The sequence below is a fragment of the Cervus elaphus genome, chromosome 2, assembly GCF_910594005.1.
Source record: "Cervus elaphus chromosome 2, mCerEla1.1, whole genome shotgun sequence".
In the NCBI taxonomy this organism is placed as follows: Eukaryota; Metazoa; Chordata; class Mammalia; order Artiodactyla; family Cervidae; genus Cervus; species Cervus elaphus.
This window is the reverse complement of record NC_057816.1, coordinates 12,779,985-12,852,073: the sequence shown is the minus strand read 5'-3', so window position 1 is coordinate 12,852,073 and position 72,089 is coordinate 12,779,985. Positions and strand designations below refer to the sequence as shown.

Sequence of the window (72,089 nt, the reverse complement as noted above, 5' to 3'; positions counted from 1 at the left end):
TTTTAATTCTTTTTTCGTCTCTGCTTCATTTATGTCCACCATTTTATCTTCTACCTCACTTATCCTGTCTTCTGCCTCCTTTATTCTACTGTTGGTTCCCTCCAGAGTGTTTTTGATCTCATTCATTGCATTATTCAGGAGAAGCCAATGGCACCCCACTCCAGTACTCTTGCCTGGAAAGTCCCATGGATGGAGGAGCCTGGTAGGGTGCAGTCCCTGGAGTCGCTACGAGTTGGACACGAGTGAACGACTTCACTTTTACTTTTCACTTTCACACATTGGATAAGAAAATAGCAACCCACTCCAGTGTTCTTGCCTTGAGAATCCCAGGGACGGGGGAGTGTGGTGGGCTGCCATCTATGGGGTCGCACAGGGTTGGACACGATTGATGTGACATAGAAGCAGCAGCAGCATTGCATTATTCATTTTTAATTGACTCTTTTTTTAAAATTTTTTCTAGGTCCTTGTTAAACATTTCTTGCGTCTTCTCAATCCTTGTCTCCATGCTATTTATCTGTAACTCTATTTTGTTTTCAAGACTTTGGATCATTTTTATTATCATTATTCTAAATTCTTTTCCAGGTAGGTTCCCCTTCTCCTCCTGTTTTGTTTGGCTTGGTGGGCATTTTTCATGTTCCTTTACCTGCTGGGTAGTTCTCTGCCTTTTCATCTTATTTAGAAAGCAGTGTTTGGGTTGCTTTTCTGTATTCTGGTAGTCTGTGATTCCTTTTTATTGTGGAGGTTTCTCCCAGTGGGTGGGGCTTGATGTTTGGCTTGTCGAGGTTTGCCAGTGAGGAAAGCTTGCATTGGTGTTCTGGTGAGTGGACCTGGGTTTCTTCTCTCTGGAGTGCAATGGACTGTCAAGTAGGGAGTTTTGAGATGGGTCTATGGGTTTGGTGTGACTTTGGGCACCCTCTATATTGCTGCTAAAGGCTATGTTCCTGCATTGCTGGAGAATTTGAGTGGTATGTCTTGCTCTGGAACTTATTGGCTATTGGGTGGTGGTGGTTCCAGTGTAGGTATGGAGGCTTTTGGATGATCTCTTATTAATTAATATTCCCTGTAGTCAGGAGTTCTCTGGTGTTCTAGGTTTTGGGTTTAAGCCTCTTGCCTCTGGATTTCAGTCTTATTCTTCCAGTAGCCTCAAGACTTCTCCATCCATACAGCACTGATAATAAAACTTCTAGTTTAACAGTGAAAGGGTTCTCCACAGTGAGGGACACTCAGAGATGTTCAACAGAGTTATATGAAGAAAAGGAGAGGGAGGAAGGAGATAGAAGTGAGCAGGAGGAGAAAAGGGGGGATTCAAGAGAAGAGAGACAGATCTAGGCAATACTCTGTTCCCTAAGTGTTCTTCACAGCCCAGAACACCCACAGTGATTCACAGAATTGGATTGAGAAGAGAAGCTGGGAGAGAAGAAATAGAGGTGATCTGGGGGAGAAAAAGGAGAGTTAAAAGTTGGAGAGAGTGATCAAACCAGTAATCTCACTCCTGAGTAAAAATGGTTATTGAAGGTTGGGTTTTTAAATGTCTAAAATTGATAACAAATACTGAAAAATAAAGATTAAAAATCTAGTGTAGAGGTTAGACTATTAAAATACAATATTAAAAAAAAAACAAAAAACAAAAAATTTAATAAATATATGAAGTTTGCTTTAAAAATAGTGTCCTTTTAATTAATTAATTAATTTTTTTTGGCCAGGTTATAGTGGGTTATAAAAATGAAAATTGAGGAGCAATAGAGGACTTTAAAAAAAATAAAGAAAAAATTTTTTTAATTAAAAGTAATTATAATATTTAAAGTATATCTAGGAATTTCTCTGGAGTGTTACAGCAGTGTGTGTTAAGTTCAGTTTCAGATAGCTCCTTGTTCCAGCTTCCACTTCTGAATATCTATAGGCCCCTTCCAGTGTAGTCAGTGTTAACTACAGGGAGTTTAATCCATTGTACCTGTCACTTCTGAGGCGGTTCCCTTTGTTCATTTGGCTTCTGTTTGCAGGTCTCTTCAGTGCCTAATTTCCACCCTGACACAAGTGGGCGGAGGTGGTCTCTTGTTTAGGTTCCCTAGTTCAGTTGTGCTGTGGGGAGGGAGGGGCACTGCAGACAAGTATCACTGGCGTGTGTGGGGAGTACTCGCAGTGTTCCGGCCACACTGGGTTTGCCCCTGCTCACGACATGTGTGCTTTCCCTGTCTACACTGCCCAGGCTCAAGTCTGCTCTTCAGGGAGCGGAACCTGAGTTGCATGCACTTCCCAGGCCTAAGCCACTTAGGTTCAGGTTCTTGGGTAATCCACAAAGGCCCAGACTCCATTGGGCCTGCGTTTTGCACCTTTCCTGTTGGAGCAGCTCAGACAACCAGGAGCTTGACGAGCTCACTCTACCCGGGTGCAGCGTGCCTTATTCCCTCTGCGGTCCCAGCCTCACTTTTCAGGCATGCTGCTAAGGTGCGCCTTGTGTCTCTTCTGGGGAGCTGATTTCTGACTGCGACCCTCCCAGCAGATGTCAACCATCCAGAATCTCAGGAAGTCTTTGGTTAGAGACTGGAATCTGTTTGCGGTTTGGTGGAGGATGCTGTCTCTGGGACCGAGTTTGCCCCTTTCCCCTCCCTCCTGCCTCCTGCCTCTGGTGGGGGATGGGCCAATCTGCAGCCAGCTAGCTCTTCTCTGGTATTCGCTCAGTCTTTTGTTGTGGGAACGGGTGAGTAGTGCCTAAGTTTAGGGCTTTTCCCAGGTTAATTCTCTCTTTCCTGCTATCCCACAGTTTAGTTGTTATCTCTTGTTAGCTCCCTCAGGTTGCCCTCAGGGTTTTCAGGCCCGGTCCTTACCCTAAGCAATGCCGCCACCTGCTACTCTCCGTTCAGCACCCACATGCTGGTGGCAGATGTGAGCGTCTGGAGTACTTTTCTGCTGGGTGTTGTTTTTAGGCATGCAAGCAGTGGGTTTTATTTATTTTTCCTCCTACTTAGGTTGCTTTCTGAGATTCAAAAACTTACTCCAGACCCACCAGTGAGAGGGTTTCCTGGTGTTTGGAAACTTCCTTTATTAAGTCTCCCTTCCCAGGAGGGATCTCCCTACTCTATTGTTTCTCTTTTTATATTTTGTCCTACCTCCTTTTGAAGACAACGGGCTGCTTTTCTGGCTGTCTGATGTCCTCTGCTATTGATCAGAAGTTGTTTTGTGGAGTATGCTCAGCATTCAAATGATCTTTCGATGAATTTATGGGGGAGAAAGTGGTCTCCCCGTCCATTTCTTGTGCCATCTTAGCTCCTTCCCCCTGGAGAAGACTCTTGAGATTCCCGTGGACTGCAAGGATATCAAACCAGTCCATGCTAAAGGAAATCAGTCCAGCATATTCACTGGAAGGACTGATGCTGAATTTGAACCTCCAATATTTTGCCCACATGTTGGGAAGCACTGACTCATTGGAAAAGACCCTGATGTAAGGAAAGATTGAAGGCAGGAGGAGAAGGGGAAGAAAGAGGATGAGATGGTTGGATGGCATCACCAACTCGATGGACATGAGTTTGAGCAAGCTCCGGGAGTTGGTGATGGATAGGGAAGCCTGGCATGCTGCAGTCCATGGCGTTGCAAACAGATGGACACGACTGAAGGACTGAACTGAACTGAACAAATTGAGAACAAACACTAATAAATCTAATTGAAACAAGTTGGTGACTAGATGGCTATAAAAACACGTTACTTAAGTGGCTTTAAAATTCAGGCTTCTGACTACATTTAGAGTGGAATGTCTTCTAAGGAAAAACAATTATACTGCCAATCAAAAACAAAGACAAAGAAAACCAAAAGAAAAAAGAAGAAAGAAATCTGAAACTATATTCAAGAACTTCAGTTCAGTTCAGTCACTCAGTCGTGTCCAAATCTTTGTGAGCCCATGAACCGCAGCTCCCCAGGACTCCCTGTCCATCACCAACTAGTGGAGTCCACACACTCACATCCATTGAGTCGGTGATGCCATCCAACCATCTCATCCTCTATCATCCCCTTCTCCTCCTGCCCTCAATCTTTCCCAGCATCAGGGTCTTTTCAAATGAGTCAGCTCGTTGCATGAGGTGGCCAGAGTATTGGAGTTTCAGCTTCAGCACCAGTCCTTCCAGTCAATATTCAGGACTGATTTCCTTTAGGATGGACTCGTTGGATCCCCTTGCAGTCCAAGAGACGCTCAAGAGTCTTCTCAAACACCACAGTTCAAAAGCATCAATTCTTCAGGTCTCAGCTTTCTTTATAGTCCAACTCTACATCCATACATGACCACTGGAAAAACCATAGCCTTGACTAGATGGACCTTTGGTGACATAGTAATTTCTCTGCTTTTCAATATGCTGACTAGGTTGTGCACAACTTTCCTTCCAAGGTGTAAGTGTATTTTAATTTCATGGCTAAATCACCATCTGCAGTCATATTGGAGCCAATAAAAATAAAGTCAACCACTGTCTCCACTGTTTCCCCATCTATTTGCCATGAAGTGATGGGACCAGATGCCATGATCTTAGTTTTCTAAATTTTGAGCTTTAAGACAACGTTTTCACCCTCCTCTTTCACCTTCATCAAGAGGTTCTTTAGCTCTTCCTCACTTTCTGCCATAAGGGTTGTGTCCTCTGCACATCTGAGGTTATTGATATTTCTCTTGACAATCTTGAATTCAGCCTATGCTTCATCCAGCCCATCATTTTCATGATGTACTCTGCATATAAGTTAAATAAGCAGGGTGACAATATACAGCCTTGATGTACTCCTTTCTTATTTGGAACCAGTCTGTTGTACCATGTCCAGTTCTAACTGTTGCTTCCTGACCTGCATACAGGTTTCCCAAGAGGCAAGTCAGGTGGTCTGATATTCCCATCTCTCTCAGAATTTTCCACATTTTATTGTGATCCACACAGCCAAGGCTTTGGCATAGTCAGTAAAGCAGAAGTATGTGTTTTTTGGAATTCTTTTGCTTTTTTGATGATCCATTGGATGTTGGCGATATGATCTCTGGTTCCTTTGCCTTTTCTAAAACCAGCTTGAACATTGGAAGTTCATGGTTCACGTATTGCTGAAGGCTGGCTTGGAGAATTTTGAGCATTACTTTACTAGTGTGTGATATGAGTGCAATTGTGTGGTAGTTTGAGCATTCTGTGAGATTGCCTTTCTTTGTGATTGAAATGAAAACTATCTTTTCCAGTCCTGTGGCCACTGCTGAGTTTTCAAAAATTGCTGTTATATTGAGTGCAGCACTATAACAGCATAATCCTTCAGGATTTGAAATAGCTCAACTGGAATTCCATCACCTCCACTAGCTTTGTTCATAGTGATGCTTCCTAAGGCCCATTTGACTTCACATTTCAGGATGTCTGGCTCTAGGTGAGTAATCACACCATCGTGATTACCTGGGTTATGAAGATCTTTTTGTACAGTTCTTCTGTGTATTCTTGCCACCTCTTCTTAATATCTTCTGCTTCTGTTAGGGCCATATCACTTCTGTCCTTTATTGAGCTCATCTTTGCATGAAATATTCCCTTGGTATCTCTAGTTTCCTTGAAGAGATCTCTAGTCTTTCCCATTCTATTGTTTTCCTCTATTTCTTTGCATTGATCACCTATGAAGGCTTTCTTATCTCTCCTTGCTGTTCTTTCTTACTCTGCATTCACATGGGTATATCTTTCCTTTTCTGTTTTGCTTATTGTTTCCCTTCTTTCACAGCTATCTGTAAGGCCTGCTCAGACAGCCATTTTGCTTTTTTGCATTTCTTTTTCTTGGGGATGATCTTGATTCCTGTCTCACGTATAATGTCAAGAACTTCTGTCCATAGTTCTTCAGGCAGTCTGTCTATTATATCTAGTCCCTTAAATCTATTCCTCACTTCCACTGTATAGTCATAAGGGATTTGATTTCAGTCATACCTGAATGGTCTATTGGTTTTTACCACTTTGTTCAATTTTAGTCTGAATTTGGCAATAAGGAGTTCATGATCTGAGCCACAGTCAGCTCCTGGTCTTGTCTTTGCTGACTCTATAGAGCTTCTCCATCTTTGGCTGCAAAGAATATAATCAATCTGATTTCGGTGTCGACCATCTGGTGATGTCCATGTGTAGAGTCTTCTCTTGTGTTTCTGGAAGAGGGTGTTTGCTATGACCAATGCATTCTCTTGGCAGAACTCTAGTAGCCTTTGCCTGCTTCATTCTGTAATCCAAGGCCAAATTTGTGTGTTACTCCAGGTGTTTCTTGATGTCCTATTTTTGCAATCCAGTCCCCTATAAGGAAAAGGACATCTTTTTGGGGTGTTAGTACTAGAAGGTCTTGTAGGTCTTCATAAAAATGTTCAACTTTAGCATCTTCAGCATTACTGGTTGGAGCATAGACTTGGATTACTGTGATATTGAGTGGTTTGCCTTGGAAACAAACAGAGATCATTTTATCATTGTTGAGATTGCATCCAAGTACTGCATTTCGGACTCTTTTTGTTGACTATGATGGCTACTCCATTTCTTCTAAGAGATTCCTGACCACAGTAGTAGATATAGTGGTCACCTGAGTGAAACTCACCCATTCCAGTCCATCTTAGTTCACTGATTCCTAGAATGTTGATGTTCACTCTTGTCATCTCCTGTTTGAACAGTTCCAATTTGCCTTTATTCATGGACCTAACAATCCAGGTTCCTATGCAATATTGCTCTCTACAGCATCGAATCTTCCTTCTATCACCAGTCCCATCCACACCTGGGTGTTGTCTTTGCTTTGGCTCCATCCCTTCGTTCTTTTTGGAGTTATGTCTCCACTGATTTCCAGTAGCATACTGGGAACCTACCAACATGGGAAGTTCATCTTTCACTGTCCTTTCTTTTTCCCTTATCATACTGCTCTTGGGGTTCTCAAGGCAAGAATACTGAAGAGGTTTGCCATTCCCTTCTCCAGTGGACCACATTCTGTCAGACCTCTCCATCATGACCTGCCTGTCTTGGGTCACCCCACACAACATGGCTTAGTTTCATTGAGTTAGACAAGGCTGTGGTCCATGTGACAGATTGGCTAGTTGTCTGTGATTGTGGTTTCAGTCTGTCAGCCCTCTGATGCCCTCTCTCAGTGCCTACCATCTTACTTGGGTTTCTCTTACCTTGGACGTGGGGCCCGTCCTCACGGCTGCGCCAGCAAAGTGCAGCCGCTGCTCCTTACCTTGGAAGTAGGGTAGCTCTTCTCTGCTGCCGCCCCTGACCTTGGATGTGGGCTAGTTCCTCTCCAATGCGCTTCTGTACTGTCCTTGCATCTGCCACACTTCTGCACCACCATCGCAGCTGTGGCTCACAATAATTCGACAACTTATTCTTCCTGATATTGTTTCTGTTATTGTGACAGATTCATATGTGTATTAATCGCTAATATCAAGAGAATAATTGAAACGAATGTTCTGATGTAAGCCTTTCAGTGACTAGAAAACGAGGTTCACACATAACATAAAAAAGTTTAATTAAAACCCTGCTGTCTTAAATCTTGAACTGAAAGCATAAGTTTGTACCAACTGAATATATTCCGTTTTATTTTATTTTCTGAGGAAAATATATACTTTCTCCTGTGAACACTGTAAATCTAGAGGCAAGACAACTTGATAACAGTGAGTGTTCTGAGATCTGCCCTGTAGCTTCTAAAGCCATTTCCCATCAGATGATCTTCGAGTGATGGCTGATTTCAGGACTGATCAAGAAATGCACAAAATAATCTTGGGAATCTTGAATGACAGGAACCTGAGGAACTTCAAAGACCAGTGGAGACTGGACAGAAGTTTTAGGAATCGAACTGAAAAGGCCAACCATCTACAAGTTTATTGGGCAGAATGATGTTTCTGCTTCTCAATCAGCTGTTTATGTTTGTCATAGCTTTCCTGCCAGAAGCAAACTTCTTCTGATTTCATGGCTGCAGTCACCATCCACAGTGGTTTTATAGGATAAGATGAGGAAAACTGTCACTGCATCCACCTTTTCTCCTTCTATTTGCCTTGAAGGATGGGGCTGGATCCCATGATCAGAGTGTTCTAATATTAATTTTAAGCTGGTTGAATGTGTCCAAATGTTAAAAGGCAACATCTAATCTGTCACTGTGATAAACTGCTAGGGCACCAACTCAGCATTCTGGACACTGAGAAAGGAAATAATCATAAATATGTATGCTATTTTTGTTTCTATTAAGCATATGTTATGTAACTAAAAACAGTTCCAGGAAAACAAGCTAGACTGTCCCTTCTGGGGGTGATGTGAGAGTGAAGGGGATCAGCTATAATACAGATGAAGCCTCACTCACTGACCTTTGGCTCACGTCCTGCTGTGGAGGCCTGGTTCCTAGTAGAACAAGGACTGGTACTGGTCCTGGCCCACTGTGCTGGTATTGTGGACTCCTGCTCTAAACTCAATTGTTGGACATTCTATAAGACAAACCACCCTGCTTCCTCCCAGTTTCTGAACAAGGAAATGGCATTAAAATTGGAAGAGGAGCAGTCATTTTGTCTTAAAGAGAACAACCAAGTGCAACAAATGAGTACATTCTTTCAATAAACTTTGAAAAGACCACTGCTTTGTGAGAATCAGGGAAATTTGCATATGGACTGGATATAAGATGTTCACTTCTTTGGGATCAAAAGAGCAATTTTTTTCACATCTTATGATTTTATCCCAAATACTCATTATGCATATTTTGTGAAATGTTCATCTGGTCCCTAAAATACTTCAGTAAAAGTGAATACGGAGTAAAAGAGAGAAGCAAATCAGGATCTGTCTTGATTTAAAAACAGATCTGCATAGCTGCTATGGATTGAATTCTGTCCATCCTTGACTCCCAATGTGATGGACTTAGGAAATAGGGTCTTTGGGAGGTGCGCAGGTTGACATGGGGATTTGATGGTGGTCCCTCATGATGGGATTAGCCTCTCCCTATTTTTCTTTCTTATTCTTGCTCTTCCTCCTTCCCTTCCCCCACCACATGTGTGAACATAGCAAGAAGAGAAAGGCCTGATGCAAGTCCAGAATGTCTTTACTGAGATAGTCTCCAGTCTATGACAAGCTGTGGGACTAAGAGGTTAGTTTTGTAGTTATAGATGTCAAATGATGAAATATATTGTTCATGACACTCTGTTTCTTATATTTGTTATGTGTGAAATCGTTTAGTAGTAAGAAGTTTATAGAAGGTCCATTTTGAAATTTCTGTCTTAATGATACATGGAGGAGCCCAAGAAAGCAAATTGAGGCAGGTTCCCAATGACTGAGTGATTGGAGGACCACATGCTCCTTACTCCAACTCATCACTTGTCATATGAAAACTGTCTCCCACATGTGAGACTTTACCGGCCCTCTCCCCCGGCCCTGCCCACTGCCCCTTCCCACCACCTGCATCACCATTTTTCTGCTAAGCTGAGTCATCTAGCTGGAGATGTTGTTTCAGGACAGGATCTGGAAGCAGAAGGAACACAGACATTTTAAGAAAGAATGAACTGGGCAGACACCTCCTTGGTTTTCCCTTCTTTAGTACCATCTTCAGGAGAGGATTTGGGCCTGTGTAAGGAGTAAGCCACAAGTGGGACTCTATATATATCTGCAAGTGAAGGGAGGAGGAAATCAGAAGCCAGTAACCAGGAGGTGGGCAGCTTGCACAGGACCCAGGAAGAAAGGAAAAAGCACTTGGGAAAGAATAGCGCATAACAGAGTGCCAGACCTACATGAGTCTTCTGGTAAAACTTGGAGGTCACGTCCTTCCTGCTGGAATTCTTACTGCAGATGTGGAGGGGATAGAGCTGTACTAACTGAAATGGAGTCACGGGGAGATGGACAGCCTCCCCCAGAGGCCTGTTGATTCCACTCTAAAGGTGTGTTTCCTTACAAGACAGACAGAAAATGGCAGGTCATTCAAAAGATGACCTACTTGAAACAGTATTTAAAGTAGTACAAAATTTGTCTAAGAGTCCTTGCATATCTTGATCCCAGTGTTTTTTAGGAGAGAGGATTCGTCAGACTAATTTGGGTTTCTGCTGAAGAATCTACAAACTTCCCCATTGGTAACGTCTGACTTAAAACGACCTGATCTCATCTCTCAGAACCCAAGGGATGGTAAGTTCCAGTGGGCAAGGCCTCTAAGGTCCTCAGCGTCACAGCAGCTGTGTGCCAAGTGGTCAATCACCCCAAGTCCTGAGCCCAGGATCCAGGAACATCACCAGACAGTTACAGCCACCGGCCCACCAGAGGCAGCCTCAGCATCGTCAGCAACACACACCTCTGAGCCATTTGTCCACTGATTGGCACTGAGCTTCAGTCTGGAACAAGTGTTCTGGAGGAAGTCCAGTCTCCCTCATCGAAGAGATGGGAAACGGAACCCTGGGGTGGATGACTCAGCTTAAGGCTGCAGGTAAGTTAGTGAAGACTTGGGACCAAGGAACTCTGGTTCCCAGGCTAGGAGGCTTCCACGAGTGGCAAGATGAGAGATAGCTCAATTGCCTCCACTGCTGGGGAGCTCTCAGATGTTTGCAAGCACCAGAGTGGAAGTTTCTCTCCCGTTGCCCCTCAAGCCTGGCTCCGATTTTATCAGCAGGCCTACCTCCATGTGGCAGCAGGAAAGCAATATTCAGGGCTGTTTCTTCTGTGTTCAAGGCACAGTGAGGAAACTCCAGATGTTGTGACCCCAGGAGGCAGTCATGAATGTGGTTACTGACTCACTCCCAACACAGAATCCAAAGAGCTCCTGCTCCTTGATCACCCAAGACAGACCCTTGGCTGCCTGACTAAAATGGAGCTGCATTCACAGTGAGAAACATTCTCTTCTCAGCCTCCTGGCAACTTAGAGAAGTGTCTTATGTTTCCACAGGGAACCCCAGGCTGAGCGAACTTGGGGTTTGAGACTAGCCATGGTGAAGGGGATGTGTTCATTCTCTGATGCTCGAAGAGACCTTGGAGCATCAAAGGCCTTCAGTTGGTTAGGATCACATGTATGTTTTTCACGGACTTTGCTTTATGAATCTGGTTGGAGACAAAGGACAGAAACACAGGACAAGGCTGGACATTTCTGGGTCCCAAATGATTGTGAGTTGTTTCAGCCACCAGGCTTCAGAGTCAGGGGCTGATGTTATACACAAGCCACCTTTGAAGAAGAAATAGAGGAAAAGGTTTTTGGGCAGAGAGCAGTGTGGTCAAAGGGCCTTGGGAATCATGCAGGGCAAGATGAGACAAGAGTGATTACTTGTTTCTTTGTTCTATCAGTTCCTTGGAGTTTCTACGCCTGAGAAGAAGTACATGGAGATAGTCAAGGCATTGGTGGTACCCCTGGCACCTGGTGCTAATGGAGATAACCAGTGTGTGTAAATGTCTCTGACTCCAGGGGTGATTCAGCCTTGTGATAGCCACAGGTTCTTCCTTCTTGGGAAGGTTGATATGGCTGATTGCTGCTAACTCACAACTGAAGTATGGGATGAGGCCATGATGATTGAGCTGCCGGCCACGTTCCAAGCATGGAAGGATGGTTGGCAGTGGAAGGGTAGCCATTTATTAAGCTTGGTTACCTTGGTTCTTAGCAGTGGCTACTTCCCACATCTAGCATGCTTTTCTCCCAGCTTTTTGCATGGCCGGGCCCTTCTCATTATTTAGCATCATCTCAAATGAGTGCCTCTCAGGTTTGCTTTCTCTGGCCACTGCACTTTCACAAGCACAGACTGTGATCCAAAAAGTGTCTAGACACTTTCCTCGGTCAAAACAATAATTGCAGTTACCACAGTGGCAATGTGGAAGAGGGATCAATTGAAAGTTTGAGATTAATATATGTATACTATTATATTTCATAAATAATGAACCATGACCTGACATATAGCACAGGAATTCTGCTCAGCAGTCTGTAACATCCTGTATGGGAAACAAATCTAAGGAAGAATGGATACATATGTATATATAAGGGTATTAATTTTCCATACATCTAATATATAATACAATACTCTAAATACACTATAATCCTATATAAATTAAAAGCTCATTAAAAAAAAAGATTACTGTATACACCCATCTTGTTCTTTAGAGATACAGGATTCCAGATATGATCCTAGAGATGACAGGTTGGGTGCAGAAATCTAGTTATGATCTGAGGTTTCATTTTTGTGAGCTTTGATGTCTTTTGGTTCTAGTGTCACCTTTTGTTTATCTTTGGAGTATCTAACCCAAGTGCTTGGGGACACCAGCTGGGTGCAGTTGGAGGATGAGTGGGAGATGTTAGTAGTAGAGTGAAATCCCAACTCTCTAGCATTGTGTTGGGGCACGTTTGAGGCACATCTTATGTCCCAAGTTCCATGTGAAGACAGACTTGCTTCCCTCTCCACGACTTGAATGATATCAGACCCAGATGGCTTTTGTCCTTTGTCATATCCTGCTTCCCCTGAGACCACACTGGTTTCTCTGGGAGAATTGTTTTGTTTTTAATTTTGGCTGAACTATGTCTTCATTTCTACTGAGGTCTTCTCTATTTGCAGAAAGCAGGAGTTACTATGCAATTGCAGCACACTGGTTTTCAGTCCTGTCCTTCTCTTGAGGGGATCACAGGCTCTCGGGCACTCAGGCTCAGTAGTTGTGGCCCACCAGCTTAGTTGCCTTGGGGCATTTGCAATCTTCCCCAACCAGGTCTCAAAGGCATATCTTAAGTACTGGATCAAAAGGAAAAACACTCTGGAAGGAATTTGAAATGCATCACTTTTACATGAAACTTGCCACCATGGCCTATTAGTGAGGAGACTGATAGAGGATTGTCTCCTGCTTCAAGTAACCTCCTGAGACCAGGACTGATTTAGGTTCCCCTCCCAAGTGTTCCTACAGCATCTTGACTGTCCTGCCATGAGGCTTTGTTCTTGCTTGAGTTTCTGAAACAGGCCCTAGACTATAGTTTCCAGAAAGCAGGGCTATCATTTGACTCACTTGTAAGTATACGTCAGTAGATCTTGTCTCATTCAGACTCTCATGCCAAGACAGGGATAACCCCAAAATCGGTTATTCTGAGTGTTACATTATAGGTTCATCTACTGTAAACAAACCCTAAATAACATTGTCTTAAATAGAATACAATTTAAATTCTCTTTCATATAATATTTGTGCAGGTCTCTCCACAGAGATGGGGACCTACTTCTTTCTTGTCACATCTTCCACCTGGGTTACTAACCTCTGGTCTAAAATGGCTATTCCAGTTCCTGTCATTACATCTACATCACAGCTAGTGGGACAGAAAATAATTCTTCCATATGGAAGTGACTTATCAACTCTACTCAAATTCCACTGGCTGAAATATCTTCCATGGTCATGGCAAACCTGGAGCTGGTGGGTCCAGCAAAGGCAGGGGAATGTGATCCTACTACAGAACATTCATGATGAGTATCAAGGACCACCATCCTTCAGTCATATCACTGTAATTCATTCTTCTTTGGTTCTCCCCACACAGCTCTCAGTCTATCTTGGCCTGCACATAAGGATATGGATGAGGCTATAAGAGAGGAAATGGCCCAGGCTGTACAAATATGGAGAAAACAAGAAAAGAAAGAAGCTAAGAAACTATAAAAATGCAAAATCTATAGGAAAGCATGCTTGTAATTATAATTTGCATTTATGCAATTTAGGTATACCTGGGGTATATGAATCAATATATAAAATAAAAAATATGAGAAATGTAAAATATAAGTATATTCACTAAACACAACAACATAAGGCTATATCATATTAAACACATAGTAGTATCAGGATTAAGTTTGGATACACATTGCAAAGAACAAAACAACCAAAACTTTAGCAAGATAAACTTGATTTTTCTCTCCCACTGAAAAAAGCTGGAGGTGGGCCAGCCACAGCTTGGGGGGTATCCATCTCCAAGGTTACATCATTGTCCAATACAACTACAGGAGTTCCAGCCATCAGAACTAAAATGCAGACAACAGGTAGGAAATAGGTGGGGAAGGGAAGAGTCTCATCTCTCAGCTAAGTCAGCTCCTTGAAAGCAGTCTTCCAAGAAATCCCTCTTCTAGCTCTGCTTGCATCTCAAACTCACCAGTCATGACTAAGAGCACGGGTGAGCAGGAAATGCAGTCCTGTAGCTACTGGGCTCATGGCTATATAACAAACGATTTTCAGTTTTGAAAGAGAAGCATAGAATAGATCATTTTGTAGGTAGCCACAAGCACCTGCCTTAAAGAATAAACCTTTTCAGAATGGATGAGGTTAAATGGATGGGCACAGTGTGGGAGCAAGGAGGAAGGAGAAACAATGAGAAACAGCTAGATGGATCTGGACTGTGCTCCAGAAAAAAGAGACAGATTGGTGAGTAGAGATCTTCTAAGGACTGAAGTGAGGATTATACATGCCATGTGACCCAAATTGTTTTGAAAACTGCTTTTCCAACTCAGGTCCCAAATCTCTCTCAATTCTTCCGCTTCCAAATACCTTGTCTTTGTTACCTCACATTCTGACCTAACTGTCTCACCTCCCTTATTTCTGTTCACATCACTTCTGCATCTTGTCCACCAGCATTGCAAGATCCAGTACTAAGAAGTTAGCTATAGTTTCTAGAAGTGGGTAGAAACACAATGACTATTTCTACTTTGGTATTTGTTTGTCCTGATCAAGGTCTTTTGAAGGACTGAGATGGCTATAATTATGGAGATCTCATGTTTCCTCTAAAATCCCAAGCAAGAATGTGACTTCCTTGGCCCTGGAGTGGATGTGTTCACTTTCACATCCACAGGTCTTCGCAGAACAGTAATTCCCCAGTATATGAGCAAGTTACATTTGAAAATGTTGTTCAAAAATCCAAATTTCTTCATAAGTCCAGCAAAGTTACTTAGGTAGCCAACTAAGGCAATTGCCTATATACTATTGTAGTTTAATAGCTTTATGATAATTTTCACCCAAATAATACATAAAGAACAAACACAGACAATAAAACAAACAGTACCTGGATAGGGTATGGAAACCCACTTCAGTATTCTTTTATGAAGAATCCCCATGGGAAGAGGAGCCTGGTGGACTACAGTCCATAGGTTGCAAAAGTCAAATACAGCTGAGAAACTAAGCTCACCTTTAAAAATAGAGTAGTCCTACCATCTATATCACCACTGCATTTATGCTTCCATTCAGACAGCGTAGGCTTGAAATAAAAACACTGCACTATTGTCCTCCATACACTTCTGTACAATAAAGTACACAAAGCACACCCACCTGTCTGGGATGTGCCCACAACAATGTGTGTCAGATCTGTGAACTAACTGATGGGATTGCACATGCAAATGCACTTTTACATGTTTGAAAGTTTTCAACTTGAAGGTCTGTATGTAACAGACTTGCTACACAGGTTTTCAGTGAATGTATGTAGTGAAGGAACAAGAGAGGAGAGTAAGGAACTGCCTCTTCTTTCCCTTTTTCCATGCATTATGGTCACTCTGAGCAGAAATTCCATTGGGTATCATTGAGGCCCTGTGTATGGGAATATCACTGCAAGTAAGAGAAGAAAATGATCTCAGGATATGGTACAAGAGACATGGTTGTTTGAAAAGATCCAGAGGTGCAAAATAGGAGGAAATGAGTTTTCACTGGTGTATGTGAGAAACTTGGCAAATATCATCCGGATTTGTTTGTAGTGATAGAGCTGTGGTTTAGGGGATCAGTCCCTGTTGCCTAGGATGAGAAAGAGAAGAAAAGAGAAGAGAGAGGAGACTGAACCGTGAAAGTCAAACATGTATCCCAGGTCAAGAATGTCTAGTATTGAAGAGACATAAGTCCTGTCAATTTATCTGCTCCCCCATGAGAAGAATTAGATTAGTAAAAGAGGGAAGGTCCACACGATGCTATCACCTAATTCTTCTTCTGTCCAGTGAACATTGATTTCTAATGCAGTTTCTTTTTAAACAGAGCATATACTTTGTATGATGGAAGACTTCTAATTTATTGTCCCATACAAACCTTTGGGGCTGTTTTGTGCCCAGGCACATGGAGCTCTGGAGACAGGCAGGCTCTCTTTCGACTTCAGAGAGCAGTGTATGGGGTTCTGCTGTCATCTGGGCCCTGGGTTATATCTTCAGTGTGGGTTCACATCTGAGTGGTTAACTCTAGTTGGGTTTAATTATATCATCTTGCTCTTTATCTTCCATTTGTCCCAAGTTCTTTCTTTCCATTTCTCTTTTTACTTCTTTGTGACTGAGTAGTTTTTGTGATTCCCTTATAGATCTTTTGTCATTTATTAACAATAACTGTTTTTTTAAAATAGTTTTAAGATCCATGGTATGCATCTTTAACTTGCCCATCTATCATTATTAATATGATAATTATCAATAATTATTAAATCATATATTTATTTGTCATTTCTTTGGCTGTGTTGGATCTTAGTCTGGCATGCAGGTCTTCCTCGTGGAAGGGACTGTCTATTGAAGGAGGGCAAGCTCAGTACTTGCAGCATGTAAACTCTGTTTGAGACATGCAGGCTTAGTTACTCAGTGGCATGTGGGATCTCATTTCTCTGGCAAAGGAACAAACCAGCATCCCCTGCATTGCAAAGCAGTTCCTTAACCATTGGACCACCAAGGAAGTCCCTATATTTACCTTTTAATATATATTACATGTTTGTCATTTTGGGTACTGTTCATTCTCCTGCAGATCCAGATTTCCACTTCCTTTTAAATTCCTTCTGACTTGAGACCTTTTTAAAAACATTTATTATATTGGCCTGTTGGTGGTGATGCAGTACCTATGGACACCTTATCTTTGACAAAGGAGGCAAAGATATACAATGGAAAAAAGACAACCTCTTTAACAAGTGGTGCTGGGAAAACTGGTCAACCACTTGTAACAGAATGAAACTAGAACACTTTCTAACACCATATACAAAAATAAACTCAAAATGGATTAAAGATCTAAATGTAAGACCAGAGACTATGTAACTCTTAGAGGAGAACATAGGCAAAACACTCTCCGACATAAACCACAGCAGGATCCTCTATGACTCACCTCCCAGAATAGTAGATATAAAAGCAAAAATAAACAAATGGGACCTAATGAAACTTAAAAGCTTTTGCACAACAAAGGAAACTATACACAAGGTGAAAAGACAGACTTCAGAATGGGAGAAAATAATAGCAAATGAAGCAACAGACAAAGGATTAATCTCAAAAATATACAAGCAACTCCTGCAGGTCAATTCCAGAAAAATAAATGACCCAATCAAAAAAAAAATGGGTCAAAGAACTAAACAGACATTTCTCCAAAGAAGACATACAGATGGCTAACAAACACTTGAAAAGATGCTCAACATCACTCATTATCAGAGAAATGCAAATCAAGCCACAATGAGATACCATTACACGCAAGTCAGGATGGCTACTATCCAAAAGTCTACAAGCAACAAATGCTGGAGAGGGTGTGGCGAAAAGGGAACCCTCTTATACTGTTGGTGGGAATGCAAACTAGTACAGCCGCTATGGAAACAGTGTGGAGATTTCTTCAAAAACTGGAAATAGAACTGCCATATGACCCAGAAATCCCACTTCTGGGCACACATATGGAGGAATACAGATCTGAAAGAGACACATGTACCCCAATGTTCATCGCAGCACTGTTTATAATAGCCAGGACGTGGAAGCAACCTAGATGCCCATCAGCAGAGGAATGGATAAGGAAGCTGTGCTACATATACACCATGGAATATTACTCAGCCATTAAAAAGAATTCATTTGAATCAGTTCTAATGAGATGGATGAAACTGGAGCCCATTGTACAGAGTGAAGTAAGCCAGAAAGATAAACACCAATACAGTATACTAACACATATATATGGAATTTAGAAAGATGGTGATGATAACTCTATATGCAAAACAGAAAAAGAGACACAGATGTACAGAACGGACTTTTGGACTCTGTGGGAGATGGCAAGGGTGGGATGTTTTGAGAGAACAGTATTGAAACCTGTATATTATCAAGGGTGAAACAGATCACCAGCCCAGGTGGGATGCATGAGGCAAGTGCTCGGGGCTGGTGCACTGGGAAGACCCAGAGAGAAGGGGTGGGGAGGGAGGCAGGAGGGGGGATCAGGATGTGAAATACATGTAAATTATTGGCTGATTCATGTGAATGCATGGCCAAAACCACTAAAATATTGTAAATTAACTAGCCTCCAACTAATAAAAATAAATGGAAAAAAAATAAAGCTTTCATCATATCTGCAAAATTTTCAGCCAGTTGTTACGAAGTTATTTTCTCTATTCTCCTTTCACTTTCTGTGGGATTCCATTTACATATATTTTAGTATTGTTTACATATATTTTACATATATTTAGTTTCAAGTCTCTGTGATGGACAATTAGTTTTTTCCCGAAGTCTTTCCATTCCTGTTTTCCATGCCTCTATTTAACATACTCTATATTCTTCAGCTTCATGAATATACAGATTATTGTTCTGGTAAGCATTTTAATGTCCTTCCCTGCTAATTATGTAATGTATATTTTAACTGTGTTTTTACTAATTGATTTTTCCGTCATGATGGATATTTTCTTGCTTCTTTGCACATCGGAATTTTTTTTTAATGTCTTTATTTATCTTAATTAGAGGATAATTATTTTAAAATATTGTGACTGACCTAGGACAAATACTTTGACAATTCATAATGAAATTTCAATTGAATATTGGATATGGTCACTTCTACCCTTTGGATCCTGGATATTTCTTAATTTTTATAATTACTCTTGGTACTGTTTGCAAACACTGTTAATTTCTTGGAAACAATTGTACTTTTTGAAGGCTTGCTGTCCACTTTTTTTAGCTGAGATGAGAGCAGCCTTTAGACCAGGTTTACTACTCTCCACTAGCAAGGCAATATTGTCTTCAGGGCCATACTGGTGTCATGGGAATTATGAGTAATTTGCACACTGGTGGGTGGAGACACAGGCAGACCTGGCTCAATTTGAGACTCAAGGATTGCTCCCTATAATACAGACCAGTACTATCAACTCTCTGCTGAAGACTGGAGGGGTATCCCCTGTACACTGCCACAGATCTCTGTGTGTAGGTCTCTCCTGTGAACTCTAACTATCTAGAGTCTCAAATCTCTCTTCTTGGGGAGACCATTTGTCTCTGCCTGGTTACCACTTCCATGGATGTGTTGGAAATTATTTCTAGAGTTGGGGCAATTGTAGAACTCACCTTGCTTGCTCCCACACTCAGGAATCCATTCTCTGCTGCCTGATGTTTGATGTAACAAACTGCTCTTTCATTTATCTTGTCTACTTTGGAGTTGTTTGAGACAGGAGGATAAATGTCTCCTTTATTTCTTTATGTCGACTAAAATGGAGTTCCCCCTGCATTCAGAACTCACTGAATGCCTTGTGAATGCCAGGCACTGACTTCTGTGCTTGGGTGCAGACTTGGTTGGGAATATGTTTTGGGGCCTTGGGGAGACCCAGTCTTGCTGGAGAAACATGCCAATTACAGGTAGCATTTGCTATGGGGTGTGTTCAGTTCAGTTCAGTCACTCAGTCATGTCTGCCTCTTTGGAACCCCATGGACTGCAGCATGCCAGGTCTCCCTGTACTTCACCAACTCCTGGAGCTTGTTCAAACTCATGTGCATCGAGTCGGTGATGCCATCCAACCATCTCATCCTCTGTCATATTCTTCTCCTCCTGCCTTCAATTTTTCCCAGTAATAGGGTCTTTTCTAATGAGTACGTTCTTCACATCAGTTGGTCAAAGTATTGGAGTTTCAACTTCAGCATTGGTCCTTCCAATAAATATTCACGATTGTTTTCCTTTAGCATTGACTGGTTGAAACTCCTTGTAGTCCAATGGATTCTCAAGAGTCTTGTCCAACTCCACAGTTCAAAAGCATCAATTCTTCATCTCTCACATTTTTTTATGATCCAATTTTCACATCCATACACGATAACTGGAAAAATCATAGCTTTGATCATACTGAATATTTTCAGCAAAGTAATGTCTCTTCTTTTAAAAATTTTGTCTAGGTTTGTCATAGCTTTTCTTCAAACGAGCAAGCATCTTTTAATTTCATGGCTGCAGTCATTGTCTGCAGTGATTTTGGAGCCCCCCAAAATAAAGTCTCTCACTGTTTCCATTGTTTCCCCATCTATTTTCCATGAAGTGATGGGACCAAATGCCATGATCTTCATTTTCTGAATGCGGAGTTTAAGCCTGATATTTCACTCTCCTCTTTCACTTTCATCAAGTGACTTTTTAGTTCCTCTTCACTTTCTGCCGTGAGGGCTGTGTCTTCTGCATATTTGAGGTTACTGACATTTCTTCCAGCAATCGTGATTTCAGCTTATGCTTCATCCAGTTGGGCATTTCGCATGATATACTCAGCATATAATTTAAATAAGCAAGGTGAAAATGAAACGTTGCTGGTCAACCATACAAAGATGCCTGGATTCTTGGCCTCCGGAGGAGAAGAATTCAATCCAGGGCCAGAGATGAGGCTTGTTCGCCTAGACCTTTTGTGTATTAAAGTTTTGTTAAAGTATAAAGGAGATAGAGAAAGCTTCTGACATAGGCATCAGCAGGGGGCAGAAAGAGTACCCCCTTGCTAGTGTTAGCCATGGATTTATATACTCTCTAATTAGTTATTACAGTGAATCAAAAGAATGTCTGCAGGTTGTAAAGACCTCACTAGGCCTACTCCCATAAATTACACCTTAAGATACCGGGATTAGGCAGAAGGTTTTTTCCAGAGACTGTCCTCAAGCAGGATACATGATTCTTATATAATCCTGAGGAATGCAGAGGGAAAAATAAGTTTATCCTTTCTTCCTTCTTGAGAATTCCAGACTCCTATTTCCTTGGGGACCCCTAGACTTCTTATCAATCTGCCTAGGAATTGACTCTCTCATACTCCCTTTTCTTTTAGAAGAATTATGTTGCCAAGGGAAAGGGCCTTTGTTTTCATTTCATAACTACTTCCTGCTGTCTAGGGGCATGGTCCCTAAATTGTTAAGGCAACATATTCTCCTACCCTCATATTGAGGGTCTCTGATCCAGGGACCCCAAGTGATAGTTGGAGGAGGCTGTGGCACTCATAGGAGCTCAGACTACCATTTGTAACTTAAAAGCCTTCATTCGACTTGAAACAAGTCCAGTTACGTAGTTACAGATGCAGGGAACAAACAGCAAAAATAGAACAATCAGAATTATTGTCATTAAGATAGTTTTCCTCCATGGGGAACTAGTTACCATCTCACAAAGTGAGGCAATTGAGGCTTCAGGAGTCTCCATAGCCCCAATCATCGTGGTCATGTGTTAGGTAAAATGAGTAACATTAGTGCTCATATCAGGTATATAAGTACAGCGTTGGGTGTGAATAATGGCACAAGTTCCTCCTTGCACAGCTGGCAGAATATCTAAAGCTAATCTTTTTTGTAAAACCACCTTTCTAATTTGTGCTTGTTCAACATTAAGAGTTGAAATAGCTTTTTGAGAATCTGGTAATACCTGTCGGGTAAAATTAGTCAAAACATTCACTCATAGCATAACATCTGTAGTTCCCAAAGAGGGAACAAACACTGCAGCCAAATAATCATACCAGTGAAATACAGCCCTTGTCCACTGAGTTTTAAGGTGGGGTAAATTAGCAGGCTTTTCTGGAAGCTCTGAAAATATAAAGTCGTGAGTAAAGGCTAGGCCTAGGGTGCATCTCCCTATCCAACCAGGGGAAACCATGCCCATATGTAAGAGCCACATATCCAGTAACTCCCGGTTGGAGCAAGCCAGCGTGACTGAGATATCCAGTCCAAATCAGTGCCTGCTCAGTCAAAGGGAGGACCTGAATTGTAGCTGGGACACACGGGAATAATTATATTGCATATTTCCTGAGGCAAAAATCATGTGTTTCCAATCACTATAATTAAGTTGCTGACTAACTTCAGGGATGGCTCTCTTTGTTCCCAGCATATTGGGGCAGTAGATATTAGACGTCCTTTCTCAGGAACTAATTATATAACCTCATTCCATATTTGATAAACATCAGGTAAAAAACCATTATATCTAGACCTATTTGCCTTATATGTAGCAAAATCGTCATTGAACAGAGAAAATGTATAAGCAAAATTAAAAGTCACATTATATCCATAGTTAAAGTACAACGTGTTGCACCAGTCCATTTTAGGACATTTATATGTCTTCAGATAAAGAAGAGGCATCACATATGATTGTTGTCGAAGGTATTCACAGACTTGGAGAAAGTATTTCCTTGATGTGGAGATGTCCACCATCGGAAGCCTTCCATTGGTGAGGAGGGAGTGCTCCACAGACTCAGCAGTTAGACTGATTGTGAAATGCTGCCTAGGAGTGAGCCCAGGACAGGAAGGCATTGTCTTGAGGATCAAACGGCAGACTCAGGAATTTTGGAGTCAGCATAAGTAGACTCACATAGATTATCAGGATCATTTGAAAAGTACAAAGTCAGAGCATAGAAAGTAAAGACATAAAATGAAGTCACTTAGTTCTGGTAAGGGTGCCGTATCTTAACTCTAGTGTGATGTACCCACGGATCAATTCCTGGCACGTTGACAGCTGTGGGAGAAGAAAGAATAACCTGGTAAAAGTCTTCCCAGCAGGGCTCGAGGGATGAGCCCCTAGGTCCCAATGTTTTAATGGGGACCTCGGTTTCTGGCTCAAATACAGGCTTGCTTGACTCAGAGGCTGGGTCAGGAGTTGTCTCCCAGAGTTCTATTAACGCCTGTTAGAAAACTGAGAGCTGAGTTACATAACTAGTTAAATCCAAGGCTTCAGGGTCTATAACAGTGTCTGTGTATAAGAAAGGCCTTCCATGAATACATTCAAAGGGGGACAGTCCGTCCTTTTTGGGGGCAGTTTGAGCCCTCATTAAAGCTATGGGTAGGACTTTAATCCAATTGTTCTGCATCTCTTGAGCTAATTTGCACAGATGTCTTTTGATAATGTCATTAGCTTTTTCAACCTTTCCTGAGGATTGGGGTCTCCAGGAACAGTGTAAGTGATATTCTATTCCCAGAGCTTTAGACAACCCCTGAGTTACAGCAGCTTTAAAGGTGGAGCCATTGTCAGTCTGAAGGCTCCAAACCTGGGGATAATTTCATGGATTAAAACCTTTATATCCTTCTTAGCTTGTTCACTATGACATGCAAAAGACACAATCCATCCAGTAAAAGAATCCACCCAAGCTTGTAAGCAAGAATATCTGTTAGCTTTTGGCATATGAGTAAAATCAATTTCCCAGTCCTCTCCAGGATACTTTCCACTTCGCTGTAAACCAGATTTTGCCAGCTTTTTAGACTTTGGGTTATTTTTCTGACATACCTCACACCTTTTGATAATGTTCTTTAAAGTTTTCATTACATTTTTACCTTCAAACAAATGAAAAGTCATCTGGTAAGTACTCTCTGCACCCAAATGAAAACTCTGGTGTAAACCCTTAAGAATTCTCCATTGAGCACTTTCAGGAATTATTGATCGTCCATCCTCAGACTGTAACCATCCTTTATCAGTAATGTTTGCTCCTCTTTTCTCATATCTTTCTAATTCTCCCTCATTATCTGTGGTTTTTCCTGTTCCACAGGACCTGTCCAGATCAAAGGCATCTGTAGTGAGGAGGTTTCATAAAGTGCCACTTTTCTGGCTTGACAGTCAGTCAGCTGATTACCTTCAGCTACTTTATTCCCATCCCTTTTGTGTCCTTTCCAATGCATAAGAGCTACTTCTTTAGGACAATATATAGCAGTTAAAAGTCTCTCAATCTCTCTGAAATGTTTAATAAGTTCTCCTATGCTGTTTTAAAGTGTCTTTCTTTTCATATTGCAGCATGAGCATGTAAAATAAAATAAGCATACTTAGACTCAGTGTAGATATTTACCCGCTGCCCTTTGCTTAACTCTAGAGCTCGGGTCAGAGCCACAAGCTCCACTAACTGAGCACTGGTTCTCTGGGGGAGAGATTTTGCTTCTAAAATCTGTTAAGCAGTCACCATGGCGTAACCTGCTTTACACTCTCCATCCTGAACAAGAGAACGGCCATCAGTAAATATTTCCATGTCAGGATTGTCTAATGGAGTATCCATTAGATCCTCCCGAGCTGAATAGTTTAAAGTTAGGAATTGGGAACCATCGTGATCAGGTGTTTCATTTTCCTTCTCAGGAAGGAAAGTGTCAGGATTTAAATTTCCACAAACTTAAGCTTAGTCACTGGTCCTTCTAACAACAATGACTGATATGTAAGAAGGCTACTGTCTGTCATCCAAATATTAACCTTAGAATTTAAGATTCCGCTCACATCATGAGAAGTCAGTGCAGTAAGGTTTCACCATTAACTATTTTTAAAGCTTCAGGCACTAATAAAGCCACTGCCCCAATTACTCTTTGGCAGTGGGGCCACCCACATGAAATTGCATCTAATTCTCTGCTTAGATAAGCAATAGGTTGCTGTTGAGGCCCTTGGGGTTGTGTCAAAACTCCCAAGGACACAACTTTTCTTTCAGTGACAAATTAAATTCTGACCCTGTGGGCAAGCTCAAAGCAGGAGCTTTCAGGAGGGCAATCTGAAGAATCTTAAAAGCCTTTTGTGTATCTTGAGACCAAACCAGTTTGTCAGTTTGGGCCTGCTGACTTTCAGTTATAAGTTAATTTAAAAGCCAGGCATGTACCCCATAAGCCAGAATTCAAATGTGAGAGTAGGCAGTGATTCACCAAAATCCTCTCAATTGTGTTAAAGTCATAGGTAGGGAATGGTTTAGTATAGGTTTATTTCTCCCGGGGTCTATGGCCCTAGTCCCTTGTGACATGATTAAGCCCAGATATCTAAGAGATTGTTGAGAAAGCTGAGCCTTTTCTCTTGATGCCTTGTAACTGCAGCCTGCCAGAAAGTTTAAGAAGTCTTCTGAGGCTCTTGAATAAGCTTTCTCTGTCTCAGCACAAAGCAAAGTATCATCTACAAATTGTAACACCACTCTTTGAAGCTATTAAAGGTTTGAAGATCCCATGACAAACTTTCTCCAAATAAATGAGGACTGTCATGAGATCTCCGGGCAAAACTGTCCAGGTTAACTGAGAAGCTGGCTGTGTAGGCTCCTCAAAGGCAAATAGAAATTGAATTTCCTCTGCCAGAGGCCCTGAATAGAAGGCACCTTTTAAACTGAACTGAACTGTACTGAACTGAAAAGCTTAGCACATGCCTGCCTGAGTCCTTCAAGAACACATCTGACAAAATGACTCTGATCCCATCCTCCTTTAGCTGTGTTGTAGTCCCAGTCTGGTTCTGTAGTTGGGACCATCTGATTTCCAGTGGGGAGGGAGGTTATCTCATCCTCCCTCTTCCCTACTGAGTCATTACCAAACCATTCATTTCCATAAGCAACCACTTTCCCCAAAACTCGACTCTTTGAGTCGGGAGCCAGTGTTTGTCCCAAGACATACATCATATTCTTCCAAGTAAGGTCATAAAGCAGAGTAACACCTTTAAAAACTCTAATATATTTTTCTGGGTCATCTAAATAGTCTCCCAGATCCTCCTTGGTTTTTTGTATTTCTTGATAAGAAAAAGGGTTGTTAACTCTCATAGACTGATTATTTCTCCTGCTGGGTGCTTCATGAAGAAGCAACAGCTTGTGTGGCTGTTCCTCAGTCTCTCTGGCTGCTCTGTGCATATGATCCCAGGGATAGATTGGAGAAACCTGCTTTTCTTTATCTCTTTGTCTCCTGTCCTCCATCTCATCTAGCAAAGTAGGAGGACAGGAGGGAGCTGAAGGTTTCACACCCAAATCTATACCCTTAGGACCTAAGTCTGGCATATTTCACAGAGAGAAAATGGGCAACACATATGCTACTTCTACCCAGTTTCCTTGTTTTCTACAGAACTGGTCTAACTGTAAAACACTATTATACTTAAGAGACCCTCCAACTGGCCATGGTTCACTGTCCTCTAATGGATACTGTGGCCATGCAGGATCACATAGGAAGACCAGGTGTGTCTTTTTTAAGCCCTGGGGATCAAGTCTATCCCAGTTTATCAGGATACAGCTCAAAGTAGTGAGGCTGGAATTCTTAGGTCCCTTGTGTAAGAGAGAGAGAGAGAGAAAAAAAAAGCAACTAGCACCCTCTTTCTACCGGAGGCGTCCCTGCCTGCTCTAGATGGTGATATAGACAGAATTTACACCAAAGCTTTTCTTTACTGGTCGAACTTTGTCTGTCACTTACCGATGCAGGTGATCCTACTCGTCCCTCCTGGATCTACCACTGAGATAGGGTGGAGATGCACCAGGGATAGACCTCATGGCATCCCTGATTGATGTCCAGATCCTCACCATTAAAACCTTGCTTGCCTCTGATGCCACCCAGGGTGCAATCAGAGTAACCTTCCAGAATGCTTCCCAGGCTTAACCACTGGGGCAAGTATTCTCATCACGTGAGTTCCTGGGCACGACCCTGAGTGTATTCTTGACCACAATACGACTGATACTAACATAAAACTGAGATGTTCTTTCCAAGCCTCACCACATCAATATAAGAGCCTCCTAAGCATCATCACAGCAGTATAAGAGTTTCCTCTGTTTCACTAAGAGCCAGCTTTACCGAAGGGTGAGGGGGAATCCCTTGTAGTTCCAATCTGAGTAACCTTCAGCCTCAGAGATGCTCTTGAAGCTAGACCTCCATCTAGCTTCCAAACTTTCCATGCCTAGCAAGGCTAGGCGCTTCCTGACTTCCAATGCAAGTTTGGGACCAAAGTCATTGTACACACTAATAGCATAGATCACAAGTCCCTTGACAGTCTATGATCCAACAGATTAGGTTAGTACTTCTAATTCCAAGGAGTTCTGAAATGGTCAAAGAGACCAAAAATTTAACTGAAAAGGAGAGTTAAGTTCACATTCTTTGCCCATTTCTGGTGGGTACCCCAAAGGAGCCATGGGTGCCTCTTGGCATTGGAAGTTCAATATAAACCCCCAACAGGTATCTGCCATAAGCCATGTGAGGTCACCACAGAACCGCAGAGCAGGGCTCCACCGATGCTTTGTGTAGGGCGTGTCATTCATTCACACAAGCACACCATAGGGTTAATAAAGTACAGCAGAAAACGTGTTTACTACGAGAACAAAGAACTAGAGCTCCAAGCATTCTTACCTTCTCCTGAAGAATCTCCCCCAAGACGAAAGTTTGTTGCTAAACCATGCAAAGGCGCCAGGATTCTTGGCCACCAGAGGAGAAGATTTCAATCTGGGGCCCGAGAAGAGGTTTGAATGCTCAGATATTTTGTGTAATAAAGTTTTATTAAAGTATAAAGGAGATAGAGAAAACTACTGACATAGGCATCAGAAGGGGGCAGAAAGACTACCCCCTTGCTAGTGTTAGCCATGGAGTTATATACTCGCTAATTAGTTATTATAGTGAATCAAAATAATGTCTGGACATTGTAAAGACCTCAATAGACCTACTCCCATAATTTACACCTTAATATAACAGGATTAGCCAGAAGCTTTTTTTCCAGAGACTTTCCTCAAGCAGAATACAGTATTGTTATATAATCCTAAGGAATGTAGAGGGACAAAAAATTTGTCCTTTCTTACTCCTTGAGAATTCCAAACCCCTCTCTCCTTGGGGACTACTGTACTTCTTATCAATCTGTCTTGGAATTGACTCTCTCAACAATATACAGCCTTTACATACTCCTTTCCCGATTTGGAACCAGTCTGTTTTTCCATGTTCAGTTCTAACTGTTGTTTCTTGACCTGCATACAGATTTCTCAGAAGGCAGGTAAGATGGTCTGGTATTCCAATCTCTGTAAGTTTTTCACAGTTTGTTGTGATTCACAGTCAAAGGCTTTTGCATGGTCAATAAAACAGAAGTAGGTGTATTTCCGGAATTCTCTTGCTTTTTTTTATGATCCAGTGGATGTTGGCAATTTGATCCTTGTTTCCTCTGTCTTTTCTAAATCCAGCTTGAACATATATAATTTCACAGTTCATGTACTGTTGAAAACTTGCTTGGAGAAATTGCTTTGGTAGCATTTGAGATGAGTGCAACTGTGTGGTAGTTTAACATTCTTTGAAATCGCCTTTCTTTGGGATTGCAATGAAAATGACCTTTCCAGTCCTGTGCCCTCTGCTGAGTTCTCCAAATTGGTGGCATATTGATTGCAGCACTTTCACAGCATCATCTTTTAGGATTTCAAATAGCTCAACTGCAATTCCATCACCTCCACTAGCTTTGTTCGTAGTTATGCTTCTGAAGGCCCCCTTGACTTTGCATTTCAGGATGTTAGCCCTAGGTGAGTGATTACACCATCGTGGTTATCTCGTTCATTAATAACTTTTTTGTATAGTTCGTCTATATATTCTTTCAACCTCTTCTTAACGTATTCTGCCTCTGCTAGATCCATTCCATTTCTGGCTTTCATTGAGCCCATCTTTGCATGAAATGTTCCTTCCCTACCTTTCATTTTCTTGTGCAGATATCTGGTCTTTCCCATTCTATTGTTTTCCTCTATTTTTTTTTTTTTTTTGGCACTGATCACTTAGGAAGGCTTTTTCTTAATCTCTTCTTGCTTTTGTTTGGAACTGTATATTCACATGGGTATGTCTTTCTTTTCTCCTTTGACTTTTGCTTCTCTTCTTTCTTAAGTTATTGGTAATGTCCCCTCAGACAACCATTTTGCATTTTTGCATTTCATTTTCTTGCAGATGGCCTTGATGTGGTATTTACACATCAAAAACAAAGATAATTGCAGCCAGTTTCATTGCTTCATGGCAAATACGTGGAGAAGCAATGAAAAAAGTGAGAGACTTTATTTTCCTGGGATCCAAAATCACTGCAGATAATGACTGCAGCTGTGAAAAAAGGGACACTTGCTCCTTTAAAAAAAAAAAAAAGCTATGAAAAACCTTGAAAGCATACTAAAAAGCAGAGGCATGCCTTTACAACTAAACGTCTGTAGGGGCAAAGCTATGGTTTTTCTGGAATTCGGGAGTGGATGTAAGTTGGACCATAAAGAAAGCTCAGCACCAAAGAACTGATGCTATCAAACTGTGGTGTTGGATAAGACTCTTGAGAGTCCCTTGAACTGGAAGGAGATCCAACCAGTCCATCCTAAAGGAAATCAGTCCTAAATATTCTTTTTAATGACAAATGTTGAAGCTGAACCTCCAATACTTTGGCCACCTGATGGGAAGAATTGACTCATTAGAAAAGAAAGACCCTGATGCTGGGAAAGTTTAAAGGCATGAGGCAAAGGGGAAGACAGGAAACGAAATTGTTGGGTGGCATCACCAACTTGATGAACATGAGTTTAAGCAAGCTGTGGGAGTTGGTGTTGGACAGGGAAACTTGGCATGCTGCATCTCATGATATAGCAAAGAGTCGGACATGACTGAGAGACTGAACTGACTGATGTACAGAGGGCAATCAGGGAGCAGCAGAAGTCTTTGGGGAAGGAGGAAGGAATGATTCCTGGATAGCTGACAATGATGGGTCGGCTGGCCGGTTCAAGCTAGAGAAGCTGTAGGGAAGCAATTATATGCCAGGTGGAGAGAATGGTAAGAGAAAGGCAGGGCAGCAATGCTGGGATTTCCCAGAGGACAATATCTCTTTTCTATTAAACTTTATCAGTGCTCAATATTGTTCAGTGATTGGAAACATGAGTTTTGTTTTGGAAGTGGCAGAGCAATATAGAGTGGAAGAACTGATGCTGAAGATGAAGCTCCAACATTTAGGCCATCTGATGTGAAGAGCCAGCTCATTGGAAGAGGCCCTGATGTTGGGAAAGACTGTAGGCAGAAGGAGAGGGATCAAAGGGATTAAATGTTGAGACAGCATCACCGACTCAATGGACATGAGTTTGAGGAAACTCCACAAAATAATGAAAGACAGGGAAGCCTGCTCTGTTGCCATACATGTAATCACAAAGTGTCAGACATGACTTAGCAACTGAATAACACCAATGAGAACAGAGGATCCAGTGAAGCCTCTGGCCCTGGTAGGAGTGGAGAAAGATTTAGGTGGAAGGGGAGGCTTCCCATTCTCTGGTGCAGGTCCTTGAATCCAAGGCAAGGAGCACAAGATATTGAATGTGTTACCAAATATTGTTTTCTAAAGAAACAAAAAAACGTTATCTGTAGGATTGAGAGCTTTGACTGAGTTTGTGCTCTAGATTTTACTGAGGGATGTGGAAGGAAACTGGAGTGGGCTGAGTCTGCAAAAAGCAGGTGATCAGGTGTTGGAGGGCGAGGCATGTGGTAAACATTCTGCACTAGGTGGAAAACGAATCCAGAAAAAGTGTCTCTTCTGCAGTGTACATGCCAACATATCCCTTTGTTGAGGCAGATCACTACAGTGGTGTTTTGGGGCAAGCGAGAAATGCACGGTGGTTGGATTGCTTTTATCAATTTCTGTGGGTAGTTAGATGAGTTAGTGTATGGTTACTTCACTGCATGGTTGGAATCATGCTTGGGAACAAAAACTAGATGAGGTCCACATATATTTCATCATTAAACAGAAAGATAGGAAGGTTTCTAAGGCAACTGTAGGTAATTTCAACATGAGGGGCCAAATGGGGACAGTTTCATTTAACAGGTTGTGATTGGATTGCACAGGTTGCCATAGTTGTTGCTATGATAAGTAGCCATAACAGCTACTTGTTGCTATGCTGGAGATGTGGGAAACTGACAAGACATCAAAAGCCTTACAGCTCTCCTTGCAATGCAATTTCAGGCTAGAAGTCATTGGCAAGGAAAGGCTGACAGGTTAGGCTGGGAAGGGAGTAATCTGAGCCAGTAGTCATTAGCTCTTGTTGGAGCCCAGAAAACAGAAGCATCGGCTCAGTCAGAATTTTGTATCATGGTTCAAAAATAGAGGTCATTTGGCTTGAATCAATATTTAGCCTTGGGGATGGCAGCCATAACCTCTAAACAGAAGATTTCCTTCTCCCCGGGTGGGAGGATAATTCATATTTGTTCCAGACTCAGGAACCCAGAAAGCCCTCTCATCACCACTTGTTCTTAGCAGGCACACCTGCAATCTAGAAGGTGGAAATATCATCATAGCACGCATTTTCCAGATGAGAAAACTGAGGTTAAGGGACTTGATCAAGTTCACACATCTATACATGTGAATCGTCAAGCAAAACCCCAGGGCAATAGTCCTCAATTTGCGTGTTTTTGCTCCACACCCACTGGGAGTGGTTGGTGGTGATCTGGCAGAATGCTTAGGCAGAAGCATGCCATGTTCAGGCTTAAATTGAAGAATGTAAGGAAAACCACTATGACCTGAATCAAATCCTTATGATTATATAGCGGAGATGAAAAATAGATTCAAGGGATTAGGTCTGGTAGTCTGAAGAACTATGGATGGAGGTTTGTAACATTGTATGGAGGCGGTCACCAAAACCATCCCCAAGAAAAACAAATGTGAGAAGGAAAAGTTGTTGCCTGAGGAGGTCTTAAAAACAGCTGAGAAAATAAGAGAAGTGAAAGGCAAAGGAGAAAGGGAAAGATATACCCAGTGGAATGCAGATCTCCAGAGAAAATCAAGGAGAGATAAGAAAGTCTTTGTAAGTGAAAAGTGCAAGAATTAGAGGAAAATAATAGGATTGTAAAGAGTATAGAACTCTTCAGGAAAATTGGAGCTACCAGAGGAACACTTCATGCAAAGACGGGCAGAATAAAGGACAGCAAAGTCAAAGGCATACCAGAAGCAGATGAGATTAAGAGGAGGTGGCAAGAATGCCAAGAGGAACTGTACAAAAATGGTCATAAATTCGGGATAGGGATGATGCTTGGTTCACTCTTGTAAAGCCCGATATACTGGAGTATGAAGTCAAGTGGGCCTTAGGAAGCATTACTACAAACAAAGCTAGTAGAGGTGATGGAATTCCAGATGAGCTGTTTAAAACATCCTAAGGAATGAGGCTATAAAACTGCTGCATTCAATATGCCAGCAGTTTGCAAAACAGCAGTGGCCACAGTACAGGAAAAGGTCAGTTTTCAACCAATCCAAAAGAAAGGCATTTTCAAAGAATGTGCAAACTATCATGCAATTGCGCTCATCTCACTTGCTAGCAAGGTAATGCTCAAAGTCCTTCAAGCTAAGCTTCAGCAGTACATGAGCATGAGACAAGTGCTCAAACTGAGAAGTTTCAAATGTAAAAAATGGATTGAGGAACCAGAGATCAAATTGCCAACATCCATGATCATAGAGAAAGCAAGGGAATCCCAGAAAAACCTTTTCATCTGTTTCACTGACCATGCTAAAGCCTTTCTTTGTGTGGACCACGACTAACTGTGGCAAATTCTTAAAGGAATGGGAGTAGAGGATCACCTTACCTGTCCCCTGAAAGTCTGTGTGTAGGTCAAAAACTGGCCGTTAGAATCAGACATGGAGCAACTGAAAGATTTAAAATCGGGAAAGGAGCATGAAATGGTATACAGTGTCACTCTGGTTATTGAACTTATATGTAGGATACATCATTCAATATGCCAAACTTGATGAATCTCAAGCTGGAATCAAGATTGCTGGGAGAATTATCAACAGCCACAGATATGAAGATGACCCCTCCCTAATGACAGAAAGCAAAGAAGAAATAAAGAGCCTCTTGATGAGGAGAGGAGATGCAAAAAGTGGCTTAAAACTCAAGATTAAAAAAACTATTCTCAAAATAATACTCAACAGTCATGGCATTCAGTCCCACAATTCTTGGCATATAGATGAGGAAAAGTGGAAACAGTGGCAGATTTTATTTTCTTGGCTCCAAAATCACTATGGACCTTGACTGCAGCCACAAAATTAAAAGACATTTGCTCCTTTGAAGGAAGCATGGCTATGAAAAACCTGGACAGTGTAATAAAAGCAGAGACTCACTTTGCTACAGAAGTCTGTAGAGTCAAAGATATGACTTTTTCCTGGAATCATGCATAGGTGTACGATCTGGACAAAAAGAGAGTGAATGCCAAAAAATTAAGCTTTTGAACTGTGGTGCTTGAGAAGATTCTTGAGAGTCCCTTATACAACAAGGAGATTAAGCCAGTCATTCTGAAAGGAAATCAACCTCTGACCCCTGCTGTCTCAGCTGAGGCATCTACTGAGGGCCTCCAGGTGGAAAGAACAGATGCTTCCACTGCAAAAGTGCCTAACCATAGCAGTTCCAAGCAAAGAGCTTGTAGCTCCACCCCTGGAGGAAGCGCAAAAAGGCTGAAGGCTCTGTGTACCCTGGGGGCCCCAAAACATGCGTTGCATTCTCCCCAGCAGCATTGGAGGCCAAGGAAGGGGCATTCTGGGCCCTGGGGGAGGGGCATGCCTCAGAGATCCACTGGGGCCATCACTTACCAAGTAGGACTGGAAAGGACAGAGCAGGCATATGTGGCAGAGAGCTGGTGAGTGGGGTGTGGGAACAAGAGGGAACCAGCTCTGCAGGAACTACCTCTCCCAGACTCCCCTGGAGGAGAAGCCCAGTGATAAGATCATCTGAGATGGGACGAAGAGAGTCTATTTCATTACCCCTTAGAATTCCTCTGAATGAGGAGGTGGTGGAGTTGGTGGGTCATCATGAACTCTTCCATGGCCTAGACCATCCCCCAGTCGCTATCCTTGGGGCTGCCACTCCCCAGCTTCAGTCATGTAGTTCTGGAGGAAACTGAGAATCATGTGTGCTGCTGGGTCAGGGCCAATGACCATGTAAAGCCAAACATAGGACCCCATGGTCCTGCCAGGATGGCTGATCTGGCGCTGTGATCTGTGGTGGGTCATTCAGAGAACACCATTGAACTCTGATATCCCCGAGCTTCTTTTCTTACTAGGTGATGCCTTGGGGATACAAAATACTAAGGCAGGTAGCTTGGACTCCCTCACTAGGTGTAGAAGCCTTAAGGAAGAAAGTTGTCAGGCTAAGACCCCCAAAGGAGAGGGAAGGGAAAGAGCGAGGGTGAGAAAGAGAGAACTCATGACTTCTGATTTCTTGGGTCCAGTCACAGATCTTTGTATTTACTCTGATTCTTGTGTCCTGGATTCCCAGAATCATTTCAATGAGTCTCCCTTTTCCTTGAAGCCAGTTGGAGTGGGCTCCTCTCAATTTTGATTCAGACTTGGTTCTAGATCCTTCACTCCCAGACACAAACAAAGGCACCCATTTGTTTCAGCACCATTATGAGTGAAACACTTCATTCTTTACTGAGAACAGGGTGTGCAGACCACCAAATGCAGTTCATCAGCATCCTGGGCAGGAGTGCCCTAAGTGTGAGTGAGTGTGTGTTAGGAGTGGCCTTACTGATTGCTGAATCACTCCAAGCGTTACACTGCCTGTGCCAGGCCAATTCTGTCATTTCCTCGATCAAAGACCGAGAAATACAGTCTCAGGAAGACGTCACCCAGGACCCAGGTCTCTGCAGATGCACTCGCTGTGTTCTCTTTAAAGTTGATAAAGCAGTCGCCGCTAGAATCCTGGGGGAGTCAGAGACACACACCAGTCAGCCTGAGTCCTTATCAGCGACTCCCCCCAATATCGAGACCGAGCAGCGTTCTTGGTTTTATTTTCCTCTTTTGGTAAGTATCTAGTGGTTTTATGAGCTTCAGGGCATGTGAGAGTTCATCCAAAACCAAAAAGGGCCCATACATGTGGCTGCCATGAGGAAGGGTTTGGTGAGTGGAGGACTGGGCGTTCAGGAAACAGTGGAATGATAAACAACAAAGTCCTACTGTAGAGAGTAAGGAGCTATATTCAATATCCAGTAATAAACCACATGAAAAAGAATAAGAGGAAAAATATATATTTTTTATGTGTATAAATGAGTCACATTGCTATGCAGCAGAACTTAAGGCGACACTGAAGATCAGCCACACTTCAGTACAATTATTAGAAAAGAACAGGAGTGTCCCCTGGTTCTCCTCACTCCCTGTTTCTTTCCTTCTGACTCCTGCTATTTGTTTTCTCTATAGAGAATGCAGGTCCTCCTCTGGCATCCCCACAATCCAACCTTTATTAAATAATTTTATTTTGTATTGGAGTATAGCTGATTAACAATATTCTGAGTTTCAGGTGGACAGTAAATGGACTCAACTGTATGTACCTTTGTCTCCTGGACCCGGAGATACCCCTCCCATCCTGGCTGTCATAACTGAGCAGAGTTCCCTGTGCTACACAGTAACTCATTGTTGGTTATCCATCTTAAATATAGCAGTGCCCACAACACGTTCTTGAAGACTTAACTCAGTAACTGTGGGAAGCCTCCTTTGGCTCACACTCACCCTCTTTGGCCACTCCAGGCTTGATTGGGTAACTTATTCTGGTTTCCCATTCCCACCGGTCAGTCAGTAGCCGTCATCACCTTTAGTAAGTCCCTAGTGCCCCAATACAGAGCACCTTCGGATGCCACTTGCATGGAATCCAGTGCAGTGTTGCCTAAAACCAAGCAACCCTCCATATGGCTCCATGAGTTTGTGGTTTTAGAATTGCTGAAATTCCTTCTGTTCCTCAAAGCCTTCTCTGAGCCCATCAGCCTGCTATGTACTCCCACAGGGAGCTGACATGAAGCCTCCACCCTGTGCCAGGTGAGCAGTCACTGTGCACCCTTTATTCACCTTAGTATTCAACATCCCCAGTCCGAGTAGCGGTTGGGTACCCCAACTCCCAAAGGGAGCATCTGGTAAGAGCAAGAGGAAGAAGCAGCCGAGAACTATGGTGACCATGTAATTTATCATCCAAAGCAGAAATACTTTGAGAAGGGAAGGGAGACTGTTAATTTATGCTGGGACATCACACTGGGATTGTCCCCAGACATTCTCCTTGTAACATGGCCTATTTCAGGGACTGCTAGCGCTGACTTTCATGTTCATGCACCTCAGGTTTCAGATTGAACTGAAGCTCTCTGAGGACTGACGGCCTCAGTGTTCCCCTCGCCTTGTGACTCCCACCATGCAGCATGGTGTGGCGTGTCCACATTTATTTCAGGATGATCAGTGTCCCAGATGGCGCTTTACGCTCAAGTGATTGGTTCTGTGGAAGGCACTGGCCCAGCCACAAGGCTCAGAAGCATCTGCAATGGTGTGACATGGCCTGCAGATGTCGCCCTCCTCCCAGCAGCAGTCCAAGAGTTCCTGCAAGCTCCAGTTTGAGAACCAACCCTCAGTATTGTCCCCTCACCTTAATGGTGTAGGCTTGAGCTGGCAGTGAGTAGTTGATGCCATTGATAGAAGATAATAGAGCATAGGTTATGGACCGCAAAACATGAAGCATAGTGCTGCTAGAGTGAGAGGGAGAGAGGCTGTCCCTGGAGATCCTTGTGTGTGGAGACTGGGAGTGACGCTAGGAGTGACCTTTCACCTCTGAACCCCGTGGTGTGGCGCCAATGAGCCTCAGGATATTATTGACCAGTCTTCTTGGGCCATGGATCAGTGATGTACCGGTGTCCACAAGGGCCTCACAGCCTCCAGAACAAGCAATAACCTGTCTTTTCATGGTGATGCTGAGAGACAGTGCAAGAAAATGGGCATCAAGGTCACTCTGAGTCTCCCCAGAGCTGCCCCCTTCCCCACTGTCTCCTAAACAGCCCTTTGTCTCTTGCCCTGACTCTCTTCATCTGCTCTCGACACGGCACCTCCTTTGACATCCTTGAATGCAGTACTTAATACACCAGGATCTTTTGTACCTTGACACAAGCTGGTCTTCCTTCCTAGAAGACTTCTCTCCTCCTTCACTAGCAAATTTCTTCTCATCTTCCAGATTCCAGCTTAATTGTCATGGATTCATGGAAGTCTTTCCTGCGGTGTTTATCAGTTTCCTGTCTTGGCCACTCTCTGTAGACCCTTCCTCACGTCTAGCATGTACCAAAGTCACAATTCACTAAGTGTGTGTGTCATTTCTGTGTATCTGCCTTCTTAGATGTGAGGGCAAGTTTTATTCTCATTGCCTCCCTAAAGTGCCAGCACACAGTGGATGCCCAATGTTTGTGTGTTGAATGAGTGAATGAAAACTGTGAAAATAATGAGATACACCCAGAGAGCTATATCTGGTGTGGAACAAATAATGGGTCAAACAGAGTGAAGATGGAGATTTGCAGGAGCAGAAGATTCCCATAGTGGAGGGAGAGAGGGGCTCCTCTGGGAGAGGGTGTCTCCCAGCACTGCTCCTACAGCCAGCTCAGACCCTGAGAGCCTGGCCAGGAAATACATGACTAGCCCACAGAAACTCCAAAGAACAGGTCAGCTTTTGTCTGAGGGTATCACACAGAATCCTATCCAAGAGGACAGAAACCTCTTTTCCTCAGGTCACTCCTGGATCCCACCTTTCTGATTTTCTGTTATAGCCCCTGCCCCACTCTGTGCCCAGGTACATGGGGTGTCCTTTTTATTAGTTGCTTTCACGCCTTAAGACTGCAGCCAACCTCTTTCCACTGCTGGGTAGCTTCTCCATAAGGAGACCAGTTTTCCCCATTTGCTGAGGACTTTCCCTGTTTGTAAACTGAGACTTATCTGTACTGAGAACTTGCTTGGTCCCAGGTGGCCCTGCACAGTTGGTCATCTTATAGCGCTGTCCAGGCTAGGGAAATCCTCCCTGATCCTGTTCACCACACTGCAGAGTCCTCTGACCGTGCTCCCCGCCTCACAGGGCAGCGGGTGCAGCGCTCTCCCAGCTGCACAGACCTCTCTGGACCCTGTGAGGACCCTGGTCAGAGCCCTGGTCAGGAGGCCTGAGGATTATGAACTCATGGGCTGTTTGTGTATCTATGTGCTTGAGTGTTTGTTTGTATGTGTGTTTGTATGTGTCACTGTGTGTGCTTCTGTGTCTCTGACTAGCTATGCATGTTTATATGTGTCTGTGTATGTGTATATGTGTCTGCTTGTGTGTTTCCATATGTCTGTGTGTCTGTCTGTGTCATTGAGGATGGTGTATATATTTGTGTGACTGTGTGTTTGAGAATCCATTTGTGAGTATCTGCCTGTGTCCATGTACAGATGTGGAGCATCCCTTGGGCTGACCCTCAGAGAGAGAGGCTCACCGGTCCATGTGGACATGCCAGTAGCCCGCTTGGGTCAATGGTAGCCAGTTGAGCCATCCCTGGTAGTAGCGGTGGTCCACCCCACCAAACATCACCACACTGCCCTCCAGCTTGCTCCTGTAGAGAGAAGACAGTGGGGGGGATCCTTGGAGGACGGTAACAACAGCACTGTCTGAGAGCTTTGCTTCTCCACCCATCAAGGCCCTAATAAGGTCCTCCTCGACAGATGCAGGAATCGAGGCTAGGAGCGACTGGGAACCAGACGGAGGTCGGTTACTGGCTAATGAGTGGCACAGAGGAGGTTAGAAGCTGAGTCACCTGGCTGGGCTCTACCCACTATATCTGCTGAAGATGCCCTGGACCTCCTGTGACATGAGTGCTCAGACACCCTCAGAGGACAGGGTGCTGAAGCATTTTGGCTTTCCCCTTGTCCACTTTGTCATTTTTTCTGGAAAATCAAGGCCTGGGAGTGCTAAGGGTGTGGGATCAGGTCACCCAGAGTTGGCTCCACTAGCCTGTGACCTCTACTGTCCAAAGGGCCCCACACTCAGAAGCAACCCCACCTCTGCTCTCGTGTCTTGAAATGCCTAATATTTCATGAACAAGGGGTCCCACACTTTTGTTTTGTGTCCCACACTTTTATTTTTCACTGGCTCTTGCAAATTGGGTAAGTGGTCCTTCATTACCAGTAAAATGCTAATGAGGAAGGAAAGCGATCCACCATCATTCTCCTTCCTTATCAAATTCATAGTCAAATCCTAATGACTTTTCCTTCAACTTGTTTCCTGTTGCTTCTCATTAGTCTCCCTCCTCACTCATCCCCCTAGACCAAGTTATTGATCTTGAGCCCAGGAGCAGGGTTATGTTCCAATAAAACGTTATTTATAAAAGCAGGTGGTGAAGCCAGGTAGGGCCCTGGGGCCATAGTTATCTTGGATTAGATTATCTCTCAGCATACTTCTTTCTCAAGTGTTCTATAAATTTCATGCAACTGAAAGCAAATTACAGCTAATTTGGAGAAATGGATTGTCCATCTCAGACTTACTTGCTCAGGTAGAAGGCAAAAACAGGCTCAGAAACGCCACCTTGATTCTTCAGGTTGTCAAGGATGGGGATGCCTCCAGTGAAAGATAAGTTGGGGTAGTTCAAGCCCAAGACACCATCAAAAGGTATTCCCTGAAACCCGTATTCCACCAGTCTTAGACCGAATTGCTGGTCAGTCTTTACAAGGTCCCCAATCTGTGTGAGAGAAGAGTGATCCCACTTACAGATACGTGAAGTGAGGCTAGGACTGGGCTGGGATGCATTGCCATTAGATCCTCAGAGAAGAATTGAGGTTGGGCTGTGTCTTCGGTGGAACTCAGACAGTTAGACCATGCTGGGAGGGGGATTTGGGTTCCATTTGAGAGAGGCTATGAATTTTAAAACATCTGCCCCTCTGAAAAACACCAACTGAGTGAGTCAAATTGGCCTGGTGGCTTCTCTACAGGTGGGGCAACCAAGAGTCAGGCCAGGACCCATTGGTGCCCCCTTGTGGACAAAATGAGCCGAGAGTAAGGTAGCCTTCTCTCTGGCATCATTTGACCCAATGACAGGAATGGACTGCTTTCTCTGTAAGGTGTTGTGGATTCTGTGTCTGTCCAGGAAGACAGAAGCTGAAAACACAATCTTGCTTGCAGGGATCTATGAATTGCCTGGGGAATTCACTTTTCGGGATATGTGGGTCTTTGTGTGAGTGTATATGAGAGAAAAAGAGAGAGAGGGGAACTACTCAAGCACTTTGGGGGAGGCAGGCCATAGGTTTATTAGACTCTCAAAGGCCCCCTAGAGTGAGAACTCATTTATGAGGCCCCCTAACTTCTCAGGCCTCCAGCTTCCCAGTCTGGATACCTGAAGCCCTTGACTGCCCCGAGGGTCCCCAGATCAGTTTTATTCTGTCCCCAAACACCCCACAGCAACTTCACTCCTGAAAAGCCAGTCGAGCTCCACTGTTTACCACATGTGTGTCCTCAGCAAGGCCCTTGATGTCTGTACTTCAGTTTCCTAATATGCCACATGAACTAATCAGAGTAACTGCTGTGTGGGGTTGTTGCAGAACTAAACCAGTTATCACCTGAAAGTGCCTGGAAGAGTCTGTGAATATAAAAGTGGGTGCTTTTGTCCCCTCTTCTCATTCCCAGCAAAATGAACCTTGAAGTGCTCATGGGCAGAGAAGCTGCAAGTCCCCATCTCAAGCCACTCTCTGGGTTCGCTAAAATATGTGCTTGTGTGTCCCCATGGGCACTGCCTCCCCAGGGACAGGATCCTGTGGGTAAGATGGCCAATCTACGGATTGAGGCTAGGAACGTCCTGCCAATGGTCCTGCATCAGTTTTGCAAGCAGTGGTCACCCCACAGCCAGACCTGACTCAGCATTTGTTACACTGTTACCCGAACGTTGTCAGGAGCATGAACTCCCTTCATACTCCCAGAACAGTATTCTATGCTGAAGGTGTTTCTGATAGGCCAGAAGGTGGAAGACTCAATATGTCTGATCATAACATGTGAGGCTGCAGACACAAGAGATAAGTGTCATCAGGTGCCAAGGGTGCAAAACAGGGTGGCAGGGCAAGGGAAAGATGGTCTGGGTAAGGGGTGGCTGTACTCACAACAGGTTGGGCTGGTGCAAAAGACGGATGGCACCCACAAGTCAAATGAGGCTGAGTCAAAGACAACCTGGAATTCCTGAGGGGGTGTTCCAATGGTGATGTCACCCACTTAGAGCATCTACAGGGGAAAGGAGGGAGTAGGTTAGTGCAGAAGAGGCTACCCTCTATTCCCACACTCAGGCCTCCCTCTGGATGTCAATATCTCTTGAGATCACTTTCTAACCACCATGCAGCTCACTGACGTTGGTCACAGAGGTGCCTGCATTTGATATATTTTTCCTGTGCTACATGGTATGCAGGATAGTGACTATGACCAGGTGGTACAACCTGCTTTGGAAGAACAAAGGCATAACCACTGGACCTCCAGGACCACTAGGCACCCAGGGAAGTCCTGGTGCCTTCATTTGAGAAGCTCTGTAGTCTCTCAAACATAGGCTTAACACCCCCTTCTCCAGGACGTCCTTCTTGATCAACCTCAGCCACTCCCTCTAAACTCAGACCACATCCAATCAACAGCACACAGGTGACCCTTTCATTTGACATCTATTTACTAATATGCCTATCTCTCAGGCTGGCATGAGCATTCTTGAAGACTAAATAAGCCCTTTTTCTAATCTAAAAACAGTAACCACAGTGTTAAATACTTATGGCCTTACACAGAATACGGGTTCAGGAACTTTTTACAGCTGTGGTTCTTGCATCTGTGGAACCTGAATTTCTCTGCCTGGGGATTGACAATTGCTTTGCCTTTGATTCTATCAATTGATCAGTGACAGTTCACTCTTCATCTGTAACTGACTGACTCACTTATTTCAGAAGGAACAATCTCCCTCAAACTAATGACACATCTTTGACACAGAAATTGATATATACTTGCCACCTGGTAATTGCCGGGCCCAGTCACAAAGACCAACAGTTGAGGATGAGAGTGTCTTCTCCTCTGGATTGGGTCACTGTTTTCCAGTGTTTCTGCCTTCTGTAGGAACCCCAACCCCACATCCCACCTGGCACCTCCAGATGAACCCCGGTGCTAGCCTAGAGCACCAGGGGGCGCTGTGCAGCACCATCGTCCCCAAATACTCACATCTTCGATGTTTCTCAGGGGGTGTGTAGCTATATTTGAGCCAGGAGAAGAAGTCTGGTGCACTCTGTAAGCATGTTCCTTCAGGAAATTGTTCAGCATGTTTTTTTCAATGAGGGTTTTTCTCATGATCTTCCCTCTGGTTAGAGGTATACTTTACCGAGCATTTGACAAAGAAAACAAAGAAGAAGCTACAATTAGCTGTCAGTGTTCAGTTATAACTGTCGTTGTAATGGCCCTGTGTATTTTCTAATCATTTTTATGAGGCATATTATTATCAGAATTTCATGCATATACCATGGCAAAGACATAGGTTTGGTTACAGGTTCTGTTCTGCAATCTGGGATAAGACATATGACCATGTGGTGTCTCAATCTCCCCCTTGGTAATATGGTGAAATGTAACAATACAAACCCTCCAAATAGTATTTCTTGGTGATAAGTGAAGTGATGGATATATGGTACCTGATAAATAGGAAGTCTCAACAATGACAGGCATTAGCATTGCTGGTGCCATCCCACTGTATCCTTCTCATAGAACCTCAAGGAAGAGGTAGAAGGGGGACTCTTATGCTCTTTTACAAGGGAGCAATTTGAAATGCAAGAGGTTACTGAATTTGCTGTGGTCACACTGCTTATCAGATATAAAACTGTATGTAAAACAGTGTATCTTTCTCCAAGTTGAAAGAGAAGAGGGAGTTGAAAGAAGAATCCAGGAGATAGGGAACAAGTAAGGGAAATTCTGAGGCTCAAGAAGGAAGAATGAGTCAAGTGAAAAATTAAAAGAAAACAACACAGAGAGAAAAACTCTCACAGAGACTTCCAAAGAGAAGGAGAGGTAAATGATAGTGATACAGAGATGCAGACACAGACATATACACACGGAAGTAGACACGGAACAAAGAGGACATGTTGAATAAAATGTAGAAATGTACTATTCCTCAGGACCACACCTACATCTGCATAGACTGTGCACTGAACAGTTGTAAGGAGTTGGATTTTCAATAGGTCATGACTGGACCCCAAGAGTTGTGCAGCCATGCAAATCTACACCAAGACCCTTGGGATCCACAGTTCCTAAAGCAAGGCACTTATCAATAAGTAAGGGTTGAACTTTAAGACTGCCAGGGAAATATTCCATTTCCCATCTAAACCTTATGGCTGGACGAATAATCAGATGAAAAGAAAAATCTGAGAAAGGAAGATGATGCAGCTTTCGGTCCCCAACTTACTTGACTATGCACTCTGAGAAGGCCACCAGCCCGAGGAGCACAAGCCACTTCACGCTCTTTCCTGGCTCCAAGTACTCAGAGAGGTTCGGGTTCTTAGCATGTAGTGGTGACCAGGAGCCCCAAGTTATATATGCTCTGACCTACCCTAGTTTTCCCCTTTATGCCACTAATAGATCTGATAAAAATACAAAGCTTTTGCTAAATCTGTACCTTTATCAGTGCCCTTGGCGAGTGGTCTTTGAAGCTTCTCAGAATACAGACAATTGAACTGTAATCTCTTCCTTAAATCTTGGCTGGAAAATCAAACTGATCTGCATGGACTTCTAAGATGATGGAGAACCTTGCCTACTTGGAGAAAAATCTGCTAAGAACATCATGAAAATGGTAACTAGGGGCCATACTTGACATTCATGGTTTCATGTCATCTTCCTAGCCACTTCATGAGATATGCACTGATGTCTTCATTGGAGACAAGATTGCTGGGGGGATAAGGTGTCAAATGACAAAGTGAAGACTTCAGGGACAGCCCAGGGACATACAACTGGCCTTAGGTAATGGGTCTAATGGCAGAGATCAGGGGCATCTATGATGCCAGTCAGCATCAAAGATTTATGGCAGAGTTGTACTTCAATTGCATGGGTTTCAGTATTGGGATAAATGTCATATGCATCCACAAGTTATTTTATATCATCCAAAAAACATACAAGGAAAAACTGTGTTCTGGGTTCTGGGTTAAAGGCTTCAAAGTCAAAGTTGATAAAGACAAAAGAAATCTTTATCATAAGAGAGCTAGCAGTCTAGTTCTCACAAACTCATGGCCCCAGGAGGCAAGAAAAATGATAGTAGGACTAGGTGCCCATGCTGGACTCTGGGCAGCACAGGCCTGCCCACTGGGAGCAGCCTTTCCTCCACTTCAACCATGCTGGAAAGCAGGCCAGTTGGCCATGGTTCAAGAGAATCAGAAGGTTGGATATTTATATTCAGTCTATTGATTTTGTGTTAGCAACTAATTTTCTTTTCCCTAAAAAACAGTGGTAACACAATCTCCAGAAAGATGTGCTGGAATCAGCCTTCAGTCTCTGCAGGTTTTTGTATCTGGCCTAGACTTGGGAGTGCAGTGGGGACAGAGAGGAATTTAAGTTGGTTGATCTAAAAAGAGAATGTTAAGATCTTCTATTTCTTTCTGGTTCACTTTTGGGAAGTTATACTTTTCTAAGAATTTGTCCATTTCTTCCAAGTTGTCCATTTAATTGGCATAGAGCTGCTGGTAGTAGTCCCTTATGATCCTTTGTATTTCAGTGTTGTCTGTTGTGATCTCTCCATTTTCATTTCTGATTTTGTTAATTTGGTTCTTCTCCCTTTGTTTCTTAATGAGTCTTGCTAACGGTTTGTCAGTTTTGTTTATTTTTTCAAAAAACCAGCTTTTAGCTTTGTTGATGTTTGCTATGGTCTCTATCGTTTCTTTTGCATTAATTTCTGCCCTAATTTTTAAGATTTCTTTCCTTCTATTAACCCTGGGGTTCTTCATTTCTTCCTTCTCTAGTTATTTTAGGTGTAGAATTATGTGATTTATTTGAGTTTTTTCTTGTTTATTCAGGTAAGCCTGTAATGCTCTGAACCTTCCCCTTAGCACTGCTTTTACAGTGTCCCATAGGTTTTGGTTTGTTGTGTTTTCATTTTCGTTCTTTTGTATGCATATTTTGATTTCTTTTTTGATTTCTTCTATGATTTGTTGGTTATTTAGAAGCGTGTATTTAGCCTCCATATATATGAATTTTTAATAATTTTTTTCCTGTAATTGAGATCTAATCTTACTGCACTGTGGTCAGAAAAGATGACTGGAATGATTTCAATTGTTTTGAATTTCCCAAGGCTAGATTTATGGCCCAGGATGTGATCTATTCTGGAGAAGGTTCCATGTGCCCATGAGAAATAGAAGATCTAAATAGACCCATCACAAGCAGGGAAATCGAAACTGTAATCAGAAATCTTCCAGCAAACAAAAGCCCAGGACCAGATGGCTTCACAGCTGAATTCTACCAAAAATTTAGAGAAGAACCAACACCTATCTTACTCAAACTCTTCCAGAAAGTTGCAGAAGAAGGTAAATTTCCAAACTCTTTCTATGTGGCCAACTTCACCCTAATTCCAAAACCAGAAAAAGATGCCACAAAAAAAGGAAACAATGGACCAATATCACTGATGAACATAGATGCAAAAATCCTTAACAAAATTCTAGCAAACAATATCCCTCAACATATTAAAAAAATCATACATCATGACCAAGTGGGCTTTAACTCAGGAATGCAAGGATTCTTTAATATCCGCAAGTCAGTCAATGTAGTACACTTCATTAACAAATTGAAAGATAAAAACCATATGATTATCTCAATAGATGCAGAAAAAGCCTTTGACAAAATTCAATATCCATTTATGATTAAAACTCTCCAGAAAGCAGGAATAGAAGGAACATACCTCAACATATTTAAAGCTATATATGACCAACCCACAGCAAGCATTACCCTCAATGGTGAAAAATCGAAAGCATTTCCCCTGAAATCAGGACCAAGACAAGGGTGCCCACTCTCAACACTACTATTCAACATAGTTTTGAAAGTGTTGGCCACAACAATCAGAGAAGGAAAAGAAGAAAAAGGAATCCAGATAGGAAAAGAAGTGAAACTCTCACTGTTTGCAGATGACATGATCTTCTACATAGAAAACCTAAAGACTCTACCAGAAAATTACTAGAGCTATTCAATGAATATAGTAAATTTACAGGATATAAAATTAACACACAGAAATCCCTTGCATTCCTATACACTAACAAGCAGAAAACAGAAAGAGAAATTAAGGAAACAATACCATTCACCATTGCAACAAAAAGAATAAAATACTTAGGAGTATATCTACCTAAAGAAACAAAAGACCTATACATAGAAAACTATAAAACACTGATGAAAGAAATCGAAGAGGACACCAACAGATGGAGAAATATACCGTGTTCATGGATTGGAAGAATCAATATTGTCAAAAAGCCTATAAACCCAAAGCAATCTGTAGATTGAATGCAATCCTTATTAAGCTACAAACGGTATTTTTCACAGAACTAGAACAAATAATTTCACAATTTGTATGGAAATACAAAATACCTCGAATAGCCAAAGTCATCTTGAGAAAGAACAATGGAACTGGAGGAATCCACCTGCCTGTCCTCACACTATAATACAAAGCCATAGTCATCAAGACAGTATGGTACTGGCACAAAGACAGAAATATAGATCAATGGAACAGAATAGAAAGCCCAGAGAAAAATCCATGAACCTATGTACACCTTATCTTCGACAAGGAGGCAAGAATATACAATGGAAAAAAGACAACCTCTTTAATAAGTGGTACTGGGAAAACTGGTCAACTGCTTGTAAAAGAATGAAACTAGAACACTTTCTAACACCATACACAAAAATAAACTCAAAATGGATTAAAGATCTAAATGTAAGATCAGAAACTATAAAACTCCTAGAGGAGAACATAGGCAGAACACTATCTGACATAAATCACAGCAGGATCCTCTATGACCCTCCTCCCAGAACATTGGAAATAAAAGCAAAAATAAAGAAATGGGACCTAGTGAAACTTAAAAGGTTTTGCACAACAAAGGAAACTATAAGTAAGGTGAAAAGACAGCCCTCAGATTGGGAGAAAATAATAGCAAATGAAGCAACAGACAAAGGATTAATCTCAAAAATATACAAGCAACTCCTGCAGCTCAATTCCAGAAAAATAAATGACCCAATCAAAAAATGGGCCAAAGAACTAAACAGACATTTCTCCAAGGTAGGCATACAGATGGCTAACAAACACATGAAAAGATGCTCAACATCACTCATTATCAGAGAAATGCAAATCAAAACCACAATGAGGTACCATTACACGCAAGTCAGGATGGCTGCTATCCAAAAGTCTACAAGCAACAAATGCTGGAGAGGGTGTGGAGAAAAGGGAACCCTCTTAACCTGTTGGTGGGAATGCAAACTAGTACAGCCGCTATGGAAACAGTGTGGAGATTTCTTCAAAAACTGGAAATAGAACTGCCACATGACCCAGCAATCCCACTCCTAGGCATACACACTGAGGAAACCAGATCTGATAGAGACACGTGCACCCCAGTGTTCATCACAGCACTGTTTATAATAACCAAGACATGGAAGCAACCTAGATGTCCATCAGCAGACAAATGGATAAGGAAACTGTGGTACATATACACCATGGAATATTACTCAGCCAATAAGAAGAATTCATTTGAATCCGTTTTAATGAGATGGGTGAAACTGAATGAAACCATATACAGAGTGAAGTATAATTCTGTATACTGTACAGAAATGTTTTCATTTCTGTATAATGAAACCATTATACAGAGTGAAGTAAGCCAGAAAGATAAAGACCAATACAGTATACTAACGCATATATATGGAATTTAGAAAGATGGTAATGATAACCTATATGCAAAACAGAAAAATAGACACACATGAATAGAACAGATTTTGGACTCTGTGGGAGAAGGCGAGGGTGGGATGTTTAGAGAGAACAGCATCAAAACATGTATATTATCAAGGGTGAAACAGATCACCAGCCCAGGTTGAATGCATGAGACAAGTGCTCGGGGCTTGTGCACTGGGAAGACTCAGAGGGATCGGGTGGAGAGGGAGGTGGGAGGGGGGATTGGGATGGGGAATACATATAAATCCATGGCTGGTTCATGTCAATGTATGGCAAAAAACCCTACAGTACTCTAAAGTAATAAGGTTCCAACTAATAAAAATAAATGAAAAAAAAAATAGACTGAATGCATACTGAACATGTTTGTTTCCTTTCTGTTTATAGAGAAAGACTAGTGGGGACATACAAACCAACAAATTTAACTGCTCAAGATACACGGATATATTTCTGATATAATATCCCCATAGTCTATGCCATGAAAAATTTTGTCTCTGAAAGCAAACATACAAAAAAATAATTTTGAAACGTCTTCCCAATCAAAGAAGACAAAACAGCTGTGGTAGCCACAGTAAAGACAATGGTGTTTAATGGCTCATCTAGGACTCCCAGGGCCTATTTTTGCATGAGATCTATCCATGCCTGTCCATTGAATACAAGAGGGGCCTCTCTTGGTTGCCACGTGTGTATAGAAGAGGCACTGTGACTTAATCCTCATTTTTGCATATTGTTTAAATTCAGTTTTGGTGGTTAAATCCCAACAGGGGGAGTATGACATCACTGACAAATGACACACATATATTCCCTTTGAACTATGGTGTTGGAGAAGGCTTTTGAGAGTCCCTTGGACTGCAAGGAGAGAAAACCAGTCCATCTTAAAGGAAATCAGTCCAGAACATTCACTGGAAGGACTGATGCTGAAGTTGAAGCTCCAGTAATTTGCCCACGTGTTGGGAAGAACTGACTCACTGGAAAAGACTCTGATGAAAGGAAAGACTGAAGGCAGGAGGAGAAGGGGAAGACAGAGGAGGAGATGGTTGGTTGTCATCACCAACTCGATGGACATGAGCTTGAGCAAGCCCCGGGTTTTGGTGATGCATAGGGAAACCTGGCATGCTGCAGTCCATGACATTGCAAACAGACGGACACGACTGAAGGACTGAACTGAACTGAACAAATTGAGAACAAAGACTAATAAATCTAATGGCATGAAGTTTGTGACTAGTTGCATATAACAACACGTTACTTAAGTGGCTTTAAAATTCAGGCTTATGACTACATTCAGAATAGAATATCCTCTAAGGAAAAACAAAAATACTGCCCATCAAAAACAAAACCAAAGAAAACCAAAAGAAAAAAAGGAAAGAAATCTGAAACTATATTCAACAACTTCAGTTCAGTTCAGTCACTCAGTCGTGTCCAAGTCTTTGTGAGCCCATGAACCGCAGCTCGCAAGGACTCCTTGTCCATCACCAACTGGTGGAGTCCACACAAACTCATGTCCATTGAGTCAGTGATGCCATCCAACCATCTCATCCTCTGTCATCCCCTTCTCCTCCTGCCCTCAATCTTTCCCAGCATCAAGGTCTTTTCAAATGAGTCAGCTGTTCGAATGAGGTGGCCAAAGTATTGCAGTTTCAGCCTCAGAACCAGTCCTTCCAGTCAACATTCAGGACTGATTTCCTTTAGGATGGACTGGTTGGATCTCCTTCCAGTCCAAGGGATGCTCAAGAGTCTTCTCCAACACCACGGTTCAAAAGCATCAATTCTTTGGGTCTCAGCTTTCTTTATAGTCCAACTCTCACATCCATGCATGACCACTGGAAAAACCATAGCCTTGACTAGATGGACCTTTGGTGACATAGTAATTTCTCTGCTTTTCAATATGCTGTCTATGTTGGTCACAACTTTCCTTCCCATGTGTAAGCATCTTTTAATTTCATGGCTACAATCACCATCTGCAGTCATATTGGAGCCCATAAAAATAGTGACAACCACTGTCTCCACTGTTTCCCCATCTATTTTCCATGAACTGATGGAACCGGATGCCATGATGTTAGTTTTCTAAATGTTGAGATTTAAGCCAACATTTTCACTCTCCTCTTTCACCTTCATCAAGAGGTTCTTTAGTTTTCCTCACTTTCTGCCATAAGGGTTGTGTCATCTGCACATTTGAGGTTATTGATATTTCTCTTGGCAATCTTGAATCCAGACTGTGCTTCTTCCAGCCCAGCATTTTCATGATGTACTCTGCCTATGAGTTAAATAAGCAGCGTGACAATATACAGCCTTCATGTTGTGAGGTGAGCAGAGGTAATGCCATGGCAGGCAGCTTAGATTAGGAGTAGGCCTTCCTACTTCTAGGTGGTAAGATTATCAGGCCACCTGGATCAGCTTTCGCTTAACACTGACCGCTGTTTGCCAATTAGGAACGGGGCAGAAACCCCCGGGAAAGTCCCGCGCGCATGAAAGTTTTGACCAACGAAATTGCTTTGCAATCTGCTTAACCCAACTACCAATGACGTGTGCTCACCCTATAAATTTGTGTAACAGCTTGATCTCGGGGCTCTCTAACCCCGTACCACCGCGTTGGATGCGGCAGGAGCCCTGACTCGAGTCAGCAATAAACTTCCCTTTTTGCGAGTTGCATTGTCTTGGAGGCCGTCTCTCTTCCCGCTCGGGGATTCGGACATCGAGCATAACAATGTACTCCTTTCTTATTTGGAACCAGTCTGTTGTACCATGTCCAGTTCTCACTGTTGCTTCCTGACCTGCATATAGGTTTTTCAAGAAGCAGGTCAAATGGTCTGGTACTCCCATCTTTTGAAGAATTTTCCACATTTTATTGTGATCCACACAGTCAAAGGCTTTGGCATAGTCAGTAAAGCAGAAATATGTGTTTTTCTGGAATTATCTTGCTTTTTTGATGGACCATTGGATGTTGGCAATATGACCTCTGTTCCTCTGCCTTTTCTAAAACCAGCTTGACCATCTGGAAGTTTCCAGTTCACTGGTTGCTGAAGCCTGGCTTGGAGAATTTTAAGCAATACTTTACTAGCGTGTGAGATGAGTGCAATAGTGCAGTAGTCTGAGCAGTCTTTGGGATTGCCTTTCTTTGGGATTGGGATGAAAACTGACCTTTTCCAGTCCTATGGCCACTGCTGAGTTTCCCAAATTTGCTGGCATATTGAGTGCAGCACTTTCACAGCATCATCTTTCAGGATTTGAAAGAGCTCAACTGGAATTCCATCACCTCCACTAGCTTTGTAGTGATGTGTCCTAAGGCCCTTTTGACTTCACATTTCAGGATGTCTGGCTCTAGGTGAGTGATCACACCATCGTGATTATCTGGGTCATGAAGATCTTTTTGTACAGTTCTTCTGTGCATTCTTGCCACCTCTTCTTAATATTTTCTGCTTCTGTTAGGTCCATATCATTTCTGTCCTTTATTGGGCTCCTCTTTGCATGAAATATTCCCTTGGTATCTCTAGTTTCCTTGAAGTGATCTCTAGTCTTTCCCTTTCTATTGCTTTCCTCTATTGCTTTGCAGTGATTGCTAAGGAAGGCTATCTTACCTCCCCTTGCTATTCTTTCGAACTCTGCATTCAAGTGAGTATATCTTTCCTTTTCTCCTTTGCTTATTGCTTCCCTTCTTTTCACAGCTATCTGTAAGGCCTCCTCAGAAAGCCATTTTGTTTTTTCATTTCTTTTTCTTGGGGATGATCTTGATTCCTGTCTCCTGTACAATGTCATGAACCTCTGTCCATAGTTCATCAGGCAGTCTGTCTATTATATCTAGTCCCTTAAATCTATTCCTCACTTCCACTGTATAGTCATAAGGGATTTGATTTAGGCCATACCTGAATGGTCTATTGTTTTTTTTCCATTTTCTTCAATTTCAGTCTGAATTTGGCAATAAGGAGTTCATGATCCAAGTCACAGTCAGCTCCCAGTGTTGTTTTTGCTGATTGTATTGAGCTCTTCCATCTTTGGCTGCAAAGAATATAATCAATCTGATTTCGGTGTTGACCATCTGATGATATCCATGTATAGAGTCTTCACTTGTGTTGTTGGAATAGGGTGTTTGCTATTACCAGTGCGTTCTCTTGGCAGAACTCTATTAGCCTTTGCCCTGCTTCTTTCTCTATTCCAAGGTCAAATTTGTGTGTTACTCCAGGTGTTTTTTGACGTCTGACTTTTGCATTCCAGCCCCCTGTAATGAAAAAGATATCTTTTTTGGATGTAAGTACTAGAAGTTCTTGTAGGTCTTCTTAGAACTCTTCAACTCCAGCTTCTTCAGGGTTACTGGTCGGGGCATAGGCTTGGATTACTGTGATATTGAATGGTTTGCCTTGGAAACAAACAGAGATCATTCTATCATTGTTGAGATTGCATCCAAGTACTGCATTTCAGACTCTTTTGTTGACTATGATGGCTACTCCATTTCTTCTAAGGGATTCCTGCTCACAGTAGTAGATATAGTGGTCATTTGAGTGAAATTCACCCATTCCAGTCCATCTTAGTTCACTGATTCCTAGAATGTTGATGTTCACTCTTGTCATCTCCTGTTTGAACTCTTTCATTTTGCCTTGATTCATGGACCTAACAATCCAGGTTCCTATGCAATATTGCTCTCTACAGCATCAAATCTTGCTTCCTTCACCAGTCCATTCTACAACTGGGTGTTGTCTTTGCTTTGGCTCCATCCCGTCATTCTTTCTGGAGTTATATCTCCACTGATCTCCAGTAGCATATTGGGTAACTACCAACCTGGGGAGTTCATCTTTCACTGTCTTTTCTTTTTCCCCTTATCATACTGTTCATGGTGTTCTGAAGGCAAGAATACTGAAGAGGTTTGCCATTCCCTTCTCCAGTGGACCATATTCTGTCAGACCTCTCCACCATGACCCGTCTGTCTTGGGTGGCTCCACATGGCATGGCATAGTTTCATTGAGTTAGAGAAGGCTGTGATCCCATGTGACAAATTTGCTAGTTGTCTGTGATTGTGGTTTCAGTCTGTCTGCCCTCTGATGCCCTCTCTCAGTGCCTACTGTCTTACTTGAGTTTCTCTTAACTTGGACTTGGGGTCCCTCTTCATGGCTGTTCCAGCAAAGCACAGCCACTGCACCTTACCTTGGAAGTAGAGTAGCTCCTCGAGGATGCTGCCCCTAACCATGGATGTAGGGACGATCTTCTCCACCGTGCTTCTGTGCTGCCTTTGCAGCAGCCATGCTTCTGTACCACCATTGCAGCTGTGGCTAGCAATAATTCAACAACTTAAACTTCCTGATATTGTTTCTGTTATTGTGACAAAATCGTATGTATGTTAATAGCTGAAAGCAAGACAATAATTAAAACTAATATTCTGATGTAAGCCTTTCAGTGGATAGAGAAAGAGTTTCACACATAACATAAAGAAGTTTAATTAAAACCTGTGTCTTAAATCTTGAACTGAAAGCATTAGTTTGTACCAACTAATTATATTCCGTTTTATTTTATTTTCTAAGGAAAATGTATACTTCCTCCTGTGACCACTGTAAAGCCTAGAAGCAAGACAACTTGATAACAGTGACTGTCCTGAGGTCTAACATGTAGCTTCTAAATACATATCCCATCAGACGTTCTTCAGAGATGGATGATTTTAGGACTGGGTAAAAAATGCACAAAATAATCTTGGGAATCTTGAATGACAGGAACCTAGGGGACTTCAAAGACCAGTGGGGACTGGACAGAAATTTTAGGAATCCAAATGAAAAGGCCAAACATCTACCAGTTTGTTGGGCAGAATGATGTTTCTGCTTCTCAACACACTGTTTATGTTTGTCATAGCTTTCCTGCCAGAAGCAAACTTCTTCTGATTTCATGGCTACAGTCACCATCCACAGTGGTTTTAGAGGATAAGATGAAGAAATCTATCACTGCTTCCACCTTTTCTCCTTCTATTTGCCATGCACAATGGGGCTGGCTCCCATGATCAGAGTTTTTTAATATTTAATTTAAGCTAGCCGAAAGTGTCCAAATGTTAATAGGCAACATCTAATTTCTCACTGTGATAGACTGCTAAGGCACCAACTCAGCATTCTGAGCACTGAGAAAGGAAATAATCATCAATATTTATGCTATTTTTGTTTCTATTAAGCATATGTTATGTAACTAAAAACAGTTCCAGGAAAACAAGCTAGACTGTCCCTTCTGGGGGTGATGAGAGAGTTATGGGGAGCAGGTATAATACAGATGAAGCCTCACTCACTGGCCTTCAGCTCACGTCCTGCTGTGGAGTTCTTGTTCCTAATAGACCAATACTGGTACTGGCCCTGGCCTATTGCCCTGGTATTGTGGACTCCTGCTCTAAACCCAATAGTGGGACATTCTGTAAGACAAACCACCCTACCTCCCCCCAGTTTATGAACAAATAATTGCATTAAAATTGTGAGAGGACCAGTTATTTTTTCTTAAAGGAGAGCAATCAAGTGCAACAAATGAGTACATTATTTCAATGAACTGTGGAAAGACAACTGCTTATTGAGAATCAGACACATTTGCACATGGACTGGATGTAAAATGTTAATTGTATTGGGAACAAAAGAGCGATTTTTTCACATCCTACTATTTTACCCCAAATACTCGTTATGTACATTTTTTGAAATGTTCATCTCGTCCCTAAAATACTTCAGAAAAAATGAATATGGAGTAAAAGAGAGAATGAAATGAGGGTCAGTCTTGATTTAAAAACAGATATGCATAGCTGCTGTGGATTAAATTGTGTCCACCCCTGACTCCCAACCTGATGGAATTAAGAAGTAGAGCCTTTTGGAGGTACGCAGGTTGACACGGGGTTTGATGGTGGTCCTTCAGATGGGATTAGCCTCTCCCTCTTTTTCTTTCTTATTCTTCCTCTTCCTCCTTCCCTTCTCCTACCACATGTGTGAACATAGAAAGAAGAGAAAGACCTGATGCAACTCCAGAATGCCTTTACTGGGAACTCAACTGTCCACCACCCTGATGTTGCGTAGTCTCCAGTCTATGACAACCTGTGTGACTAAGAGGTTAGTTTTGTTGATGCCAAATGATGAAATACAGGGTTCATAACACACTTCTTTCGTATATTTGTTATGTGTGAAATCGTTTAGTAGTAAGAAGTTTATAGAAAGTCCATTTTAATGTTTCTGTCTTAGTGATACCCTGAGCAGCCCAAGATAGCAGATTCAGGCAGGTCCCCAGTGAATGAGTGATTGGGGCACCACATGCTCATTACTCGACCTCATCTATTGTCTTCTGAAAACTGTCTCCCACACCTGACAACCTTGCCACCCCTCCCCCTACCTGCATCTCCATTTCCCTGCTAAGCTGAGTCATCTGGCTGGAGATGATGATTCAGGACAGGGTCTGGAAGCAGAAGGAATGGAGATATTTTCAGAAAGAATGAACTGGGCAGACCCCTCCTTGGTTTTCCCTTCTTTAGTGCCATCTTCAGGTGAGGGATAGGGCCTGGGAAGGGAGTGAGCCACAAGTGAGACAGCATAAATATCTGCAAGTGAAGGTAGGAGGAATTCAGAACCCAGTAACCAGTGGTGGGCAGCTTGCACAGGACCCAGCAGGGAAGGAAGAAACATTGGGAAAAGAATAGTGCCTACCAGAGGGCCAGACCTACCTGAGTCTTCTGCTTAAACTTGGAGGTCACGTCCTTTCTGCAGGAATTCTTACTCCAGATGTGGAGGGGATAGAGCTGTAATCACTGGCAATGATTCACAGGGAGCAGACAGCCTCACCCAGAGGCCCTTTGATTCCATTCTAACTGTGGATATCCTCCCAAACCAGACAGCAAATGACAGATCATCCAAAAGATGACCTACTTGAAATAGTATTTAAAATACTACAAAACGTGTCTAAGAGTCCTGGCATATCTTGTTCCCAGAGTTTTTTAAGAGAGATGATCCATCAGGCTAATTTGGGTTTCTGCTGAGGAATCTACAAGCTTCCCCATTGGTAACTTCTGACTTATAATGACCTGATCTCATCCCACAGAACACAAGTGATGGTAAGTTCCAGTGGGCAAGGCCTCTAACGTCCTCGGTGTCACAGCAGCTGTGTGTCAAGTGGTCTACCACTCCCAGTCCTGAGCCCAGGAACCAGGGACATCACCAGACGGTTACAGCCCCCGGCCCACCAGAGGCCGCCTCAGCATCCTCAGTAACACACACCTCTCAGCCATTTGTCCACTGATTGGCACTGAGCTTCAGTCTGGAACAAGTGTTCTGGAGGAAGTCCAGTCTCCCTCATCCAAGAGATGGGAAACTGAACCCTGGGGTGCATAACTCAGCTTAAGGCTGCAGGTAAGTTAGTGAAGACTTGGGATCCAGGAACTCTGGTTCTAGGCTAGGAGACTTTCAGGAAGGGCAAGATGAGAGAAAACTCAATTGCTTCCACTACTGGGGAGTTCTCAGATGTCTGTAAGTACCAGAGTGAAAGTTCCTTTCCCATTTCCCCTCAAGTCTGGTTCTGATTTTATCAGTGACAGGCATCCATGTAGCAGTAGGAAAGCAATCTTCAGGGCTGTCTCTACTATGTTCAAGGAACAGTGGGGGAACCTCAGCTGTAGTGACCCCAGGAGGCAGTCATGCAGGTGGTGACTGACTCACTCCCATCTTAGAAGCCAAAGAGCACCTGAAACTCATCCACACAACACAGACCCTTGGCTGCCTGGGTAACATGAACCTGCATTCACAGAGAGAAGCATTCTCTTGTCATCCTTCTGGCAACTTAGAGAAGTGTCTTATGTTTCCTCAGGGAACACCTGTTTGAGCGAAGTTGGGGTTTGAGACTAACCTGGATGAAGGGGATATGTTCCCTCTTTGATGTTCCAAGAGACCTTGGGGCATCAAATGTCTTGAGTAGGTTACAATCACATTTATGTTTTTCTAGGGACTTTGCTTTATGAATCTGGTTGGAGACAAAGGACAGAAACACAGGGCAAGGTTGGATATCTCTGGGTCCCAGCTGATTGTGAGTTGAGTTTCAGACACCAGGCTTCAGAGTCAGGGGCTGACGTTATTCACAAGCCACATTTGAAGATAAATAGAGGAAAACCTTTTAGGGAAGAGAGAGGTGTGGCCAAAGGGCCATGGGAATCACACAGGGGAAGATGAAACAAGAGTGATTACTTGTTTTTTTCTTTTTTGACTCTATCAGTTACTGGAGTTTCTATGCCTGAGAACAAGTACATAGAGATAGTCAAGGCATTGGTGGTGCCCCTGGCACCTGATGCTCCTGGTGATAACCAGTTTGTGTACACGTCCCTGAGTCCAGAGCTGATTCAGCCTTGTCATAGCCCCAGGTTCTTCCTTCTTGGTAAGGTTGATATGGCTCATTCCTGCTAACTCACAGCTGAAGTATGGGATGAGGCCATGGTGATTGAGCTGTAACCTAAGTTCCAAGCATGGAGGGATGGTTGTGAGTGGGAGGGTAGCCATTTATTAAGCTTGGTTACCTTGGTTCTTAGCAGTGGTTACTTCCCACATCTAGAATGCTTTTCTCTCAGCTTTTTGCATGGCCGGGTCAATCTCAACATTTAGCATCATCTCAAATGAGTGTCTCTCAGGTTCACTTTCCCTGGCCACTGTGCTCTCACAAGCACAGACTCTGATTCAAAAAGTGCCTAGACGATTCCCTCGGTCAAAATGATAATTATAGTTACCACAGTGGAAAGGTGGGAGAGGGATAAATTGAGACTTTGAGATTAATATATGTATACTACTATATTTCAGAGATAATCAACAAAGACCTCCTGTACAGCACAGGAATTCTGCTCAGTAATCTGTTATATCCTGTATGCAAAAAGAATCTAAGAAAGAATGGAAACATGTGTATATAAGGGAATTAATTTCCCATACAGTTAATACAATACTGTAAATACACTATACTCCTATATAAATTAAAAGCTCAATTTAGAAAAACAAGGTTACCTGTAGAGACCCATGGGGTTCTTTAGACACGCAGGATTCCAGATATGATGCTGGAGATGGCAGAGTGGGTGCAGACATCTAGAAATGATCTGAGGTTTCATTTTCCATAGGTTTGGTGTCTGCTGCTTCTAGTGTCACCTTTGATTTGTCTTTGGAGGGTCTCATACAAGGGCTTGGAGACCCCAGCTGGGTGTAGTTTCAGGATGAGAGGGAGATGCTAGTAGGAGAGTGAAATCCCAGCTCCCTAGCCTTGGGTTGGGGCACATTTGAGGCACAACTTATGTCCCAAGTTCCATGTGAAAAGAGACTGTAGCTTCCTTCTCCATGACTTGCATGAAATCAGACCCAGACTGATTTCATCCTTTGTCATGTCCTGCTTCCCCTGAGACCACACTGGTTTCTCTGGGAGAATTTTTCTTTCTCGTTTTTTGCTGCACTAGGTCTGTTTCCCAGGATTCCTCTATTTGCAGCATGCAGGGCCTTCTCTGTAATTTCAGCACACTGTTTTTCAATCCTGTGCTTCTCTTGAGCAGATCACAGGCTCTAGGGCACTCAGGCTCAGTAGTTCTGGCCAACCAGCTTAGTTGCCCTGGGGCATTTGCAATCTTCCCCAATCAGGTCTCAAACACATATCTTAAGCACTGGATCAAAAGGGAAAATACTCTGGAAGGAATTTGAAATGCATCACTTTTATATGAAACTTGCATCCATGGCCTATTTATGAGGAGACTGATAGAGGATTGTCCCCTGCTTCAAGCAACGTCCTGAGACCAGGACTGGTTTAGGTTCCCCTCCCAAGTGTTCCTACAGCATTTTGACTGTCTTGCCATGTGGCTTTGATCTTGCTTGAGTTTCTGAAACCCACACTAGACCACAGCTTCCAGAGGGCAGGGCTGTCACTTGACTCACTTGTAAGTATACATCAGTAGATCTTGTCTCAATTTACCAGACTCTAATGTCAAGACAAGGCTAACACAAAGATCAGTTATTCTATTATGAGTGTCAGGTTACAGGTTCAACTACTGTAATCAAACCCTAAATAACATTGTCTTAAATAGATTACAATTTCTATTCTCTTTCATATAATGGTAGTGCAGGTCTCTCCAGAGAGATGGGGACCCACTTCTTTCTTGTCACATCTTTCACCTGTGTTATTTACTTCTGGTCGAAAATGGCTACTCGAGCTCCTGTCATTACATCTGCATCCCAGCTCATGGGACAGAAAATAATACTTCCATTTGGAAGTGACTTATCAACTCTACTCAAATTCCACTGGCCGAAGTATCTTCCATGGTCATGGCAAACCTGGGGGTGGTGGGTCCACCAAGGGCAGGGGAATGTGATCCTACTACAGAGCATTCGTGATGAGTAGCATGGGCCATAATCCTTCAGTCATATCCCCGTAATTCATTCTTCTTTGGTTCTCCCCACACAGCTCTCAGTCTGTTTTGGCCTGCAGATATGGATACGGATGAGGTTATAAGAGAGGAAATGGCACAGGCTGTACAAATATGGAGAAAACAAGAAAAGAAAGAAGATAAGAAAGTATAAAAATGCAAAATCTATAGGAAAGCATGCTTGTAATCATAATTTTGCATTTATACAATTTAGGTATACCTGGGGTATATGAATCAATTTATAAAATAAAAAATATGAGAAATGTAAAATGTAAATATATTCACTAAACAGAACAAAATAAGGCTATATCATATTAAACATATAGTAGTATTAGGATTAAGTTTGGATACACATTGCCAAAAACTAAAAGAACCATAACTTTAGCAAGATAAACTTGATTTTTCTCTCCCACTGAAACAAAGTTGAAGCTGAGCCAGCCAGAGCTTGGGTGGTATCCATCTCGAAGGTTACATGATTGTCCAATACAGGAGTTCCAGCTATCACAACTAAAATCAAGACAACAGTAGGAAATAGGTGGGGAAGGGAAGAGTCTCATCTCTCAGCTAAATCAGCTCCTTGAATTCAGTCTTCCAAGAAATCCCTCTTCTAGGTCTGCTTGCATCTCAAAATCACTGGTCATGACTAAGAGCATGGGTGGGCAGGAAATGCAGTCCTCTAGCTCCTGGGCTCATAGCTATATAACAAACTATTTTCAGTTTTGAAAGAGGAGAGAGTAGATCATTTTGTACGTAGCCACAAGCACCTGCCTTAAAGAGCAAAACTTTTCTGAATCAATGAGTCTGAATGGCTGGGCACAGTGTGGGATGCAAAAGGGAGGAGAAGCAATGAGAAACAGCTAGATGGATCTGGACTGTGCTCCAGGAAAAAGAGACAGTTTTGGCAGTAGAAATCTTCTAAGGACTGAATGAGGATTATACATGCCATGTGACCCAAGTTGTTTTGAAAACTGCTTTTCCAACTCAAGTCCCAAATCTCTCTCAGTTCTTCAGCTTCTAAATACCTTGTCTTTGTTACCTCACATTCTGACCTACCTGTCTCACCTCCCTTATTTCTGTTCACATCACTTCTCCATCTAGTCCACCAGCATTGCAAGATCTAGTACTGAGGAGTAAGCAATACTTTCTAGAAGTGGGTAGAAACACAATGACTATTTTTACTTTAGTATTTGTTTGCTCTTATCAAGGTCTTTTGAGGAACTGAGATGGTTAGAATTATGGAGATGTCATGTTTCCTCTAAAATCCCAACAAAGAAAATAAATAAAAAATAAAATCCCAAACAAGAATGTGACTTCCTTGGACCTGGAGGGGATGCGTTCACTTTTGCATCCATAGGTTTAACAGAACAGTAAGTCCCCTGTATATGAGCAAGTTACATTTCAAAAGGGTGTTCAAAAATCCCAATTTCTTCATAAGTCCAGCAAAGTTACTTAGGTAGCAAACTAAGAAAATTGGCTATGTATTACTGTAGTTTAATAGCTTTATGACACTTTTCACACAAATGATACATAAAAAACAAACACAAACAATAAAACAAACAGTACCTGGATAGAGCATGGAAACCCACATCAGTATTCTTGTCGGGAGAATCCCCATGGCAAGAGGAGCCTGCCGGACGACAGTCCATAGGTTGCAAAAGTCAGATGCAGTTGAGTAACTAAACACAGCTTTAAAAGCTGTGCTTTTAAAGAGTAGTAGTACCATCTACATCACCACTGCATTTATGCTTCTGTCCAGACAGCGTAGGCTTGAAGTAAAAACACTGCACTATTGTCCTCCATAATCTTCTGTACAATAAAGTACATAAAGCACACCCACTTGTCAGGGATGTGCCCACGACAATGTGTGTCAGATCTGTGAACTAACTGATGGGATTGCACATGCAAATGCACTTTTACATGTTTGAAAGTTTTCAACTTGGAGGTCTGTGTGTAACAGACTCACTACACAGGTTTTCAGTGAATGTATGTAGTGAAGTAACAAGAAAGCAGAGTAAGGGGCTGCCTTTTCTTTCCCTTTCTCCATGTATTATGGCCACTCTGAGCGGGAATTCCATTGAGTATAATTGAGGCCCTGTGTATGGGACCATGACTGCAAATGAGAGAGGACATGGATATCAGGAGGTGGGACAAGAGACATGGATGGTTGAAAAGATCCAGAGGTGCAAAATAGGAGGAAACGAGTTTTCACTGGTGTGTGTGAAAGACTTGGCAAATATCATCTGCATTTGTTTGTCGTGATTTAGCTGTGGTTTAGGGGAGCAGTCCCAGTTGCTCAGGATGAGCAAGAGAAGAGAAGAGAGAGGAGACTGAACCGTGAAAATCCAACCTGTATCCCGGGTCAAGTATGTCTAATATTGAAGAGACATAAGTCCTGTTAATTTATCTGCTCCCTCCTGAGAAGAATTAAAGTAGTAAAAGAGGGAAAGTCCACACTATGCTATCACCTAATTCTTCTTCTGTTCAGTGAACATTGATTTCTAATGCAATTCTTTATAAACAGAGCATATACTTTGTATGATGGAAGACTTCTAATTTACTTTTGCGACATACAAATTTTTGGGACTGTTCTGTGCCCAGGCACATGGGGCCCTGGAGACTGGCAGCCTCTGTTTCAGCTTCAGAGTGCAGTGTATGGGGATCTGCTGTCATTTGGGTCCTGGGTTATATCTTCAGTCTGGGTTCACATCTGAGCGGTTAACTCTAGATGGGTTTAATTCTATCATCTTGCTCTTTATCTTCAATTTGTCAAATGGTCTTTCTTTCCATTTCTCTTTTTATCCCTGACTTCTTTCTGACTGAGTAGTTTTGTGATTCCCTTTTCTATCGTTTGTCACTTATTAAGAATAACTGTTTTTTCAAATATATGTAAGATCCATGGTATGTATCTTTAACTTGCCTACCTATCATTTTTAATTATGATAATTATCAATAATTATTAAATTATATATTTATTGTCATTTCTTTGGCTGTGTTGGGTCTTAGTATGGCATGCATGTCTTCCTTGTGGTAGGACTCTCTATTGAAGGAGGGAAAGCTCAGTACTTGCAGCATGTAAACTCTATTTGAGACATGAAGGCTTAGTTACTCAGTGGCATGTGAGAACTTAGTTCTCTGCAAAAGAACAAACCAGCATCCCCTGCATTGCAAAGCAGTTCCTTAACCATTGGACCACCAAGGTTGTCCCTATTTTTACCTTTTAATATATACTACATGTTTATCATTTTGTGTACTGTTCTTTCCCCTGTAGATCCAGATTTCCACTTCCTTTTAAATTCCTTCTGACTAGAGACCTCTTATAAAACATTTATTAGATTGGTCTGTTGGTGGTGATGCAGTCTTGTAGTCATTGTATGTCTGAGTAAGTATTTTGTCTTGTTTTTGATATGTATTTTCTTGGGTATACAATTCTGAGTCAATTATATTTGTTTCAGCACTCTAAGATGTGGTGCCATTGTCCTTTGGCTAACATTGTTTCCTATGCTTAATCTGCTGTCATTCCCATTTTTTATTCTACTGCATCTGTTTTTCCTTTTGGTTACATTTCTTTGGTTGATTGTTTTAAACAATGAATTATAATTTGCCTTAGAATAGTTGTCATATTTCTTATCCTTGAATTAAGTGAGCTTCTGTGTGAATGGGTTTAAAATTTCATCATATCTGCAAAATTTTCAGCCAGTTGTTATGAAGTTCTTTTCTCTATTCTCCTTTCACTTCCTGTGGGATTCCATTTACATATATTTTAGTAATCTTTATATATATTTTATGTATATTTAGTTTCAAATCTCTGTGATGGACAATTAATTTTTTCCCGAAGTCTTTCCATTCCTATTTTCCATGTCTCTATTTAACATACTCAATATCTTCAGCTTCAGGAATATAAGGATTATTGTTCTAGTAAGCATTTTAATGTCTTTCCCTGCTAATTATGTAATGTATATTTTAACTGTGTTTTTACTAACTGATTTTCCCTCATTGTAGATAGTTTCTTGTTTCTTTGTACATCAGAATTTGTTTTTTCTTTTTAAATGTCTTTAATTATCTTAATTAGAGGATAATTACTTTACAATATTGTGATTGACCTAGGACAAATACTTTCACAATTCATATGGAAATTTTAAATTAGATATTGGATATGGTCATTTTTACCCTTTGGATGCTGGATATTTTTTAGTTTTTATAAATTACTCCTGGCACTGTTTGCAAGCACTGTTAATTTCTTGGAAACAATTGTATTTTTGAAGGTTTGCTGTTCGGCTTTTTTTTTTTTTTTTTTAGCTGAGATGAGACCAGCCTTTAGACCAGGTTTACTCTTCCCCACTAGCAAGGCAATATTGTCTTCAGGGCCATACTGTTGTCATGGGAATTATGAGTATTTTGCACGCTGGTCGGTGGGGATACAATTAGACCTGGTTCAATTTGAGACTCAAGGATTGCTCCCTATAATACTGACCAGTACTATCAACTCTCTGCTGAAGACTGGAGGGGTATCCCCTGTAAACTGCCACAGATCTCTGTGTGTAGCTCTCTCCTGTGAACTCTAACTATCTAGAGTCTCAAATCTCTCTTCTTGGGGAGACCATTTGTCTCTGCCTAGTTACCACTTTCATGGATGTGTTGGAAATTATTTCTAGAGTTGGGACAATTGTAGAACTCATCTTGCTTGCTCTCCCACTCAGGAATCCATTCTCTGCTGCCTGATGTTTGATGTAACAAACTGCTCTTTCATTTATCTTGTCTACTTTGGAGTTGTTTGAGACAGGAGGATAAATGTGTCCTTTACTCTTTATGTCGACTAAAATGGAGTTCCCCCTGCAATCAGAACTCACTGAATGCCTTGTGAATGCCAGGCACTGACTTCTGTGCCTGGGTGCAGACTTAATCAGGGATGTGTGTTGGGGCCTTGGGGAGACCCAGTCTTGCTAGAGAAACAGGCCAATTACAAATACCATTTGCTATGGGGTGTGTTCAGTTCAGTTCAGTTCAGTCACTCAGTCATGTCTGACTCTTTGCAACCCCATGGACAGCTGCATGCCAGGTCTCCCTGTCCTTCACCAACTCCTGGAGCTTGTTCAAGCTCATGTGCATCGAGTCGGTGATGCCATCCAACCATCTCATCCTCTGTCATATTCTTCTCCTCCTGCCTTCAATTTTTCCCAGTAATAGGGTCTTTTCTAATGATTATGTTCTTCACATTAGTTAGCTTAACTATTGGAGCTTCAACTTCAGCATCGGTCCTTCCAATAAATATTCATGATCGATTTCCTTTAGCATTGACTGGTTTGATCTCCTTGTAGTGCAATGGATTCTCAAGAGTCTTGTCCAACACCACAGTTCAAAACCATCAGTTCTTCATCGCTCACCATTCTTCATGGTCCAATTGTCACATCCATACACGAAAACTTGAAAAATCATAGCTTTGATTATACTGAACTTTTTCAGCAAAGTAATGTCTCTCGTTTTAAAAATTTTGTCCAGTTTTGTCATAGATTTTCTTCAAACGAGCAAGCATCTTTTAATTTCATGGCTGCAGTCATAATCTGCAGTGCTTTTTGAGCCCCCCCAAAATAAAGTCTCTCACTGTTTCCATTGTTTGTCCATCTATTTGCTATGAAGTGATGGGGCCAAATGCCATGATCTTCATTTTCTGAATGTGGTGTTTAAGCCTGATGTTTCACTCTCCTCTTTCCCTTTCAAGTGACTCTTCTGTTCCTCTTCACTTTCTGCTGTGAGCGTGATGTCTTCTGCATATCTGATGTTATTGATACTTTTCCCAGCTATCATGATTTGAGCTTGTGCTTCAGCCAGTTAGGCATTTTGTATGATATACTCAGCACATAATTTAAATAAGAAAGGTGGCAATGAAACGTTGTTGCTGAACCACCCAATGATTCCGGAATTCTTGGCCTCTGGAGGAAAAGAATTCAATCCAGGGCCAGAGATGAGGCTTGTTTGCTCAGAGCTTTTGTGTAATAAAGTTTTATTAAAGTATAAAGGAGATAGAGAAAGCTACTGACATAGGCATCAGAAGTGGGCAGAAAGAGTACCCCCTTGCTAGTGTTAGCCATGGAGTTGTATACTCGCTAATTAGTTATTACAGTGAATCATAATAGTGTCTGGATGTTGTAAATACTTCAATAGACCTATTCCCATAATTTACACCTTAATATAACAGGATTAGCCAGAAGGTTTTTTTCCAGAGTCTTTCCCCAAGCAGGATACATTATTGTTATATAATCCTAAGGAATGTAGAGGGATAAAAGAAGTTTGTCCTTTCTTCCTCCTTGAGAATTCCAGACACTTCTCTCCTTCAGGAACCCTGGACTTCTTATCAATCTGCCTAGGAATTGACTCTCTCAACAATATACAGCCTTTATGTACACCTTTCCCAATTTGGAACCAGTCTGCTTTTCTAGGTTCAGTTTTAACTCTTTCTTCTTGACTTGCATACAGATTTCTCAGAAGGCAGGTAAGATGGTCTGGAATTCCAATCTCTGTAAATTTTCCACATTTTGTTGTGATTCACATTCAAAGGCTTTTGCATGGTCAATAAAGCAGAAGTAGGTGTATTTCTGGAATTCTCTTGCTTTTTTTAAGACCCAGTGGATGTTGGCAATTTAATCCTTGTTTCCTCTGTCTTTTCTAAATCCAGCTTGAACATATAGAATTTCACAGTTCATGTACTGCTGAAGACTTGCTTGGAGAATTTACTTTGGTAGAATGTGAGATGAGTGCAACTGTGTGGTAGTTGAACATTCTTTGAAATCGCCATTCTTTGGGATTGCAATCAAAACGACCTTTCCAGTTCTGTGGCCACTGCTGAGGTTTCCAAGTTTGCTGGCATATTGAGTGCAGCACTTTAACAGCATCATATCTTAGGATTTCAAATAGCTCAACTGCAATTCCATCACCTCTGCTAGCTTTGCTCGTAGTTATGCTTCTGAAGGACCCCTTGACTTCGCATTTCAGGATGTCTAGACCTAGGTGAGTGATCACATCATCGTGGTTATCTGGGTCATTAATTTTGTATAGTTCATCTATATGTTCTTTCACCCTCTTCTTAATATATTCTCCTTCTGCTAGATCCTTGCCATTTCTGGCTTTCAATGGGCCCATCTTGCATGAAATGTTCCTTCCCTACCTCTAATTTTCTTGAGCAGATCTCTGTTCTTTCACATTCTATTGTTTTCCTCTATTTATTTGCAGTGATTACTTAGGAAGGCTTTTTAAAAATCTCTTCTTGCTCTTCTTTGCAACTCTACATTCACAGGGTATGTCTTTCTTTTCTCTTTTGACTTTTGCTTCTCTTCTTTCTTAAGTTATTTGTAAGGTCTCCTCAGACAACCATTTTGCCTTTTTGCATTTCATTTTCTTGTGGATGACTTTGATGTGGTAGGTAGAGATAAAAAAACAAGGATAATTGCCTCCAGTTCCATTACTTCATGACACATACTTGGAGAAACAATGAAAACAGTGACAGACTTTGTTTTCCTGGGATCCATTATCACTGCACATAGTTACTGCAGCTGTGAAAAAAATACACTTGCTCCTTGGAAAATAAACTATGAAAAACCTTGACAGCATACTAAAAAAAAGAGACATTCCTTTACCAGTAAACCTCTATATAGTCAAAGCTATAGCTTTTTCCAGAAGTCGTGGGTGGATGTGAGAGTTGGATCATAAATAAAGCTGAGTACCAAAGAACTGATGCTTTTGAACTGTGGTGTTGGACAAGACTGTTGAGAGTCGCTTGAACTGCAAGGAGATCCAACCAGTCCATCCTAAAGGAAATCAGTCCTAAATCAGTCCTAAATCAGTCCTAAAGAACAAATGCTGAAGCTGATCCTCCAATACTTTGGCCACGTGATGGGAAAAACTGACTCATTAGAAAAGACCCTGATGCTGGGAAAGATTAAAGGCAGGAGGCAAAGGGGAAGACAGAAGAGGCAATTGTTGGGTGGCATCACCACCTTGATGAACATGAGTTTTAGCAGGCTGTGGGAGTTGGTGATGGACAGGGAACTCTAGCGTGCTGCACCCCATGATATAGCAAAAAAAATGGATATGACTGAGAGACTGAACTGAACTGATGTACAGAGGGCAAACAGGGAGGAGCAGAAGTCTTTGGGGAAGGAGGAAGGAACGATTCCTGGATAGCTGACAATGATGTGTCAGCAGGCCGGTTCAAGCTGGAGAAGCTGTAGGGAAGCAATTCTATGCCAGGTGGAGAGAATGGTAAGAGAAAGGCAAGGCAGCCATGCTGGGATTTCCCAGAGGACAAGATCCCTTTTCTATTAAACTTTATCAAATTTGTTCAAATTTGTTAGATGATTGGAAATATGAGTTTTGTATTGGAAGTGGCAGAGCAATATTCAGTGGAAGGACTGAGGCTGAAGATGAAGCTCCCACACTTAGGCCATCCGATGTGAAGAGCCAGCTCATTGGAAGAGACCCTGATGCTGGGAAAGATTGTAGGCAGAAGGAGAGGAATCAAAGGGATGAGATAGTGAGATGGCATCACCGACTCAATGGATATGAGTTTGAGGAAACTACACAAAATAGTAAAAGACAGGGAAGCCTGTTCTGTTGCCATATATGTAACCACAAAGAGTCAGACATGACTTAGCAACTGAACAATACCAGTGAGAACAGAGGGTCCAGTGAATCCTCTGGCCCTGGTGGGAGTGGAGAAAGATTTAGGTGGAAGGGGAGGCTTCCCATCCTCTGGTGCATGCCCTTGAATCCAAGGCAAGGAGCACAAGATATTGAATGTGTTACCAAACATTTTTTATAAAAAAACCAAAAAACTGTTTTTTGCAGGAGTGAGAGCTTTGACTGAGTGTGTGCTCTAGATTTTACTGAGAGATGTGGAAGGAAACTGGAATGGGCTGAGTCTGCAAATTGCAGGTGACCAGCTTCTGGAAGTCGAGGCATGTGGTGTGCACTAGGTGGAAAATGAATCCACAAAAAGTGTCCCTTCTGGTGTGTACATGCTTACATATCTGTTTGTTGCAGCAGATTACTTCAGTGGTGTTTTGGGGAAAGCAAGAAATGCATGATCGGTGGTTTGATTTTGTCAGTTCCTGTGGGTGGTTAGATGAGTCAGTGTCTGGTTACTTCACTGCATGGTTGGAATCATGCTTGGGAAAGAAAACTAGATGAGGTCCACACATATTTCTTCATTAAACTGCAAGCATAGGAAGGTTTCTAAAGCAACTGTAGGTAATTTCAACATGAGGGGCCAAATGGGGACAGTTTCATTTAACAGGCTGAGATTGGACTGTACAGGTTGCCATAGTTGTTGCTATGACAAGTAGCCATAACAGCTAGTTGTTGCTATGCTGGAGATTTGGAAAACTGACAAGACACCAAAAGCCTTACAACTCTCCGTGCAGTGCAATTTCAGGTTAGAGGTAGTTGGCAAGGAAAGGCTGACAGGTAAGGCTGTAAGGGAGTAATCTGAGCCAGTAATCATTAGCTCTTGTTGGAGCCCAGAAAACAGAAGCATCGGCTCAGTCAGACTTCTGTGTTATGGTTCAGAAATAGAGGTCATTTGGCTTGAATCAGTATTTAGCCTTGGGGTTGTCAGCTATAACCTATAAACAGAAGATTCCCTTTTCCCCGGGTGGGATGATAATTCATATTTGTTCCAGACTCAGGAACCCAGAAAGCCCTCTCAGTGCCACTTTTTCTCAGCAGGCACACATGCAATCTAGAAGGTGGAATTATCATCAGGGTGCCCATTTTCCAGATGAGAAAACTGAGGTTAAGGGACTTGATCAAGTTCACACACTTATACACGTGAATAGCCAAGCAAAAGCCCAGGGCAACAGTCCTCAATTTGTGTGTTTTTGCTCCACACCCACTGGGAGTGCTGGGTGGTGATCCGGCAGAATGCTTAGGCAGAGGTAAGCAATATTCAGGCTTAAATTGAAGAAAGTAAGGAAAACCACTAGAACATTCAGCTATGACTCGAATCAAATCCCTCATGATTATATAGTGGAGATGAAAATTAGATTCAAGGGGTTAGATCTGGTATCCTGAAGAACTATGGATAGAGGTTTGTACCATTGTACAGGAGGTGGTCACCAAAACATCCCCAAGAAAAACAAATATAAGAAGGAAAAGTGGTGGCCTGAGGAGGTCTTAAAAACAGCTGAGAAAATAAGAGTAGTGAAAGGCAAAGGAAAAAGGGAAATATATACCCAATGGAATGCAGACATCCAGAGAAATGCAAGGAGAGGTAAGAAAGTCTTCGTAAGTGAACAGTGCCAGAATTAGAGGAAAATAATAGAATTGTAAAGCGTATATATCTCTTCAGGAAAATTGGAGCTACCAGAGGAACACTTCATGCAAAAATGGGGACAATAAAGGACAGCAAAGTCAAAGACCTACTAGAAGCAGATGTGAGTAAGTGAAGGTGGCAAGAATCCCAAGAGGATCTGTACAAAAATGGTCATAATTTCAGGATAAGGATGATGCTTGGGTCACTCTTGTAAAGCCAGATATACTGGAGCATGAAGTCAAGTGGGCCTTAGGAAGCATCACTACAAACAAAGCTAGTGGAGGTGATGGAATTCCAGCTGAGCTGTTTAAAGCATCCTAAGTAATGAAGCTTTAAAACTGCTGCATTCAATATGCCATCAATTTGGAAAACTTAGCAGTGGCCACAGTGCAGGAAAAGGTCAGTTTTCAACCAATCCAAAAGAAAGACAATTTCAAAGAATGTTCAACCTATCATGCAATTGCGCTCATTTCACTTGCTAGCAAGGAAATGCTCGAAATACTTCAAGCTAATCTTCAACAGTACATGAACCGAGAACTTCCAGATGTACAAACTGGTTTGAGGAACCAGAGATCAGATTGCCAACATCCATTGGATCATAGAGAAAGCAATGGAATCCCAGAAAATCATTTCTGTCTGCTTCACTGACTATGATAAAGCCTTTCATTGTGTGTGTGGACCACAACAAACTGTGGAAAATTCTTAAGGAAATGGGAGTACTGCCGGGGTCCAGCCTCAGCAGGATCCAGGGGTACTCTCTGGATGAACGGCGTCAGAGAGACAGAGAGAGAGAGAGAGAGACACCAGACTGGGGTGTGTGCAGCAGGGTCTGGCGTTGCTTTTTTTTTTTTTTTTTACTGTAGCTTTTATATCCTCAGTATAGTACATTTCTAAGGGGAGGTGAAAGATAAGCATACAAAGTTTAGGTTAACATTACGTCAGTTTGTCCTTTACGAAACCAGGGTGTTTCCTGCATATTTTTTTTTTTTTTATGAACATCTTCTTTAATGTGGATCTTTGTACATTATCATCTGGCCTTGGGGCCTATTAACATTTTATGACCTAGGTGAAGGCAAAGCTGTTTTCTGTAGTCTATTCTTTATTGTTCTATTTTGCCTTAAGTTTAGCAGAAAACAGCAAAGTTGCAGTCCCATGGTATAGCAGGTTGCAATATAGTAGCAATACAATCCTGTTAACACAAAGGTCAGTCTTTCTGCAGAAGTTTTCAGCTAAATTTATCTAAAAAAGTTTGCCACACAAAGACTCTGCCACTCTGGTGAGGCAGCCTCTGTTTTAGCACTCTTGGTTAAAATTAACAATTATCTTATTGTTTCTACAGTAGGGCTAAACTCTTATTTTTCTAAATCCTTAACTATATTAACAAGGGTTTCCACTGCACAACCTCAGCACAATAACAGCAATAAAACATTGATCCAATAACCACTTTAGAATTATAATTTTTGTGTTTTCTAATAGGGTTTTTTCACCCCCTGAAGGGCTCTGTGCCTATCAGGGCCTTTTGTGTGGTCAGGTTCTTTACGCAGTTCATGATTAAGGTGTTGTGAGCAGTCATGTGCATTAGTACGCATTTGCCGAACAAGCCAGAGTGCCAGCAAAAGTGTTTTAATTGAAACTTTTCCTTCATTCCTGGCCCCTTCATAGGGAACCAGCATCCAGGAGATTTATTAATTAGGGTTCTGTGTTGGTCTTTATTGAGTGAAAGAGGAACAGGAGAGCTCTCGTCAGGCAACACAAAGATCCGCAACAGGATGAACAAGGACAATAGCAAGATGGGGAGGATACAGGGTGGGGTAGAGGCCAGGGTCAACCTGGAGGGTCCCTTGTAGCCTGAACAGCCTTGCATTTCAGGTGTTCTCCTCATGACCTGGTCATGGGTGGGATCGCCCATAATGGCTCCCGGCAGAGTACCAGATCACCTTACCTGTCTCTTGAACAGTCTGTATGTAGGTCAAAAAGTGGCAGTTAGAATCAGACACGAAACAACTGAAAGATTTAAAATTGGGAATGGAGCGTGACAAGGTGTACATTGTCACTCCCTTTATTTAACTTCTATGTAGGATACATCATTCAATATGCTGAACTACATAAATCCCAAGCTGGAATCAAGATTGCTGGGAATCAACATCCACAGATATGAAGATGACACCAACCTAATGGCAGAGAGCAAAGAACTAAAGAGTCTCTTGATGAGGAGAGGAGATGCAAAAATTGGCTTAAATCTCAACATCCAAAAAACTATTCACAAAAAAATACTCAACATTCATGGCATCCAACTCCCCACCACTTCAAAGCATATAGATGAGGGAAATGTGGAAACAGTAGCAGATCTTATTTTCTTGGGCTCCAAAATCACTATGGACCTTGACTGCAACCACAAAATTAAAACACACTTGCTCCTTGGAAGGAAGAAAGGCTATGAAAAACCAGGATGGTGTATTAAAAGCAGAGATTCACTTTGCTACAGAGGTCTGTAGTGGCAAAACTATGATTTTTCCAGTAATCACGTATAGATGTGCTATTTGAAACATAAGAAAGGGTGAATGGTAAAAAACTGAGCTTTTGACTGTGGTGCTTCAGAAGATTTTTGAGAGTCCCTTATACAAGGAGATAAAACCAGTCAATCTGAAAGGAAATCAACTTCTGACCCCTGATGTCTCAGCTGAGGCATCTACTGAGGGCCTCCAGGTGGAAAGAACAGATGCTTCCACTGCAAAAGTGCCTAACAGTGGCAGCTTCAAGCAAAGAATTTGTAGCTCCACCCCCGGAGGAAGCTCAGAAAGGCTGAAGGCTCTGTGTACCCTGGGTCCCCCGATACTTGCATTGCATTCTCCCCAGCAGCATTGGAGGCCAAGGAAGGGGCATTCTGGTCCCTGGGGGAGGGGGATGCCTCAGGGATCCATTGGGGCCATCACTTACCAAATAGGACTGGAAAGGGCAGAGCAGGCATATGTGGCAGAGAGCTGGTG

At 42.2% G+C, this 72,089-nt stretch overlaps 1 pseudogene; it reads right to left on the bottom strand.

Moving 5' to 3' along the window:
* Positions 1-34,280: 34,280 nt before the first annotated feature.
* LOC122704783 lies at positions 34,281-43,043 on the bottom strand (annotated as a pseudogene).
* Between the last annotated feature and the right edge of the window lie 29,046 nt (positions 43,044-72,089).